Here is a 72,089-nt window from a genome sequence, read left to right as displayed (position 1 = left end):
TAAAAATATTCGTGTCACTCTGTATCTACACCAAAGTATGGGCATTACAGAAAAACTGAGGTTAGTAAGGCAGGTATACTTGACCAATTTCTGTCCCATAAACGGGTTTCCCTGGTGGCTCAGACCATAAAATATCTGCTTGCAATGAGGGAGACCTGCGTTCAATCAAGATAAAGTGAAAGTGAAAGTCGCTCAGTTGTGTCCGACTCTTTGCGACCCCATGGACTCTGCAGTTCGGGGAATTCTCCAGGCCAGAATGCCGGAATGGGTAGGCTTTCCCTTCTCCAGGGGATCTTCCCAACCCAGGGATCAAGCCCAGGTCTCCCGCAATTGCAGGCAGATTCTTTACCAGCTGAGACACCAGGGAAGCCCTTGTTTAGATAATCCATGCATAATACACATATGAGTAGGAAATCATGGATTGGCCAGAAAGTTCATTGGGATTTCTCCATAACTTCTTACAGAAAAACCCCAACAGACTCTATGGCCAGTATATCTTAACATTCTCTACAGATGGACGTTATATGTAATGAAGCTGTTTTCTGCTGGGGTTTTTCCTTAAAAAAAAATGACCTTTATTCAATACCTTTCAGCCCTTGTAGCAATTTCAGACATATGGTGGCGATGGTTTTAGGTTTAATCAAATGATACAAGAATTTACATGTGTTCTTGAAAATTGCCCTCAAGTCATCACAGTGAATTTTTCTTTAAACATCACGTGGATTCTGTTTGCTAGTTCGAAACAGTTCTACCAGGACTTCCCTAGCAGGTTCCGATGTGGTGCTTCCAATGCTGGGGATGCGGGTTCACACCCTGGTTGGGGAGCTAAGATCCTGCTAGCCATGTTGTGTGGCCAAAATTTAAAAAAAAAAAAAAATTACCAATTTGTTGTTTGTCTCATATTCATTGAGTCTTGCTAAGAGCTTTGCTAGCTTCATAATAAAATGTGGGACTATTTCCCTTTTTCTGTGCTCTAAAACAGGGTAAATATCAGCAAGTGAATCTTATTTTCTTTCATACTTACATATTATTTTTGGTTGCACCACATATTCATTGCTATGCATGCAAGCTTTTCTCTGGTTGTGATTTCAAAGAAGAAAATTGTGAGTGAAGTCATATGGAAAGGCTTTCTTTGAGAAGGTGAGTGGGTGAAGCCAGGAAGGAAGTTAGGGCTCTCTGGGATTATATAGTTAGTTTCCAATTTCTCTTTCTTCTTGGTGGAAGGCACAGGAAATCATCCCTTTCTTTCAAGCTTTCCAATGCATTTGCACCAACTGGACCAAAGAAGTTGATTTTGATTCTTTAATATCCTTCTTAGCTAAGGTTTTCTCCGATCATCTCTTATACATATGGATGCTGCACACTTTATTACATTTATTATAGCAAACCATTTATCCACCCTATTTTTTCTTTTCCTTTTTCTTTTCTTATCCACCCTATTTTTCTTTTCAAAGTTAAAATGTAAGTTGCTCAGTCATGTCCGACTCTTTGTGACCCCATGGACTGTAGCCCGCCAAGCTCCTCTGTCCATGGGATTCTCCAGGCAGGAATACTGGAGTGGGTTGCCATTCCATTCTCCAAGGTATCTTCCTGACACAGAGATCAAACCCAGGTCTCCCACATTGCAGGCAGACTCAACCACCTGATCTACCAGGGAAGTCCCTATAGAAGCCATCCTAGGTCTTTTTTTATTAACTTTTAACCTCATGTACCTTTAAAAATCTTTTAATTTTTATTAATTTCCCTCTAATTCCTGCAGCATCTGTGTATTTTTGGCTATGGTTGCATTTTGCTTTTTGCTTGGAAAATGCAAAATGGTTACAAAACTTCCCTTAAGCATCAGTATCATTCAGCAGGCTGAACTAGTTTCTGGAATAATATAGCTCAGTTACTCAGTGTAATTCTTTATGATTCCAACACTCTTGGCTGCAGCGCTCGGAAATATTTCTATTTAAAATTTCATGCCCGCTAGGCATAGACCGTATCACAAAATATATCCAAAATGAGTATGAGAAAATAGCATGGATTTCTGCCAGCAGCCACACCAGAAGACTTTAAAATATACTTTGGGAGTTTAGCCACGGTATTGTTTTCCCAAAAAAAATGGGAAGGAGTCAGTGATGTTTAGTGGAAAACAATAAGTTTTAAAATTTTCCCATCAACTGAAGCCTATTTAGTGAAAAGTGCTACTCTTGTTATTTCTTCTCTCTTTCTCCTGCTGAGTTTGAGTTACTCACTATTTGACTTAGGAATTTCCAAGTATAGGCACAATGATAAGAACACCAGAGTGTTTCCAATAAAGCTTTTTCGCCGTCGAATCTGAAGTTAAAATGGTTCATTCCATGAACCCAAAACATGTATTTTAGTCCAACTTTTTGCCACATAGCTTTTTTGTTGTTGTTGATTCAGTTGTAAATTTGGCCACTTAAAAGTGGCTCCGGGGTAAAGAATGTTCCTGCTAGTGTAGGAGACGCGGTTTGCTCCCTGGGTCAGGAATATCCCCTGAAGAAAGAAACGGCAACCCACTCCAGGATTGTCGCCTGGAGAATCCCGTGGACAGAGAGGCCTGGCAGGGTATAGTCCTCTGGGTCTCGAAAGAGTCAGACATGACTTGGCAAGGAAGCAACAACAGCAAAGTTGGGGTTTTAGTATGATAGACGCCTTCGGCTCTTCCACAAGGTCAGCATAGAATACTTTGTACTGAAGAAATGTGATGACTCACAATAGCATGAATGGAAAATGTCTTCAAGCAGATCATTCTCAGTAAAAGTGTACTGGGTGTCTTGAAACCTAACTAACCCTGGTCACTGAGGTGGCGTCCTCAGAAAATTATGTGCTTTTCAGAATTTTCGCACCATCTTACTTGGTTATTTAGCAAAAACTTGTAAGATAAACTGACTGAAAATAAAACCTGTACATCAACTCTTAACAGCGAAGATTCTTAGAGGTGGCCTTGACACATATAGTTACTCCTCTTTATTGTCATCATTTGTGTATGTGGTCAGTCTTGTCCAACTCTTTGCGACCCCGTGAACTGTAGCCAGCCAGGCTTGTCTGTCCATGGTATTTCTCAAGCAAGAATACTGAAGTGGGTTGCCATTTCCTTCTCCGGGGGGACTTCCCAACCCTAGGATCCAACCAGCATCTCCTACATTGGCAGGCGGATTCTTTATCACTGTGCCACCTGGGAAGCCCATAACTATTTCTGTGTGTGTGTGTGTGTGTTTAAGTGTTAGTTACTCAGCAGTGTCTTACTCTTTGAGACCCCATGGACTGTAACCTCTGTCCATGGAATTGTCTAGGCAAGAATACTGGAGTTGGTTGCCGTTTCCTTCTCCAGGGGATCTTCCCAACCCAGGGATCCAAGCTGTGTCTCCTGCCTTAGATTCTTTACCATCTGAGCCAGCAGGAAAGCCATATATAAATCTACACACACACCTGTTTTCCTTTAGCTATGTACCCAGGACTGATATTGCTGTATTATGTGGTAAGTCTAGTTTTCGTTTTTTGAGCACACTCCGTAATCTTTTCCATACTGGTTGCACCCGTTTAGATTCTGACCAACGACACACAAGGGTCCCTGTTTCTCTGCATCCTTGTCCCTATTCGTTATCGCTTGTCTCTTTGATGGTGGCCGTTCTAACAGGCGGGAAGTGATTTCCCATTGTGCGGCTTTACATCTATCGTGTATTTTTTAATTAAATTTATATATTTGGCCATACTGGGTGTTAGCTGTGGCATGCAAGGCCTTTAGCTGCAGCATTTGGCCTCTTGTTCACTGATCGGAAATCAAACCCTGGCTCCCTGAATTGGGAGTGTGGGGTCTTCACCCGTGGACCACCTGGGAAGTCCTTCTCACTATAGTTTTCATTTGCATTTCACTGATGGTTAGTGACGTCTAGATCTCCAGCACCTCTTCATGGATCGGCTGGCTGCTGGCACATCTTTCAAAAACTGCCTCAGCGGGTCCTTTGCCTGTTTTCAAACCAGATTATTTGTAGGTTCTTTTGCTACTGAGTTATATGAGTTTCTTGTATATTTTGAATATTAATCTCTTGCCAACAAAGGTCCATCTAGTCACGGCTATAGTTTTTTTCCAGTGGTCATGTATGGATGAGAGAGTTGGACTATAAAGAAAGCTGAGCGACGAAGAGTGGATGCTTTTGAGCTGTGGTGTTGGAGAAGACTCTTGAGAGTCCCTTGGACTGCAAGGAGATCCAACCAGTCCTTGCTAAAGGAAAGCAGTCCTGAAAATTCATTCAAAGGACTGAGGCTGAAGTTGAAACTCCAATCCTTTGACCACCTGATGAGAAGAATGGACTCACTGGAAACGACCCTGATGCTGGGAGGGATTGAAGGTGGGAGAAGGGGACGACAGAGGATGAGAAGGTTGGGTGGCATCACCCACTGGATGGACATGAGTCTGGGTAAGCTCCGGGACATGGTGATGGACAGGAAGGCCTGGTGTGCTGCGGTCCATGGGGTGGCAAAGAGTCAGGCATGACTGAGCGACTGAACTGAACTGAACCACATATATGATTTGCAAATATTTTGTCTCATTCCTTATGTTGCCTTTTCATTTTGTCGATCATTTCTCTTGCTGTGCAGAAGGTTTTTTCTTTGGTTTAGTCTGTGTGGGTTTTTTTGTTTCTGTTGTTGTTGTTGCTTATGCCATTGAGGTCTTACCCAGAAAAATCATTGTCAAGACCAGTGTCAAGAAGTATTTCTGGGGCTTCCCTGGTGGTCCAGTGGTTGAGAATTCATCTTCCATTGCAGGGGGTGTGAGTTCAGTCCCCGGTTGGAGAACTAAGATGGGAGAACTAAAATCCCACATGCCTCATGTCCAAAGAACCAAAAACAAAAAACAGAAGCAATATTGGAAGAAATACAATAAAGACTTCAAAAATGGTTCACACCAAAAAAATCCTTTAAGAAAAGAGTATTTACACCGTGTTTTCTTCTAGGAGTTTTGTGGTTTCAGGCTGTACATTTTACGTTTTAATCTATTTCAAGTTAATATTTGTGGATGATATAAGATAGAGGTCCAGTTTCACTATTTTCCCATGGTTATCTATTTTTTTCATCACCATTTATCATAGAAACTATCCATTGAGTATTCTTGGCTCTCTTGTTCAATATTGCAGGTGGAAGCTTTACCGTCTGAGCCGCCAGAGAAGCCCCTGTTCAGTTAGTTGACGTATATTACATGTCTGTTTTAAGCTGTGATAATTCTAGGCAGACCATAAATTCTGACATGTGTGGGATTCTTTAGCAATTTAACTCTGGGGAATCAAATGGCTATCAAATTAACACAGGTTATCCAAAGGCAAGAATCGACTCACCCTGGCTTATATTCATTGTTTCCTTTGGAATGTTCAGTCCATGCTAGCTAAAAGAAAGGTGAATGATCACATGATTATTTACATTCAGATTTAAAGTCATGTGATGTGAAAGTGAAAGTTGCTCAGTCATGTCCAACTCTTTGCGACCCTGTGGACTCAGTCCATGGTATTCTCCAGGCCAGAATACTGGAATGGGTAGCCTTTCCCTTCTCCAGGGGATCTTCCCAACCCAGGGATCAAACCCAGGTCTCCTGCATTGCAGGCAGATTCCTTACCATCCGACCCACCAGGGAAACCCAAGAATATTGGAGTGGGTAGCCTTTCCTTTCTCCAGGGGATCTTCCCAACCCAGAGATAGAACCCAGGTCTCCTGTGTTGCAGGCAGATTCTTATCCAGCTGAACCACAGAGGAAGCCTATGTGAAGTAAATTGGTGTCTTAATGTTCTTTTTAAAAAATTCTTATTTATTTATTTTTGACTGTACTGGGTCTTCCTTCCTGTGAAGGCTTTTTCAAGTAGAGTGGGGGTAGTCTCTCGTGGTTCACAGGTGCCTCATTTTGGTGTCTTCTCTTCTTGCAGACCATGGGCTTGAGGATACTTGGGTACGTGGGCTTCAGTTGTTGTGGCATCTGGGTTTACTTGTTCTGAGGCATGTGGGTTCTTTCTGAATCAGGGATGCAAACTGTGTCTCCTGCATCGGCAGACAGATCCTTTATCACTGCACCACCAGGTAACTCTGCCCCCACTCTGATGTCTTATTATTCTTAAGGTAACTTTCCCATTAGCACATCATAGTTTCCAATATTCTGCGATCTAACCCACCTGATGTAACTCTCTCATAGCGTATATTTGGGTGAAGTGTGTGATGGCAACCGTCAGACAGGAAGATAACGACACGGCTCACACGTGCCAAAATTCTCTGCTGTTTTGTAGGGACGCAGGTTGTGTAGGGCCGGTGGCTTTGAGCGATCCTAGGGGAGCAGGAATCATCTAAACATTTCCAGGTGCGGATGGGCCTAATACAAGACTCAGTGTCTCAGATTGACACGTTATAGCTTCAGTTCCTCTTCCTTTCTTCTCATGGAAGTGCTAATAACTAGGAAGATGGTCAAGAGACTGTCAAAAAAAGAAAAAAAACAATAGGAAAAGATATCTGTCTGTGATGTGACTGCATGTTAAAACAGGGAATGAAACCCGGTTGATACTATTATTCTATCATTTTTGTGTTTTAGAAACTATTCCTGTATTGTGCCTGACAACAAACCCCAAATCAACTTGAATAGATCTTGCTGGTTGATCAGAGAGAGGAAGGAAAGAAGAAAAAGAATAAGTAGGTTGAATACTAAAGATCATTATTTAGAATTTTAGGCTGCCCCCTCCCCCTGTTTTATAGTCAAGAATACTGTATTTATTACCAGCAAATAGGTCTTTCGCAAGAATTATCTGAAAACCCAATGGCGCTGGTTTAGTAATTGTCATAAGCATGGCTCATGGGGACTTCACTGGTGGTCCACCGGTTAAGACTCCTCCTTCCATTGGAGGGAGTGAGTGTTTGATCCCTGTTTGTGGAGCTAAGATGCCTGGCGGACATGCCCGGCGGGCCAGAAAAGCCAAAGCATAAGAGAGAAACCATACTGTAACAAATTCAGTAAGGAGCTTAAAAATGGTCCATAATTTTTGAAAGGAATCTTTAAAAAAAATGATGCATGAAAAAGAAAGAAAAGGAAGTAATAGAGGAAATGCTCTTCCTTCTAAAGTCAACCACAGTTGTACGTTTGGTCTTATCCAACCCAAGTGTATCACTGGATGCAATCTTCCACCATGCTCTTCACTCTGTGCTTCACATGGGGTTGAGATTTGCCGTGTTGCTCCCTGGGAAGATGCTACGTGTGTGTATGGTCATACATATGTGATATATTGCAATGATCTTCAGGGAGAAAAGCCTTATACCAGGATATACTTCTCTCTCCCGGTTTAATTCTGTGAAGCTTATTCGATGTTTATATACCAGTACGGATTTGTCCGAAGAATTGATGCCTTTGGAACGGACGTGCTGGAGAAGACTCCTAAGAGACCGCTGGACTGCAGAGAGGTCCAACCAGTCAGTCTTAAGGGAAAGCAACCTTAAAAACTTGTTGGAAGGACTGCTGCTGACCCTCCAGTCTGCTGATTCGAACAGTTGGCTCATTGGAAAAGTCCATTGAGGGCTGAAGGAGAAGAGGGCGTCAGAGGATGAGATGGCTGGATGGCATCACCGATGCAATGAACATGAACTTGGGCGGACTTCAGGAGATGGTGAAGGACAGAGGCCTGGCGTGCTGCCCTCCGTGGGGTCACAAAGAGTTGGACAAGACTGGGCGACTGAACAGGAACTAATCTGTCCATCTGTACCATTCCAGCAGCTCCAGGGCACCATCAGAAATGTAGAAATTCTTACCAGTGGAAACGTTCCCCCAACATTATGCAGTAGGTGACATCTAGGGAGTTTAAATCCAGCACTTCTGCTCAAGAAGTTAGCACAACACAGGGGACTTTGATGATGGTCCAGTAGTTAAGACTTGGCCATCTAAATGCAGGGATCACAGTTTGGTCCCTGGTCAGGGAACCATTAAAGATCACACATGTACCCCAGTGTCCATTGCAGCACTGTTTACAATAGCCAGGATGTGGAAGCAACCTAGACGTCCATCAGCAGATGAATGGATAAGAAAGCTGTGATACATATACCCAATGGAATACTACTCAGCTATGAAAAGGAACGCATTTGAGTCAGTTGTAAGAAGGTGGATGAAACTGGAGCCTATTATACAGGGTGATGTAAGTCAGGAAGATAAACACCAATACAGTATATTAACGCATATATATGGAATGTAGAAAGACGGTAACGATGACCCTATATGGAAGACAGCAAGAGACACAGATGTAAAGAACAGACTTTTGGACTCAGTGGGAGAAGACGAGGGTGGGACGATGTGGGAGGATGGTATTGAAACATGTACGTTACCATATGTGAAATAGATCACCGGTCCAAGTTCGATGCATGAAGCTGGGAACGGGGACAACCCAGAGGGATGGGGTGGGGAGGGAGGTGGGAGAGGGGTTCAGGATGGGGAACACATGTACACCCGTGGCTGATTCATGTCGATGTTTGGCAAAAACCACTACAATATTGTGAAGCAATTAGCCTCCAATTAAAATAAATACATAATTTTTTTTTTAAAAAAGATCACATGCTTCCAGGTGCAGCCAAAAAAAAAAAAAAACAAAAAATAAGGTGCAACACGAGAGATACACCTAAGAATTTGTTTCATTCTTGGAGCCAAAGATGAATAGGAAAAAAATACATGTTTAAGAGAACTTGTTCTAGTGCTGTTTCCTGCTTTCTAGATGGTAGATATTGGGCAACTCCTGTGATGACTTGCGGCTACATTTTCTTCTCCATAAAATTGAGTTAATAACGCTTATCCTCCTCTCAGTTTTTTTTTTTCCACTGCAAGAATAAAAAGAGAAAATGCTTGGAAAGCACTATGTAAATTCCACAGCTTTATAAAGATGAAAGGTAGGATTACTCAGTCATATTTTTACACCTCACTTGAAAGCTCAAATAAAAGAGTCCTTCCTATAAAGAGCAGTTCTACTTCTGCCTGAAATAAATTCTGATACTAGAAAGCATCAGATTTCTTTTTTGTTAATGAGAAATGGGGGATAGCCCTGGTGGTCCCGTGGTTAAGACCGCCTTCCAAAGCAGCAGGTGTGGGTTCAACCCTTGGTCTGTGAGCTAAGAATCCACGTACCTAGTGGCAAAAAAAAAAAAAACCCATAGAATGTAAAACACAAGACATATTGTAAAAAGTTCACAGAAGAGTTTTCAAAATGGTTCACGTCAAAAAAAATCTTTTAAGAAAATGGAGAAAGTGTCTTATAGAATTCCCTATTTCTGTCTTGAATACAAATGTGTGAGATGGTCACTTCTCCATAAATGAACCGTAGATATTAAAGCACTTATATAGACTTTTTTGATTAACATTTTTAATAAAATTTTTAAGAATAATTTATCTATTTTTGGCTGCACTGGGACTTCATTGGACTTCACTGGGACAAGCCTGTGTGTTCTGTGTTGGCGGCGGGCAGGGTCTACTCTCTAGTTGTAACGTGCAGACTTCTCATCGCAATAGCTTCTCTTGTTGTTGAGTATGGGCTCTTGGCACTCCTGCTTCAGTCGTTTGGGCACGTGGTCTTAGTTGCTCTGTGGCATGTGGGATCTTCCTGGACCAGGGATCAAACCCATGTCTCCTGCATTGACAGATGGACTCCCATCCACTCTACCAGAAGGGAAGTGCTATTTCCTACGTTTTGAAAATGTCTTTCGCAGGAGCAACATTTTCAAAAACTTCCGTTGCAGGGACACAGCATGCATCCTCGTTGGAATCCGTATGTGGTGGTGGTTCTTTTGAGGCTACCTCCCCCTGTCTTACATGCCATAAATTGAAATTATGAAAAATTACATACTGATTTCCAGAAAATGTTAAACATTAAAGACTTCTTTTTTCCCCCAATGTTTTGAATTTGAAATGTTGAGTGACTGCTCTCCTTTTTGATGCTGTCTGTTTAGTCATATGTACACACCGTCAAATGTTTGCCACTTGATTGATACTCTTGTGAAAATAGGCAAATTACAAGGGAATATGTGACTGTCAAATCTAGACGAGAGGAAATAAACATTGCAGTGTAAATTTCAGTTTGACGTTTTTTTCCCCCAGTAGCGACGGTTTGAAAGGAAACAGTTTTCTAAATTGCTTTGAGCTCTTCGTAAGATCTCCCAGTAGCTCATGTAGCACAATTTATTGCTGATTTCCAAATTCTGGATTGGGTGGTGGTTGTTTAGTCCCTAAGGCAACTCCGACTCTTTGTGACCCTGTGACCTACAGCGCACCAGGCTCCGCTTTCTTCCACTATCTCCTGGAGAAATGTCTACTGGGGTTTTTGTTGATTTACAATATTGTTAGTGTGTGATGTATAATATTGGGAATCAGTTATAAGTAAACATGTAGCTACTCTTGTTTTAGATCATTGCGGAGTATTGGGTAGAGGTCCCTTGGAGGTCCTTGTTAATTGTGTACATGTAGTCACGTCTACATGTCAACCCCACCCTTTCCATTTATCTCCTCCGTGGGAAAGATCACAGGCGGGAGGAGAAGGGGGCGACAGAGGATGAGATGGCTGGATAGCATCACTGACTCAGTGGACATGAGTCTGAGCAAGCCCTGGGAGATGGTGAAGGACAGGGAAGCCTGGCGTGCTGCAGTCCTTGGGGTCATGAAGAGGCGGACGTGACTGAGTGACTGAACTGTCTTTGCTTTCCCACCTCGTAACCATGTTTGTTTTCTGTGTCTGTGACTCTGTTTCTACTTCGTATATAAGGCTTTTTTTTTTTTTTTGTATTGCTTTTTTAAGATTCCATGTATAAGTGATAGCATATGATATTCATCTCTCTCTGACTTACTACACTTTGTATGATAGTTTCTAGGTCCATCCATGTTGCAGCAAGTGGCATTATTTTGTTCCTTTTTCATGGCTGAATAATATTCCATTGTCTATATGTACCACATCTTCTTTATTCACCATTCCTCTCTTGATTGACAATTTGATTGCTTCCATGTCCTGGCTGTTGTAACACTGATGTGAACATTGGGATGCATGTATCGTTTCAAATTATGGTTTTCGCCAGATATATGCTCAGGAGTAGTATTGCTGGGTCATATGGTAGCTCTATTTTTAGTTCTTTCCTATGACTGTGATCTTCTTTGGAAACAGTGCTTGCAGATGTAAGTTAAGATGTCATGTGGGCGTAGAGTGGGCTCCTCATGAATATGACTGCTGTCTTTATAAGAAGAGAAGAAATATAGAAATATACATGCACAGGGAGCCTTTCCAGGTGGTGTACTATTAAAGAAGCTGCCTGCTAATCCAGGGGATGCAGGTTCAATCCCTGGGTCTGAAAGATCCCCTGGAGAAGGAAATGGCAACCCATTCCAGTATTCTTACCTGGAGAAACGCCATGGACAGAGGAGCCTGGTGGGGCTAAAGTCCATGGGGTCGCCAAGAGTCGGACATGACTGAGCAACTAAGCACATGCCCAGAGAGGAGACTTCCAGGTAGAAAGAGAGACACTCGAGGAAACTCATGTGATGATGGAGGCAGAGACGGGAGTGAGGAAGTGACAAGTCAAGGAATGTCAGAGGCTGCTGGGTGGCAGGGGCAGAGGGATTCCTTGGATATTCCGAGAAAGGACACAGCCCTAGGGACACCCAGGTTTCAGACTTCAGCTCCAGGACCATGAGAGAATAGATGCCTGTGGTTGATAGCTACACTGTTTGCGATAGATTGTTTCAGCAGCCACAGGAATCCAACACAGTGATTTTTATTTTTATTTTTTTTAATGCTTACCTCTTTTTAAAAAATAAATTTTGGCTCTGCCCTGAGACACAGGGGATCTAGTTCCCCGACCAGGAGGAGAACCCAGAACGTGAGCCCCTGCCCACACTCACATCCATTGAGTCAGTGATGCCATCCAACCGTCTCATCCTCTGTCGTCCCCTTCTCCTTCTTTCATCTCTGGGTTTCATGGTCGAACCTCTGCCTTGCATCTCCCTTCCCTGATTTCGTGTCTGGCTAGCTGTTTTTTTTTTTTTTTTTTTTTCTTTTCCCGTATCTGTTTTTTTTTTCCCCCTGCACTGGCAAGACGGACAGTGGGAGGCATCCCTTGGATCCGGGCTACAGAGCTCTGTGGGTTCTGTTTAAAGTTTGATGTGCACCATTTTTAAAATCTTTCTTGAATGTGACAATACTACTTCTGTTTTACATTTTGGGTTTCTGGCCACGAGCTGTGAGGGATCTTAACTCCCTGACCAGGGGTCCAACCCACACCCTTCGCATTGGAAGGTGAAGTCTTAATCACTGGACCACCAGGGAAGGCCCAAGATGTGTGGGCTTTAGTCCTCCGTGGGCACACTGCCAAGAATCTCATTCATCCCCAACAACTTTTCTCTGTGCTTGGTTGTTGTGGAAATGCCATAGATCATCCGAGGAGACACGTCCTAATGGATAAAAGTCAAGGTTTCCGTGGACTTTTGAAACTGATGCATAGGCCGATATTTGCCATGTGACGTTACTGAATGTACATATTTTTCTGATTCACTGTGTCTATCTGTAAAAATTTAATGTTGCATATGCAAACATCCTTAATATCTTTCCACCATGGCTCAATACCCATTCACGGATATGCTGTAACATCATTTTCATGTCTTTGCTACACCTGCGATGTCTCACTTAGCTTCTTCCCTTTAAATTTCAGAAGAGATTTCTAATAATTTATTATAGCACTGCACAAATTAGGACAGATTGTCTTCCCACACAGCCTCTGAGACTGTCTCCTGGGGACACTTGCCACCAAGCCCAGTGACACCACCTTCAATGATAAAGATGTTGAGCTTGATTTTAGATTATAACGTTCTCCCAATAAGCTGCATTTATGAAGAATTTTTTTTTTTTTTGTCATTTTCTCTAGCCTGATGAGACCAGAATCATATTCCGAGTCAATAGAGCTAAGAGAGAGATATAGACCTTTTCATAAAGTCTTTATTTGGTCCATATTTCAAATAAGCTGGCACACTGTCTTCCCAATTCATGCAAACCTGTGTAAGTTTCCAGACATTTTATGTCAAACCCAGAAGCTAATCTCATTGGCAAATCATGTTGAAAATACGGAAGCAATGGCAATAAAAAAAAAAATCAGTAAGATACAAAAAAATGGACTAATAATTAAAAATAGCGAATGGAGATAGCATCAATGTAACCGGAAATAAAAGCTTTCTAAATATTATTGTTTATTCTTTAGTAAAGATTTTTGTAAAGTTTTTTTTTTTATGTGAACCATTTTAAAAGTCTTTATTGCGTGTGTTACAATATCGCCTCTATTTTATGTCTTGGGGTTTTTGGCCACAAGACAAGTGGAATCTTAGCTCCCCGCAGAGATCAAACCTGTACCTCTTGCATTGAAAGGAGAAGTCTTCAACCCCTGGACTGCCAGGGAAGTCTCCATGTTGTTGTTTGCAAGGGATTTTATTTATTCATTCATTTCTGGCTGTGCTGGGTCTTTGTTGGTGTCTGCGGGCTTTTTCTAGCTGTAGCAAACCAGGGCTACTCTTGAATAGTGGCCTGTGGGCGTCTCATTGGGGGGCTTCTCTTGTTGGGGACAGTGAATTCTAGGGCGAGCGGGCTTCAGTACTTGTGTCGAGGGGGCTCAATTGCTCCTTGGCATGTGTGTTCCTGCTGGACCAGAGATGGAACCCGTGTGCCCTGCCCTGGAGCATGAAGTCTCAACCACAGGACTGCCAGGAAAGCCCCATTCTTGTTTCAGTTCAGTTCAGTTCAGCCGCTCAGTCATGTCCGACTCTTTGCGACCCTGTGGACCGCAGCACACCAGGCCTCCCTGTCCATCACCAACTCCCGGAGCTTACTCAAACTCATGATGTCCATCCTTGTTTAGATGTGATGTTTTTCAGGTCTCCACTGAGAGGCCTCTCCAGGTTAGAAGCTCGATGGTCCCATTGATGATAAGGGAGAACCTACAAAAGGCTGATGCTCACTTTGAGGGAATTCGGTTTGTCTGGAACAAGAGAGTAGGAAGCTACAGTCACGCTTATGCACAGAGGGGAAATGGGAGGGTCAAAGTAAGGGGAACACAGCGATGGGAATTACCTCTGAAAACGCAGCTCATTGATGTCTCCGTGAGCTCTCCTTGGGCATGAGGTTTCACCAGCGGCTGGCTTTGTGACTCCATCACTCTCTGCTGGAGCACCCTCCAGAAGCCAGTCATACCTGGTCCAACCCTCCTGTAGCCAGAGGCTGCCGTCGCAAACCCCTCTGGAGAATTAAAGCCATCGTCCACATAGCTTGGGTTTTCACAGCCGCTCAAAACCCTTCATACCCAACCCCCCTCCAGCACAGTCTCCGAGGTTAACAGGGTCATGTCTCCGTTCTTTGGAATATTCTCCAAAATGATCTGTTTTTATTTCATTTCAAAATGATGGATCTAGTGGCCATAAATACGGTTATTGTGGAGGAAAAAGCTTTATGATGAAACAGAAGGAAGTCTCACTAATTTTAATGGATGTGTAAGAATGGAGGACTGGGGAACGTCAGCGGTGGTCTAGTCGCTTTGACCCCACACTCCCAATGCAGGCGTCCTGGGCTCAATCCTTAGGCAGGGAATTATATCCTGCATGCCTACATCCTAAGACCTGGTGCAGCCAAATAAATGAGTATCTAAAAAAAATACAAAGGATCATCGTTAAATTCAGAGGCTACTTCAAACTGATTCTCCATGAATATTTATTGAATGAAGGTCTGACATTTGTTAACTCTTAATATATATATGTGTATATATACATAGGCACATATGTATATATGTATGTTATTTATAGAAATTCTGGTTTAAATAATAAACTATTTTTTCTATATGTATGCATGTGCATGTACATGTAGATATGTTACATAAATTTTACTTTTAAATAGCATGATAATTAATAATAAATTAATTATTAATTAATATTATTACTATAAATAAGTACTGATATAATTAATTACTATAGGTAATTATTTACTAATATGATTGATTATAAATAAAATAATTTAAGATAATTAATAATGAAATAATAATAATAGGATGCTTGCGCTTTTTTTCCCATTTATTTTTATTAGTTGGAGGCTAACTACTTTACAATATTGTAGTGGTTTTTGCCATACATTGACATAAATCAGCCATGGATTTACATGTGTTCCCTATCCTGAATAATAGGATAATAAAAACAATAATTTTGATTTAAATAAATAAGTCCCTATTATAAGGATTTCCCTGGTGACTCAGATGGTAAAGAACCCACCTGCCAACTCAGGAGACATGGATTCAATCCCCGGGTTGGGAAGATCGACTAACCAAGAACATGTATATGTGTGTATATATGTTCTATATATGAACTCTGATTTAAATAATACACCATGCCTACATATATGTATATGTGTACCTGTGTGTTATTTAGATATAATTCTTTGATTAAATAATGTAATGTCCCTTTTACATGTGTATTGAATATACATATATATTCAATATATATAAATTTGGGTTTAAATAGTACATTATCCTAACATATAAAAATATAGTATTATATATAGATATATAGTTGTACAAAGCATATAGTATTCTGTCCTTCTCCAGGGAATCTTCCCAACCCAGGAATCTGCATTGTCAGGCAGATTTTTTTTACCAGTGAGCTACCTGGGAAGCCCCTTAAAGGCAGTTACTCCCATTCAAAATCCACTTGAAAGATTCTCAGATAATTGTAACTACATTAATTGCAATATGGGCTTCCCTGGTGGCTCAGTTGGTGAAGAATCTGCCTGCAATGCAGAAGACCTGGGTTCGATCCCTGGGTGGGGAAGATCCCCCTGGAGGAGGAAATGGCAACCCACTCCAGCATTCCTGCCTGGAGAATCCCATGCACAGAGGAGCCTGGCGGGCTACAGTCCATGGGGTCACAAAGAGTCAGACACAACTGAGCAATTAAGAAAAAAAATTGCAGTATCCTTGAACATTGGAAAATTGTCCCTGAAGTGTTTGAAAATGACTTTGATGTCTCCTAGTTTGGCTGACATCTAAAGACTTTGTTGCAAGCAAGGTCAGCTTGTCCATCAAGACCAGCAGGACAGCTGACTGCTTCCATGCTTGAGTTTGGGGGGAAACGGTTACTATTGAGAAAGAGGAGAAGCTTCCTGGCGGTCCAGTGGCTGAGACTCTGTGCTGCCAATGCAGGGGACCTGAATTCAATCCCTGGTCAGGGAACTAAATCCCACCCGCCACAGCTAAGACCCCGTGCAGCAGAATTAATAAATGTAAAACATTTTTAAAAAGAAAGAGGGCATGCTTATGTACACAGCCTTAAAATAAGAGATCGGCATTCCAAATTGACCATGAAAAAATGAAACAGAAGCCCTGAATTGCCTGGATTTGTCACTCTTTGCCAGGTGTTGGTGAACCATGGCCGTCAACCAAGTCGAGCCTGACATCTAATTTATAAAATAACCGTTATTGGAAAATAACCCCGATTCGCTTCTGTGGCTTCATGAGACCTAAAGGAGCAGAACTGGGTCCTTCCAACAGAACCTGTAGGTCTGCGAAGCCTAAAATAATTATTATTTTGACCTTTTAAAAAACGGTTTTCTCACCCTGTCCTAGCTTCAAGCAGGGTGTGTGTCTATATTAAAAACGATGTGCTTGTTACATTAGCTGTCTTAGTGGAGCCTACCATGGTTATTGTTTGACAGTATTTGTGCATCACACCATCATGGTGTATGCCTTAAACTTACAGGGAGATACACACACACATATCATTTATTTCTCAATAAGACAGAAAAAAAAAAAAAGAAACGTGCTGAGAGAACCCGCAGTAGCTGCATTGAGACTAAACACTGATTTTTACATGCACTTACTTTTTTCTTTAGAAGAAAATTTTAAAAAGCACAAGGATCATAATAATGACAGTAATAGCAATAATGTTTCTTTAGTCTCAGACAACATTGTGGTTTTGCGTCTGGCATCAAAGAGAAATGACATTCTATCACTGGGACCTTAAAGTTTTTCTTCTGGTATTTTATAAGGAAAGAACATACTCTGGGGACTTCCTGGCGGTCCAGTGGTGAAGACTTTGTCTTCCACTGCAGGGGGTGTGGGTTCGATCCCAGGTCAGGGAACTAAGATCCCACATGCCTCCAGGTCAAAAAAAAAACAAAGTTTAAATCAAAAGCAGTATTGTAACTATTTCAAGAAAGAATTTTAAAATGGTCTACATTAAAAAAAATCTTTTTTAAAAAAGAACATATTTCGTCTAAACATTCTGTACTTGAAATCAGATACAAAACCCTTAGATTTATGACCAAAGAAAGCAAAATTCCCATAAGTTCACTTAATTTTGGAAATAATCCAATCTGTATATATAATTCTTGCCGTGTACATTGAAATGCATGGAGATGCTTTTAAAGGATGTTTTTAAGGGTTGAATTTGCACCTGGTTATGAAATATGTGGAATTTCATGTATGGAACTCATTCTTTGAAACTAGTGTCTCTAAATATGTGCAAGTTTATAACTTGTAACTAGCCCTGGCTGGTGGTTAGCATAGGGTACAGCTCAGACATAGGATATTTTCATCACTGAAGAGACAGTTCCACTATAAAGTATGCTTCTAAAATGTAGAAGGAGAGCAGATTTCCAAAAGTTTCTAAAAGGCAAATCACTCATAATTTGCAATATTGTGACATCTTTTCTAAAGGGAATATACTTTATAATGCATTTTTCAAACTCCGCTCTCTAGCGATGCTTTAAGAATTACGACCATTTATAAAACACATGTGAGCACAATTGAAATCGCAATGAGATTTCCTTTATCCGAGAGAGGATACATTTGATTTTTCTTTCCCCTCCACAATCAGTTTGGAAATATGCATCTTCCGTATCTAGAGAGTTCATCTGAATCCAGAAAAAAAAAAAAAGGTTCAAAAGATGACCTTCTTGTGCACGCTAACTTAAATGTGCTGGCATTACTGAAAGGTTGTTGTTGACCCACGAAAAGACACCGGGATTCCCGGCCTCCGGAGGAGAAGAATTCAATCCGGGGCCAGAGACGAGGCTTGATTGCTCAGAGCTTCTGTGTAATAAAGTTTTATTAAAGTATAAAGGCGATAGAGAAAGCTTCTGACATAGGCATCAGAAGGGGGCCGAAAGAGTACCCCCTTGCTAATCTTCAGCGGGATGATATAGAGTCACTAGCAGTCTGTTAATGAAAGAAAGGAAAGAAAGTAATGTCTTAAAACTCAGAATGGCACCAGGCCCTTCATCCATAAGATGTATTTTGGGATAATTTTGGCACCAGAGGATTCATCCCGGGCCATAAAACGATTGACTTGAATCTTGTAGAAGGGCAGATTACCATACAAATAGTTCTGTTTACATAGATTAGGGAAACAATGAGTATAACATACTGGTTTGTCAAGTAGGTTCTGAGTCATTAGGCGGAACCTACTTGAAGACAGAGCCTGGGGTAAATGCATAGTACATTAGCATAGCTTAAGACAAACATTTCCATAAGAAAAATGAATTGGTTAACTCAAGGTTTGAGAATAGTTAACTTCAGGTGAAACCAGGTGTCATTATGGCAACACAGTATTTTTTAAGAGAAACCTCCTTTTAAATTTGTATAGAGAAGGAAAAAAAATCACTAGTTTGTTTCCTCCCGCTGCTTAAGAGAGATAAAAATGTCTGACACTTGCAGCCTATTTCCTCCATTTGGAGACCCCTGGCCTTCCTGCCTATTACCCTCTCATTATCATATCTTATGTTTTATTATTTCTGTGTCTGTCAGCTCAATGCAGAGTGAAAAATGCTGGCTATCTTTCTTTCTCCCCCTTAAACTCAATAAAATCTTATTAAGTGGACCCTTGAAGGCATTCATTAAATCTCTATGAGGCAGACCGCTAGGACTGTCGATACTCTGGTTATTGGTTTCTAGGGTCTAACTTCATATTTCAGAACTACCTTAATTTGTGTGCTCCCTGGACTGGGTTTTCAAGGGACAGTATCACTTTTCACACACACAGAAGTGGAAACAACTATCAGAAATCAATGGCCATTTTCATGCATCTCAAATAAGTGTTTGTCTTCTAAAAATCAACAAACCGCCTCAGGAGCAAAGACTCGGTATAGACTCAGTAGACTCATGGGCGTCTTCCTGGAGGGTCATCAGCGTTACTTGAAATGGAATGAAAATTCTGTTCTGTAGAACTTTCTTCACTGCCTACTCATTTATTTTTCCTAGAAACATAGTCTTCACTTATTCATCTGGTCAAGTCTTTTAGATGGGCTTTAACTACCTTTCCATTATGCAAAAATCTGTCTCCTTGGGAATAAGGAAAGAGACAAAAATTAGGGGGAAAAAAAGCAATGATTAAAAAATGTTCTGAGAAATGAAACTTCCCTGGTAGTCCAGTGGTTAAGACTCCACACTTCCACTGCAAAGGTTCAGTCCCTAGTCAGGGAACTAAGATCTCACAAGCTGTGTGGCATGGCCAATAAAGAAGTAATAAGTTAAGCTAATGGGGAAAAAAAAAAAAAACAAGAATATAAAAACAAACAAACAAACAAAACATACTCTAAGAGAGGATATCAATGTTTATCTAAGAATTGCCTTCCAGTTAAATCAGAGTTGATTATAGAAAGAATCTCTTGTTACTCCCAATACTACCAACTATTATAATATTACTTAAAATGAAGACTATTTTCAAGAAATGTTTTTAAAACATTTGTATCAAACTATGTAACTTATTCTCTTGCCTGGGAAATCCCACGGATGGAGGAGCCTGGTAGGCTGCAGTCCATGGGGTCGCTAACAGTCGGACACGACTGAGCGACTTCACTTTTACTTTTTACTTTCATGCTTTGGAGAAGGAAATGGCAACCCACTCCAGTGATCTTGCCTGGAGAATCCCATGGACAGGGGAACCTGGTGGGCTACACTCCATGGGGTTGCAAAGAGTTGGACATGACTGAGCAAAGTTATTTTATAAACTAAAATATTTTTTTAAATATACAATAAAAGATAGTTACTAAAATCGCTAAATTAAAATATAAATCTGTATCAATCCATCATGTTCTCCCTCATTCTTTCCTTCTCTTTTACATGAGTAGTCTTGAAAGATACTGTCCACGATCCATGAGACCTGCTCATGTTCCTGAGAACGTTTGCTGAAAATGATGACTTTCGAGCCACCAGAAACTGCATTTTGAAGAAACTTAGTAGAAGGAATTTGCTACACTGAAATCCAGCATCCACTCTCTCAAGGAATAAATAGAAACCAGTCATTCACCAGGTAAATTTCCTTCTATGTTTTCTTCTTGCTCACATCGGTGGTCTCCTGAGTTCTTATCTCCGAGAGACAGCACTTGGTTAATTTTTTTTTTATTTTTTACTTTAAGTCAGTACTATCTCCTTTATCTCTCTTAACATTTTGTCAGGGTCTGATGCAGCTAGCCGTCTATTTTTAGTCCGATGGTGTAAAAGCTTACTACTTTGTGTATGTGTAAATTGGGGCTTCCCCGATGGCTCAGAGGGTAAGGACTCCACTTGCAAGGCAAGAGACACAGGAGACGTGGGTTTGATCCCTGGGTCGGGAAGATCCCTTCAAGGAGGAATTGACAACCCACTCCAGTATTCTTGCCTGGAGAATCCCATGGACAGAGGAACCTGGCAGGCTATGGTCCATGGGATCTCAAAGAGTCAGACATGGCTGGGCAACTAAGCATGCATGCAAATTTGTATCCTTTGAATCCTTGGTTGTGAGTTGATAGCTGGTGTCACACAGAGTATAATTTAGCTCAGTTCAGTTCAGTGGCTCAGTCGTGTCTGACTCTTTGCGACCCCCTGGACTGCAGCACGCCAGGGTTCCCTGTCCATCACCAACTCCCAGAGCTTGCACAAACTCATGTCCATTGAGTCAGTGATGCCATCCAACCATCTCATAGCCTATTGGCCACCTACCGACCTGGGGAGTTCATCTTTCAGCGTGATATCTTTTTGCCTTTTCATACTGCTCATGGGCTTCTCAAGGCAAGAATACTGAAGTGGTTTGCCATTGCCTTCTCCAGTGGACCACTTTTTGTCAGAACTCTTCACCACGACCTGTGCATCTTGGGTGGCCCTACACGGCATGGCTCATAGTCTCCTTGAGTTAGACAAGGGTGTGGTCCGTGTGATCAGTTTGGTTAGTTTTCTATGACTGTGGTTTTCATTCTGTCTGCCCTCTGAGGGATAAGGGTATATTTTAGCTCAGGATCCTAATTACTTCAATGCCATTATCTCTCCAAATTAATTACTTAAGATGGCATCTCATAAAAAGCATTTATTGATTTAGTCTCATAATTCCTAAGACTGGTTTCAGCTTAAATGTAAGGAAGCAATGCATATCTTTAGTGTAACTTTCTCCGATCATATAATGCATGAAAATGGTTAGTTCCTTCTGATAGTATATATTGTAGGTTTTGTTTTCTTGTTAAATAGACTTTTATTTTGAAACAGTATTAGACTTAACAGAATTATCATGAAGATTGTTCAGCAAGGTCTCATAGACTTCAAGCCCACTTTTTCTTATTATTACCTCTGTCTATTGGCATGACACACTGGTCACAAGTAATGAGCCACTAACAGTCGATGAATTATTATTGTGATGCCATGTACTGTAGCCCACCAGGCTCCTCTGGCCATGGGATTCTCCAGGCAAGAATACTGGAGTGGGTTGCCATTCCCTTCCCCAGGAGATCTTCCCCACCCAGAAAGGAATTTTACCTCCATGCCATGATACCAATGTTTTTTTACCCCTTCCTGGAACACCACACTTAGACTATGGGTTTACTTGGCCATCAGACCCAAGAGAAAGCTCCAAATGCCCACATGTTACATGTCCATATGTGAAGAAAGTTAACCGATAAAGGCACTTGGGGTGGAGAGAATATTTGAGGAGGGTTGTGGAGAGGGGCGTGTCTGTTATTACAAATGTGGATGAATTTCATCCAGGGAAGCACAAACCTGGTGGCTCAGATGGTAAAGAATCTGCCTGCAATGCGGGAGACCCAGGTGTGATCCCTGGGTCGGGAAGATCCCCTGGAGGAGGGCATGGCAACCCACTCCAGTCTTCTTACTTGGAGAATTCCATGGATGGAGGAGCCTGGTGGGCTACAGTGCATGGGGTCCCAAATAGTCAGACACGACTTAGTGACTAACAGACACATTGAGAAGTACAGACCTAGCATGACCTGGGTGATGGCAAGAGTTTGAAGTAATGACAGTGATTCATGCAGGTCTCCTTTTTTTTTTTAACATTTATTTTTGGCTGCATTGAGTCTTAGCTGACTCTCTCTGCTTCTTCCTTGTGTTATGTGGGATGTTTCGTTGCGATACATGGATTCTCTAGTTGTGGCGGCCTTAGTTTGTCCAAGGCATGTTGGATCTTTGTTCCGTGACTAGGGATTGAACCTGCATCCCCTGCAGTGGCAGGCAGATTCTTAACCACTGGACCACCAGGAAGTCCCCATGCAGGTCTCCAAAACAGGGACCACTCTGGATAACTCCAGGCTGATGGAATATGTTATAAATTCAGAGAGCATCCACATGGACAACGAGCTGTTGGCAGAAACGTTGAGGGAGCTGGACTGGTGAAAAACAGGAGTTTTAAGAGCCGTGATCACCAGGCTCTGTGAGGCTAGGAAAGCAGTGTGATTTCCGAGCCACATGTTCTACACGGCTCACGGTCCACACTGCTCTTCTAACACCGCCTGGGCATGCCACAAGGCTCAAGCTCAAATCGTGGCAGATGTGTGAGACGGATCGTAGGTTTGTGAACGTGTTTCTCTAACAAGCAAGTAATCTGCAGCGGAAATGAACGTGAGAGCTGTTGACCTAGACGCTGGCCCCCAGGGAGCAGGCAGAGAGTTGGCACGGTGTCTCAGTGATGGACTGTGTTTTTCTGCTAGTCCATGACCCTGTTCTAATCCATCTGTTGGCGTGGGTGGCCTGGGGCCAGTCTGAGGACAAGACCTGAGCCACTGGGATCTTTCTGTCCTCTGATGAGGACCGCCTCCCAGGGTGAAGACACCAGGGACCAACAGAAGAACAAGGGAGGAGGTTTGCTCTTGGAAAATGGCACCTGGGGATCCTGCTTCCGGCTCAGATGAAGAATTTCCACTGTCATCTTTCCTAATCACTTCGGGGTTTCATCTACACCTCCTCTCTCTCTCTCTCTCACAAACACACACACACACACACACACATCCACAGACACTGTCTTATCTGTCCATTGACCAGCTTTTGCTTCCAAGGCCCATGCAATTTAAAGTTGAGAACTTGCAGCCTCAAAATAGGAAAACCCAAATTATTGTCTTTCTTTTTTTTCTTTCTTTCTCCCTTTCTCTTTTCTTCTTTCTGTCTTTCTCTTTGTCTCTCTCTTCTTTCTTTCTCTTTGCCTCCCTCTGTCCTTTCTTATCAGTGAAATGTGGAAATTGTTGTTGTTGTTGCTTAGTCGATAACTCATGTCCGACTCCTTTGGGATCCACGGGCTATAGCCCACCAAGCTTCTCTGTCCATGGCATTTCCAAGCCAAGAATACTGGAGTGGGTTGCCATGCCCTCCTCCAGGGGATCTTCCCGACCCAGGGATCAAACCTGGGTCTCCCTCATTGCCGGCAGATTCTTTACCATCTGAGCCACCAGGGAAGCCCAAGAATACTGGAGTGGGTAGCCTATCCCTTCTCCAGGGTAACTTTCTGACCAGAAATCAAACCAGGGTCTCCTGCATTGCAGTGGTTTTTACTAGTGAAACTACCCGGGAAGCCCATATTCCTCAAACTAGCGCTAACTAGGTCATTTTTCAAAACCTCATAAAATCATTGAAAATTTGATATTATGCCCTTTTATTCTGCACATTTATTTAAAAGTGCATGCTAAGTCATTTCAGTCATGTCCAACTCTTTGGGACGCTATGGACTGTAGCCCACCAGGCTCCTCTGTCCATGGGATTTCTCAGGCAAGAATAGTGGAGTGGGTTGCCATTCTCTTCGCCAGGGGATGGTCCCTATCAAGGGACTGAACCCGAGTCTCCTAGTTGGCAGGTGGATTCTATACCACTGAGGCATCAAGGAAGCCCCAATATATTAACAGAAATTAGTACTTGCCTAACAAACACATACATACACAGAATCAGCCATGGGAATAATTTCCCACACCTGAATATTTCCTTCCAGAACAGGTGTAGCTGAAGCTCGTTTGTTGAAGCAATCAAGGAAAACACTCTGGTTGTCATTTCTCAAAAAAGATCTCTATTTCTCTGGGGAAATTTCAATACTGTTCACTGGGATCCATTTCCTCATAATTCCGTGTCTCTTTTAAGCTCAGTTTGCCTCTATAAGACACACTTGGGGATTTCAATTGTATTTTGTTTATTTTCACATCCACTGGTTTTTGAAGATGTTTGCTCATATATGTCCATTTCAGTGATTAAAAAAATAGTTTAACCTTGTAATAGAAAATTTGAAAATAAGTTTAGCAGATACTCATGTGTATTTCTTTTTTGAATTTTTCTTTCAGTTCCCCATTTTTTAAAAAATTGAAGAGTAGTTATTTTACAACATTGTGTTAGGTTCAGCGGTACAGCAAAGTGTTTCCCTTTATATGTGTGTATGTGCGTGTTCTTTTTCAGATTGTTTTCCCTTAAAGGTTGTTACAAGATGTTGAATATCGTTCCCTGTGCTGTACAGTAGGACCTTTTTTCAGGCATCCTATGCGTACGAATTGACATCTGCTAATCCAAAACTCCAGGCGTCCCTGATAGCTCAGTTGGTCAAGAAGCTGCCTGCAATGCAGGAGACCCTGGTTTGATTCCTGAGTGGGGAAGATCTCCTGGAGAAGGGATAGGCTATCTACTCCAGTTTTCATGGGCTTCCCTGCTGGCTCAGCTGGTAAAGAATCCACCTGCAACGCAGTCAACCCTGGTTCGATTCCTGGTTTGGGAAGACCCCCTGGAGAAGGGAAAAACTACACACTCCAGTGTTCTGGCCTGGAGAATTTCATGGACTGTATAGTCCATGGGGTCGCAAAGAGTCGGACAGGACTGAGCGACTTTCCCTTCCCTTTCAATCCCAGACTCCCACCCCATCCCTCCCCAACTCTTGGCCTTGTTGGCAAGCACAAATCTATTCTATAAGGATTTTTTTTTTTTTTTTAATGCTCATTTTGGCATTTCGAATGTGCCTTTCCGTCTCCTCATTGTTGCTACATCAGATTTACAGATACGGGCATTTGCACTTTTTTTGTTAACTTAATAGTTGTATCATTTCTCTTAGGTTTTTCTTTTTTTTTTTTTTCTTGTTAATGTTCGTGTTTTCCTTTGGGTCTGATTGCATTTTAATGCGTATGTTACTGCTTGTCTCTTGGGGCTTCCCAAAGCAAAGAAAGAACTAGGTCATCAGATACGAATTCTCTTTTACCATGAAAATCACTGAGTCGCTTCATAACTTTGTTCTCTGCCTCCCTCCCTCCCTCTAGCTTGCTCTCTGCAGACATACAATAAGCCACACCCTTCCCGTTTGACACAATACCTGTACTTCGCCGACACATCAACACAGCGATGCTATTGGTTCCATCGCTTTGGCTTAAAAGACCCGCAGGCTCTGTAAGCAGAGTTCATTTCACAGGCAGTGTTACTGCAGTGCCGATGGGATTTTTTTTTCTTCCCCCACTGCATTTCTGTTCTGTTTTATATTCACCACCCTGGTGGAACCAGAAGAAGCCGGAATTTCCGGTGACGCGGTGTTTCAGTGACGCAGTTCGGTTTACCAGATGTCTGCTGTCGCTGCCTCTTCCGGGTACGTATTCTTGCTAGGCTCCTGGTTTCAGCAGAATTTAAACAAGAGCCTCCGTGCGAATGAGTTATTAAAGAAGCCAAGAAGACGGTCAGCGTGGCGATGTGGCTGTGTTAGTCCTCATCTCCCCGATCATCCCGCCCAGCCTTCTTCGCTCGCAGCCACGTGTCCACACGTCTGTTCTATTCATCTCCATCTCTACTCCGGCCCTGCAGTGAGGTTCGTCTGGACTGGGTGGGATTGGGAGGGCTTGAGGCTCAAGAGGGAGGGGGTTTATTGCATTGCACAGCAGTAAACCAACGCAGCATTGTGAAGGAACTATTCCCTATTTGCCCGGCAAAAAGAGAGAGCAGATAGAACGGGGGGCTTCCCTGATGGCTCAGCTGATACAGAATCTGCCTGTCATGCAGGAGACCCCGGTTCGATTCCTGGGTCGGGAAGATCCTCTGGAGAAGGGATAGGCTATCCACTTCAGTATTCTTGGGCTTTCCTGGTGGCTCAGATGGGAAAGAATCCGCCTGCAATACGGGAGACGCCGGTTCGATTCCTGGGTCAGGAAGATCCCCTGGAGAAGGGATAGGCTACCCGCTCCAGTATTCTGGCTTAGAGAATTCCGTGGACAGAGGAGCCTGGCGGGCTATGGTGGTGAAGTCTCAAAGAGTCAGACACAGCGGATCAAGTAACCACACAGCACATAGCATGGGGAACAGACTCGTGGGCACAGCGGGGGAAGGAGAGAGTGGGACAAATGGAGAAAATATTAATAGTGCAACTGGTCGGCTCAGCAGCAACAACACCACCTTGTATTCTTTGGAATCCTAACTCTATCATGACAGTCAGTAAAGTCTCTCTGCCTTGCAGGACACATGGGTTCAATCCTTGGGTCGCAAAGATTCCCTAGGTGAGGAATTGGAAACTCACTCCAGTGTCCCTGCCTGGAGAATCCCATGGACAGAACAGCGTGGCGGGCTACACAGTCCATGGGATTGCAGAGTCAGACACAAGTTAGCGACTAAACATCAACATACATCAAACATTAATAGCATCGACACATATAACACTACTGTGTGTAAAATAGCTAGTGGGACGCTGCTGAATAGACAGGGAGCTCAGCTCGGAGCTCAGTGATGACCTAGAGGGGTGGGTTTGGGGGCGAGGCTCAAGGGGGAGGAGAAATGTATATCATTATGGCTGATCTGTGTTATTGTGTGGCAGAAACCACACAACGTTGTAAAATAATTATTCTCCGATTAAGGTATGAATTAAAAACACAAAGATAACAGTAACAGAGACCACAAAAAACCGTACAACGATATTTCAATAGATCCAAAAGGAAGAATTCAGTTTCAACCCAAGCTAATTTAGGGTAACCTTCTCCCAAGGACGAGTCACCTTCTCCCAACCCCTGGTTGGGATAGATGGTTTAGGTTTACCAGAAGCCTGTGGCAAAATTTTCAGCCTTCTCGTATTGTCCGATAGTCTTTTTAAGGCTCATGCAAATATCCGTGCGGGCTGTTTTCTCAAAGCCCAAGCCACTTAACAAAGTGAGTTTTATCAAAGGATTAAGTCGTTAATAAATGAAGAGTGTTTATCCGCAGGAGGGCTTCAAAGCCCGTTTTGATTGAGATGAGCTCTCATTTCTGGGTCGCAGCTGTCCTAGCCGGTGCTGGGGGAATTCACAGCCCAGGGTTGGGCAGGACTCCAGAGCACTGTGAGAGGGGGACGTCCAGGCCGCCTGGAGGGTTTCACTGCAGGTGTTCCCTCCGAGTGTGGTTTAGACAGTCTCTGAAATGAATCTGGAGAAGAAAGGAGGTCACTTCTAGACCATTCCATCTCCTTCAATTTCAGAAGCATTTGGAGAAGAATGAGCTGTTCCTTCAGCACAGAGACTTTCTCAGCGCGGTTACTGAATCGTTCTGAAATTCAGGAAAAGCAGGCCAGTCCTAATGATTTGGGAGAATCCTTCAATTGAGATGTAGGTCGAGCTTGCAAACAACATCAAAAAAGGCCTAGAGAGTAAAATAAATGTTAGCATCCCCCTGGTATTGATGAACCGATTGGCAGGGCTGCAGTGGAGACACCGTCATAGAGAACAGAACTGTGGTCAGAGAAGGGGAAGGAGAGGGTGGGATGGATGGAGAGGAGCTTGGAAACATACTTTATTATATAAAGTTGAAAATAGCCAGTGGGAACTTGCTGTATGGTTCAGGAAGCTTAGCCTGGGGCTCTGTGGCAACCTAGAGGGGTGGGATGGGGTGGGAGGGGGCTTCAAGAGGGAGGGGACACATGTACCCCTATAGCTGATTCATGCTGATGGGTGGCAGAAACCAACACGATATTGTAAACCAATCGTCCTCCATTAAAAAATAAATACACAAATAAATGGGGGCTTCACAGATGACTCAGGGGTAAAGAATCTGCCTGCCAATGCAGGAGACGCCAGACATGCGGATTCGATCCCTGAGTTGGGAAGATCTCCTGGAGAAGGGAATGGCAACTTGCTCCAGTGTTGTTTGCTGGAGAATTCCATGGACAGAGAAAATTACACAAATGTCACCACCCCAAAATAGAACCTGCAGTGACAATGGAATGCCAAATGGGCATTAGGGGATTATGGAAGGAAAGTGAAAGAGGTATGTGGGAATGCTTAGAGATAAAAGGATATGGAGTTGTTGTTACCGTGATGATGGACCAAGACCAACCTCACCATCACCATTGGTAGTTGAGTGTCTCCTTTTAGCGGACAGAAAGCACGGTTGGCTCTCTGATTGGCTCTGGAAGGTAAATATGTGGGTAGCAAGGATACGAGTGATGCAGAGATACTAGAGCAAACATGACGTGGATATCCTTACAGCCACGGGCCATCCAAGAACAGACCGGCTCTGTGGTCCCTGAAGTCACTGTGAGCTCAGTGATGGAAACGCAGAAGATGTTTGTTCCTCCATTCTTTGAGAGTCATTAGTAGTTATTAGCGGAGAAGGCAATGGCACCCCACTCCGGTACTCTTGCCTGAAAATCCCATGGATGGAGGAGCCTGGTAGGCTGCAGTCCATGGGGTCACTAAGAGTCGGACACGACTGAGCAACTTCACTTTCACTTTTCACTTTCATGCATTGGAGAAGGAAATGGCAACCCACTCCAGTGTTCTTGCCCAGAGAATCCCAGGGGCTGCGGAGTCTGGTGGGCTGCCGTCTATGGGATCACACAGAGTCAGACACAACTGAAGCGACTTAGCAGCAGCAGCAGTAGTTATTGGAAAGTTTAATTTCGCTTACATTTTGCTCTATTTTTAAATTATCCACAAATTGAGTTTGTAGTCTCCTGACCATCTTTTTTTTAATTTAATTTCGGCTGCGATGGGTCTTCATTGCTGTTGGGGGTTTCCTCTACTTGCAGCTAGCGGGGTCTCCTCTCTAGAGGTGACGTGAGGGCATCTCTTCTTGTGGACTACGGTCTTGCGAAAGAATATGCTTAGAGGATCACATCAATGTTACCATCCCTGAAAATGGTAGTTGCAGCTCCTGGGCTTAGTTGCCATGATACATGTGGGATCTTTCTGGACCACAGACGGAACGCATGTCCCCTACATCTGCAGGCGGATTCCTGACCACTCGACCACCAAGGATATCCATCTCCCCCACCATCTTTATTTCAACATCTGGAAGGCAAGTTTCGGCAAATAAAGTAGGCAGAAGATAACTCTTTGACCATCTCTCCCTCTTTTTACATTTTTTTTTTTTTTAATTTTTTTTTTTTTAATTTTTTTATTAGTTGGAGGCTAATTACTTCACAACATTTCAGTGGGTTTTGTCATACATTGATATGAATCAGCCATAGAGTTACACGTATTCCCCGTCCCGATCCCCCCTCCCACCTCCCTCTCCTTTTTACATTTTTATTGGAGTATGGTTGCTTGACAATATTGCGTTGGTTTCTGCTGTCCTGCAGGGTGCATTAGCTGTATGTAAATGGCAACCCTCTCCAGTGTTCTTGCCTGGAAAACTCCCGTGGACAGAAGAGCCTGGTGGGCTACAGTCCATGGGGTCGCAAAGGGTCGGACACAATTTGGTGACTAAACAGCAGCAACGTATATCCCCTCTTTTATGGATTTCCTTCCCATTTAGGTGATCATGGCACTGCGTTCCATGTGCTATCCAGTAGGTTCTCATTAGTTATGTATTTTATGCAGAGTGTCAGTAATGTATGTATGGGCAGGGAATTTGGGGGAGAATGGATGCATGTATATGCATGACCACCGAATCCCTTTGCTGCCCACCCAGAACTATCACAACACTGTTAATCGGCTATCCTCCAGTACAAAATGAAAAGTTCTTTTTTTAAAAAAAAATAGTGTATATATGTCAATCCCCATCTTCTAATTGATCCCAAACGGCCTTGGTCCCTTGGTATGCAAATGGTTTTTCTCTCCAACTGTGTCTCTCTGCTTTGCAAATAAGTTGGTCTATACCAATTCTTTTCAGATTCCACTAATATGTGTTCATATACATATTTGTTTTCCTCTTTCTGACCTGCTTTGCTTTGTTAACCATCTCTTGATCAAAATGATGCGTAACCATTGACAACGCTATTAATACCTGGGACCGAAATACTCAATTTGGAGCTTTCTTCTTGTGTGTGTGTGTGTTGACTTCATGGATATATATTTTTTTTAATGCGAGGACCAGAAATAATTACCTCTCAGAGTGGAAGTGTTAGTCACTCAGTCCTCTGCGAGTCTGTGATCCCAGACTGTATCATCACCCGGCTCCTCTGCCCCTGAAATTCTCCAGCTAAGAATGCTAGGGTGGGTACCCATTTCGACTCCAGAAGATCTTCCTGACCCAGGGATTGAACCTGGGTGTCCTGCATTGCAGGCAGATTCTTTACCCTTTGAGCCACAGTGGAAACCCAAACTCACCAACTAGACAAGTTTTCTAGAAATGGATGAAGTCCTTGCTTTAGTTGAAAACCACACCATTGTCTAGTATTTTATTTATTCATTATTTATTATTGCCTAAATGTTATTCTGTTTAATCATTCACCCTCGATACACTCACTTTTTTGTCTCCATTGATAGTAATAGTGCACTAGATGAGGAAAAAAAAAAAGCATCCAGAGACCAGGTTTTCAACCACACGTGCAACTTAACAGCATGCTTTCCACATATATTTCTGCTTGAGTGTTGTTTTTTTTACTTGGGTACATGGGGGAAAAAAACCGACTGATGAATTTTGAAACCGATAGTGGCAAGACCAAGTCAGCTTTATAAAGCCAAGGAATCACACTATGTGTACTAAGTCGCTTGGGTCGTGTTCGATTCTTTGCGGTCCCTTGGACTGTAGCCCGCCAGGCTCCTCTGTCCGTGGGGATTCTCCAGGCAAGAATACTGGAGTGGATTAACATGCCCTCCTCGAGGGAATCTTCCCGATCCAGGGATCAAACCCATGTCTCTTACATCCCCGGCATTGGCAGGCAGGTTCTTTATCCCTAGCGCCACCTGGGAAGCCCACAATATAGCACACCTAGTTAATAATTTCAAGTGGTTTCTCTAATACCTCAGTAGCGAGGATCTATCACATCTACAACTATTTATTTTATTTCAGAAAAATTTGAGTTGATGTTTTCCAGTGTCTCATGTGTCCTAGTCAGCCACCTGCTACACCAGCTGTTTTCAACTGACAGAGCTGAGATGAAAAGCCTGCAGAAGGCTATTAATGCATAATGTTCTCTACTTGTAAGATCAGTTCCTAAATCTTAACAGGTTTAGGTCTCACAGAAACCAGCCCATGCAAAACCCAGCTTCCCTTATGAGGCCACGTTATCATCAGAATTGGGCATTCCCTGGTAGTTCAGTTGTTGAAGAATCCGCCTGCAAGGCAGTATATCTGGGTTCAATCCCTGGGTCGGGAAGATCCCCTGGAGAAGGGATTGGTACCCCACTCCAGTATTCTTGCCAGGCAAATCCTATGGACAGAGGGGCCTGGTGGGCTACAGTCTGCGGGGCGGCAAAGAGTCCAACATGACTGAGCTAATATATATATATATACATATGGGCCAATATGGTTCCCAGGTGGAGCTAGTAGTAAAGAACCCACTTGTCAATGCAGGAGATATGAGAGATTGGAGTTCAATCCCTGGGTGGGTAAAATCCCCTGGAGGAGGACTTGATAACCCACTCCAGTATTCCTGCCTGGAGAATCCCATGGACAGAGGAGCCTGGCGGGCTACCTAGATAGGGTCACAGAGAGTCAGATGTGACTTAGGAACTAAACCATCACCACATCCTCAGAATATTCTATGGCTTCCATGGCTTAAAAACAATTCAGGAAAACAGCATGGTTCTGAGAATGTTACATTTTGTGTATAAATAAGGTGCTTTTATCACATGCTTTGGGCTTCCCTGGTGACTTAGGGGTAAGGAATCCACCTGCAATGCTGGGAGCACAAGTTCGATCCCTGGATCGTGAAGATCCCCTGGAGGAGGGCATGGTAACCCACTGCAGTATTCTTGCCTGGAGAATCCCACGGACAGAGGAGCCTGGTGGGCTACAGTCCATGGGGTTGCAAAGAGTAGGACGTGACTTAGTGACTGACCACACACACAATCATATGCTTTTGAGCTATTTACTATCTTGCAAGTCAATAGATTTTTTTTGTTGTTGTTGTTGTTTAGTATGCTTTTGAAGTGCTGTGCTAAAGATTCGCATTCATCTTGGTAAAAGATACCCATTCATTCTGACATGACTGAATCAACTTAGTATGCATGCATGTACACATGCACCTCTGCATACCTGACCCTGGGTATATCTCAGGATAGCTGTTCTGTATTTTTCTAAAACTTTTTATTGTGCATTGATCTACAGCCAGTTAACAATGTTGTCTTAGTTTCAGGTGGACAGTGGAGGCACTCAGCCACACATGTACATGTATCCTTTCTCCCCCAAGCTCCCCTCCCATCCAGGCTGCCACGTGACATTGAGCAGAGTTCCCTGTGCCGGACAGCAAGTCCTTCTTGGTTCTCCATGTAAAATACAGCCGTGTGTCCATGTCCATCCCAAACTCCCTGACTGTCCCTTCCTCCATCCTTCCCCCTGGGAACCATAAGGTTATTACAGAGTATTGAGCAGAGTTCCCTGGGCTGGACAGCAGGTCCTTGCTGGTTCTCCATGTTAAATACAACAGTGTGTCCATGTCCATCCCAAACCCCCTGACTGTCCCTTCCCCCATCCTTCCCCCTGGTGACCATAAGGTTATCACAGAGTATTGAGCAGGGTTCCCTGTGCTGTCCAGCAGGCCCTTGTTGGTTAAATAAGGACCGTTTAAAATCCATGTTAAATGTATGAGTTTGTAGCAAACATACAATTTAAAAGCCACCCCTAACCATTGTGATCTGCAGCCCATTGCAATGACTCGTAAATTTCTTGTGAGTGAAGACAAGAAAGGGTCTTGTCTTAGATTTAAGACCCTGAGATCTAAAATCTTCAGCTGGTGGGAAGTCCCTGGGAAAAATTTCAGCATTTGTCTCTCTCCACTCATGTGGAGACCCTAAATGTACTTTCTTGCTGTCCTTGATACGTTTTGCATCGTTTTGCCTGGTACGGAGACAAAGTGGGCAGTTATTTGAAGCGCTTGAAGAAGGTGGATGAGAACGCTGAAGAAATAGGACACCGCTGGATGATTGCTTTTTTAATCACATGATCCAGACTTCCCATTTTAACGCGTGGTGTATCCATTCATGCCTTTAGGATTCACCTCGACTCTGTGGGAACACTGCGTCATTCCGTCTTGAGGGCCCGTTGTCACTTCTGACATCCTTCAAGGGTACACTCTTTATCTTTTTAAATTTATTTTCACATGTTTATTGTTTATGTTAGTGTCTCTGGAAACATAAATTTAAAAAAGAAACAAGTTGGTTGACAGAAGTGAATCAGTATAGCTGGACATAGGTCCCCTCTTTTTTTGGGTTTCCTTCCCCTTTTGATCACCACGGAACAGTGAGTTCTCTGAGCTACACAGATGAACCTATTTGCAAAGCAGAAGTAGAGACAGAGATGTAGACCACAAATGTGCAGACACCAAGGAAGAAGAGGAAGGTGGGATGGATTGATTGCACTGTTTATTCTAAGAGTTTGCTTTGTAGAGTTTTTATGCTAAAGGTCCTTGCAATATATCTGGGGTTTGGGGGAGCATTAAGTGCTCTTTTGCACAGATCCTGTGTTTCCCTGTCCAGAAGCAAGATTTTTGCTGCATTCTTGACCATTCCTGTAACAACTTGCAACACATTTAAGGAGCTGCCTTTTAATCCTGTGCTTTAACAACAGGGAAAAATCACATCTTCCAATTCTACTTTGATATAGTGTTATGTATTCTAACATAGGTGTGTATTTGTACCCTTAATTCTGTTCTGCACATTTGTTAAAAATATATACATATCACATACACACATATATGTACAGTGTTATGTGTGTATTCTTAGTGAGAATGGTGCAGCCTGGCTTTTATCTTCAGTAATAGTGATGTTTAGCCTCCTTCCATAATGTATATATTCTTATGTTCTTCCTTGCCTTTATCTTTCTGTCCTGGAAGCAGTAAACTCTTGTGGCTTACCACTAAGGACCCTAATAATGCAATATAATATAGGTGTCTGTGTAGTATATATCTCATATACAATATAGGTATCTTATGTATCTACTGTTGTATATATGGACATGTACATGTATGTATATACTCATCTGTATATAATCATATATAAAAATACATATACTCATGCATATATAATGTTTGTGCAGTTTAGAAATGCCTTCTCAACTATATCAGTGAAAGTGAAAGTTGCTCGGTTGTGTCTGACCCTTTGTGACCTCATGGACTATACAGTCCATGGGATTCTCCAGGACAGAATACTGGGGTGAGTAGCCTTTCCCTTCTCCAGAGGATCTTCCCAACCCAGGAATCAAACCGGGGTCTCCTGCATTGCAGGGAGATTCTTTACCAACTGAAGCTATCAGGGAAGCCCAAATATATCAATTTATATTACTAATTTAGCATATCTTACTAACTTAGTAAGAGTAATAATATTGTTGTTGTTTTTTATTTGCTCAGTCGTGTCTGACTGTTTCTGACCCCGTGAACTATGGCCCACCAGGCTCCTCTGTCCATGGGGTTCTCCAGGCACGAATACTGGAGTGGGTTGCATTTCCTCCTCCAGGGGATCTTCCCAACCCAGGGATCGAACCCAGGTCTCCTGCTTGGCAGGCAGATTCTTTATCACTCAGCCATCAAGGAAGGCCAATATAACCCCCTCCAGTATTCTTGCCTGGAGAATCCCGTGAACAGAGGAGCCTGGTGGGCTACAGTCCATGGGGTTGCAAGTGTCGGACAAAACTTAGCAACTAAGGAGAGAGAGTAATATATAGAAATATATAGAGGTTTATTTATATAGAGGTAATAGGGAGAGAGATTACTTGGGGAGAGTTAGTGATATATAACATGTATTAACAACAGGGATTTAGTATTTATTGCTAAACTGCTTGGATATATTTGTAATTTTAATTTTTCATTTCAGGTCTATCACAGGGCCATGAATAGTGAATGCCACAAGTTCCTAAAGAGATATTTGTCTCCCTCCCGCCCCTAGACCAGCTTATAAACCACTTGTCTTTCAAGTTTTGAGTTGACTTGATTCGTTCTGGCAGTTCCTTACCTTGTCACGTTGCATTACCTGCAAAATCAAGTCCAGACAATTTGAGGAGACGTCGCACGCTCAGCGGGGGCTCATTTTTTTTTTTTTTACGCAAACATTTGTCTGTGGAAGCTCTGAGGCTGCTGAGTGGCTTCTGCCTCACACGCACGAGGACGCAAAGGCAGCCCCATCATGCTAGTGGGACTGGCCTGGCGTTTCTCAATTGTTAGACCCACCATTTTTATTCCAAAGAAAGGTGCTGGTGACCTAGAATATGTTTTCTAGTTGTAACCCAAAAAAAGCATTATTCACGTGAGGGGAAGTGAGACACGCTCTTAATCCCTCATTCTGGCTTAACTGTTTGGATTTTTTTTTTTTTTTTACTAATTTTTATTGGAGGATAATTGCTTTACAATGTTGTGTTACTTTCTGCCGTCCAACAAAGTGAATCAACTGTATTAAAAGTGTTAGTTTGCTCAGTCGCGTCCGACTCTGCGACCCCATGGACTGTAAGCCCTACCAGGCTCCTCTGTCCCTGGGATTCTCCAGGCAGGAATGCTGGGGTGGGTTGCCATGTCCTCCTCCAGGGGATCTTCCCGACCCAGGGCTCAAGCCTGGGTCTCCTGCATTGCAGGCAGATTCTTTATCGTCTGAACCGTGATGGAAGCCCCATGTGTATACATATAACCCCTCATTCTTGAACCTCCCTCGCACCCCTCTAGGTCATCACAGAGCCCCGAGCTGAGCTTCCTGGGCTATACCACAGCTTCCCAGTAGCTATCTCTTTCACACGTGGTGGTGTGTATGTCCTGGAGAAAGAAATGGCAACCCACTCCAGTACTCTTGCCTGGAAAATTCCATGGCTGGAGGAGCCTGGTAGGCTACAGTCCATGGGGTCGCAAAGAGTCGGACACGACTGAGCAATTTCACTTTCCTTAGTGTGTATGTCAGTGATACTTTATCAATTCATCCCACCCTCTCTTGTTTAGGTCCCAGTTGAAAAGTCTATGATTCTAAATCACTTGAAATGAGAAAAGGAAGCTACCTTCCGGCAGCCATGATTGAATGCTCAACGACTCAAACAAGTATGATTGAAATGTTTGTGTGGTCTTGGATTTCTTTCTGCAGAGTTTTACAGTTTTCTTAGTACACATCTCTCATTACCTCCTCAGGAAAGTTTATTCCGAGGTATTTTGTTCTTCTTGATGGACCGGTAAGTGGGATTGTTCCCATAATTTCTCTTTCTCTTTGTTATTACTGTGTAGAAAATGCAATAGATTTCTCTGCATATTAATTTCGTAAACTGCAACTTTACCAGATTCATTGATGGGCTTCCCTGGTGGCTCAGCTGGTAAAGAGAATCCGCCTGCGATGTGGGAGACCTGGGTTTGATCCCTGGGTTGGGAAGATCCCCTGGAGAAGGGAAAGGCTACCCACTCCGGTATTCTGGACTGGAGAATTCCATGGACTCCAGTCCATGAGGCTGCAAAGAGTCAGACATGAGTGAGCAAGTTTCACACTTAAATAATTTTATGATAGCATCCTCAGTATTTTCCATGTAGAGTATCATGTCATCTCAAACACGGGCAGTTTTACTTCTTCCTTTCAAATTTGGGTCCTTTTTATTTAAGCCACTGCTGTGTCTAGGACTTCCAAAACGATGTTGAATAAAAGTGGTGACCGTGGGCATCCTTGGCTTGTTTCTGATCTTAGAGGAAATGCTGCCACATTTTTACCCTTGAATATGATGTTAGCTGTGGGTTTGTCATATGCAACCTTTATTATGTTAGAGTATATCACCTCAGTGCCTACTTTCTGGAGAGTTTTTGTCATTACTGGGCACTGAATTTTGTCAAAAGTTTTTCTGCATCTACTGAGATGGTCCTGTGTTTTTTCTTTTTTTAACTCTGTAATTTGTTGATGTGGTCTGTCACACTGATTATTGAGATCGGTTCCCTTTATGCCCACTCTCTGGAGAGTTTTTTATTGTTTTGCCATAAGTGGATGTTTTAGAACTGATGATTCTTTGACGGGATTGGTCTAGGATTCTTTGAAACCTATCGAACCAATTAGATCCCTTATTCTAAACTTGAGTCTTTATTATTCAGACCAGGTCTTCCTTAATGATGGATAGTTGGTGTTTTCACTTTCATATTTGGTGGTCCAGTGGCTAAGTCTCCAGGCTCCCAATGCAGGGGGCCCAAGTTTGATTCCTAGTCAGAGAACTAGTTCGATCCCCCATGCCACAACTAAGAGTTCACATGAACTTTTAATGAGCTTTTCGTTGAACCGTCTCAGCCTTGCTTTCACTGAATAAAGTATGTTGAACCTTTGTTGTGTTTCATTATGAGTTCCTTTGTAATACTTAGATGTTGACATAAAAGCAAGAAATATGATTGGAATGTTGGCTTAAGAGAGAACATGATGAAATTTTTGAACTGTTACTAGCAGAACTTTGGTCTTTCCATTTTCAAAGACTGTATAAGAAGTGTCTAAACTACTGATCTTCATTACAAGTCCTAACAAGAAGGATTCATTTGCAAATGTGAGAAAAACTTGAAAAAGGCGGCGGAAAGTGGAGTGGGGATCAGAGGTAATAAACATTGGTGATTAATTATCACAAATGAAAGAGTGAAACTTTTTATAAAGCAAGGAAATCAAGGAGACATCTCCAATCTTCCTTCAAAAGGCATTTCATTCAAAAAATTAATTTTACTGCTTTTCATTTCCACTCTTTTTCACGTCCTTACATCCACTTTCAAACCAAGTATTGGTTAAGAAATGTTCATTGTTAATTAACAATGTTGATTGCTTATATTATTTACAGTGATTTCATATTCCTAAGTCATATATTTCCCCTTGAATTTGAATTTTATTTTGCCATATTTACCTCCGGTATTAAAATTTCTGAAACCTAAGTCCTTAACCCTTTGATGAATTTTTAATCAGCTAAGTAACCATGCCTCATTAATCTTGTAATGTCATTTCAAATTAATAATGAACTAGATGAATAGAGATATATAAGTTGGGTTTTTTAAAATTTTATGTATTTTTATTGACATAAAATTGACATGTAACCTTGTATTAATTTCAGGTATATGTGTGTACCCATGCACGCTCATTCGTGTCTGACTCTTGGCGACCCCATGGACTGTACCCCGCCAGGCTCCTCTGTCCATGGGATTCTCCAGGCAAGAAGACTGGAGTGGGTTGCCATTTCCTTCTCCAGGGGATCTTCCCAAACTAGGGATTGAACCCACACCTTCTGCATTGGCAGGGGAATTCTTTAACCACTGAGCCACCTGGCAGGGATATAATTTCAAGTATACAACATGATGATTCCCTATTTCTATATATTGTGACATGATCACCACAGTAAGTCTAGTTAACATCCATCACCACCTACAGCTACCGTATTTTTTCCTTGTGATAGGAACTTTTAAGACCTACTATTCTCTTAACAAAAATATATAATCCAGCAATATTAACTGCAGTCACAATGCTGTAACCTTATATCCCCCGAGCTTATCTATCTTATAATTGCAAGTTTGTCCTGTTGAAAGTGAAGTGAAAGTTGCTCAGTCGTGTCTGACTCTTTGCGACCCCGTGGCTATACAGTCCCTGGAATTCTCCAGGCCAGAATACTGGAGTGGGTAGCCTTTCCTGTCTCCAGGGGATCTTCCCAACCCAGGGATCAAACCCAGGTCTCCCAACATTGCAGGCAGACTCTTTACCAGCTGAGCCACCGGGGAAGCCCAAGAATACTGGAGTGGGTAGCCTATCCCTTCTCCAGGGGATCTTCCCGACCCAGGAATAGAACTGGGGTCTCCTGCATTGCAGGCAGATTCTTTACCAGCTGAGCCACAAGGGAAGCCCAAATATGTCCTGTTGGGTTACATTTAAATCCAATGCTTGAGCAATTTGGTTTTTCAACGACCCTGAAGAAATGTTACACATATAATTTAATGGTACTGCATATTTTAAGAAAAGTGAGAACCTTGTATAAGGATTGGGAGAGAGAGATTTTCTTTTTATTTCACATCAGGATATCAGCTTTATTTTTGATGAAGCTATTAGAGAATGTAATGGGGCTTTTTTTTTTTTAATTGCCATATCATTCCTTTATGATGTTGTGTTAGTTTTTGCTATAACAATGATGTGAGTCAGCCATAACTATACATATGCCCCCTCCTTCTTGAGCCTGCCTCCCTCCCGCATCCCACCCCGCTAGGTCATCACGGAGAATCGAGCTGAGTTCCCTGTGTTGTATAGCAGATTCCCACTAGCTGTCTATTTTACACATGGTCGTGTATATATGTCCATGCCATTCTCTTCTTTGTCCCACCAGTCCCTTCCCCCACTGTGTCTACACATCCGTTCTCTATGTCTGCAACTCTGTTCCGCCCTGCAAATAGGTTTAACGGTAGCATGATTCTAGATCCCACATATATGAATTATTATGCCATCTTTGCTTTTCTCCTTCAGAGAAATTTTCTACCTCTATGGCAACCAGGATGGTCGACACTTATCCTTGTTTTATTTAAATAAATTCTAGAGAATGCTTCGGGCTTCCCTCGTAGCTCAGTCGGTAAACAATCTGCCTGCAATGCAGGAGACCTGGGTTCGATTCCTGGGTCAGGAAGATCCCCTGGAGAAGGAAATGGCAACCCACTCCAGTATTCTTGCCTGGAGAATCCCATGGACAGAGGAGCCTGGCGGGCTGCAGTCCAGGGGTCGCAAGAGTCGGACATGACTTAGCGACTAAACCACCACCACCGCCAAAGAATGATTATGAGCAAAATTCATGATGTCCGTGGACTCCACATCTACACATTTCTTCTCTGCAACTGGGATGTGGTTTTCCACTTAGAAACGTGGGTAGAAACCCCACCCCTTGCCTGATGTCCCTTGGTGACTTTCTGTATGTGACCAAAGACTTCTCGTGAGAGCTAAGCCAGTAGGTGGCATCAGGAGCTGAACCAGAAAACTAAATCACGTGGAAAAAGAAGGAGCAGGAAGACCTCTCTGTCTTACTGGGTACTTGTCACACACGATGTAAATTCCAAAATCAACAAATAGGTGGTTGTCAAAACGTGTCACTTCTCTGCAGTGGCGGGCTGACAACGCGTGAGATATTTTAGGTGTGTTTTGACAACAAGGAATAATGAACCGTGGTTGCATGTGGGAAAGATTTTTTTTTTTTCCCCTGAGAAGATCGACTGGCTCAGATATCCCCGGAGAAGATCGACTAGCCCAGATTTCACCAGTAGGCAATGCTGTTATCAGCAAAGGCCCTTCTTCCTCCAGATACATTGTCATGAGGCTTGTTTAAGGAGTAGAGCACCAGAGAATTGATGCTCTTGAACTGTGGTGTTGGAGAAGGCTCTTGAGAGTCCCATGGACAGCAAGGAGATCCAACCAGTCAATCGTTAAAGACATCAACCTTGAATATTCACTGGGAGGACTGATGATGAAGCTGAAGCTCCAATACTTTGGCCACTTGGTGCAAAGAGCTGACTCACTGGAAAAGATCCTGATGCTTGGAAAGGTTGAGGGCAGGTGGAGAAGGGGGCGACAGAAGATGGGATGGTTGGATGGCATCACCGACTCGATGGACATGAGTTTGAGCAAGCTCCGGGAGATGGTGAAAGTCAGAGAAGCCTGGCATGCTGCAGTCCATGGAGTCACAGAGAGTCAGAAACAAGTTAGCGACTGAACAATAGGGACTTGCAAAGATGTCTCCCTTCTCTGCCAGCAAGTGCCAGTGTGCATAGATGTGCAGAAACAGATATCCAGATTTTAATGGGGGGAAAGATAAATGGCCAAGAGAGATTTTGCAGTTGTGGTTTTCACAGCTTTTCTAGAGATGATGTAAAAAGCAGTATTTGAGTCACATGAGATAGGTAGGTCTTTCATATATCTTGGATTCTACTGGACATACTTTAGAACATACTTTAGGACATACTTTAGAACATGCATTACACATCCTTTAGGACACACATCACACTTATTCACAAAACATAAACTGACAGATAGGAAGTGAACGTATGTTTGGCAAAGTGGGAAGGGATAAATTGGGAGACTGGGATTAACATGTACACACTACTGTATGTAAAATAGGATTTAATATATAGCATAGGGAACTCTACTTAATATCTTGTAATAACCTATAATGGAAACAAATCTGAAAAAGAATATATCCATATATTTGTATACATATGTGTGTGTGTGTGTTTATGCCTACATACACAAATCACTTTACTACACAGCAGAAACTAATAAAGCATTACAAATCAACTATGCTTTTTAAATTAATTAATTAATTAAAAAATCCCTCATAGGAATATTACGCAACTTAAAGGCATAGTAATTAGAGAAAAAGAGGTCAGCAAAACTATAAGACCTGACTCGAAACCAAGGGCATGACAGTTGACATACAACCTCTGGTTTCAGTGAGTTGAAACCAAAAAAGTTGTTTGTCAAATAATTTAAGTTAAAGGTCCTTCTGTGAGTGAAACCGTTTATAAAAATTGCAGCAATCACCAGGGTAGATATTTCATCATAGGTTTTGTGGAGGGGCTTCCCCGGTGACTCAGCTGGTAAAGATTCTGCCTGCAATGCGGGAGACCTGGGTTCAATCCCTGGGTCGGGAAGATTCCTTGGAGAAGGGAAAGGCTACCCACTCCAGTAATCTGGCCTGGAGAATTCCAGGGACTGTGTAGTCCCTGGGGTCACAAAGAGTCAGACACGGCTGAGCGACTTTCACTTTACACTCTCATGGCCCAGTCTCCTTCCAATATCCCCCAGCCCCTTAGACCATCACACTTGGTCAGGAAGATTAGGAGAAGGGATAGGCTACCCCCTCCAGTATTCTTGGGTTTCCCTGGTGGCTCAGCTGGTAAAAAATCCACCTGCAATGCAGGAGACCCTGGTTCGGTCCCTGAGTGGGGAAGATCCCCTGGAGAAGGGATAGGCTACCCACTCCAGTATTTTGGCCTGGAGAATCCCGTGGACTTTATCGTCCACGGGGTCATGAAGAGTTGGACATGAATGGACGACTGGACTGAAATGAACTGAACTCACATTGGTTATAAGAAAAGGAGTTATAAGTTTCTACTCATACTGGTTATTTAAAAAAAGTGACACAGAGGAAAAGTTTTGTCTTCTAGACATTAAATTATTATCCAAGGGAAGCATCAGCTTTTAAAAATACAGTTCAACAAAACAGAGAGGCTTTTTTTTTTTATTAGTAGGTAACGTGTGGATGCAATTTTTTGTCGTGCGTTTGTTGTTGTTGAATCGCTAAGTTGTTAAATTCCTGGATGCAGTTGTCACGGGCTCAGTCCCCATCAGAGGTTGTGCTGAAATCAGTAGCTACCGTTGTCTAAATGCGGTCCCTACAGATATTAAAAAAAGGTCATTTAAAAAAAAAAGTAATTTTTATTGGAATATACTTGCTTTACGATGTTGTGTTCGTTTCTGCCGGATAGCAAAGTCAGTCAGCTATAAATATACATACACCGCCTCCCTCTTGAGGCTCCCTCCCAGCCCCATCCAGCCCTCTGGGCCATCACAGAGCACGGCCCTGGGCCCCCTGAGCTATACAATAGCAGCTTCCCACTCGCTGTCTGCTTTACACATGGTCGTGTATATATGTCAGCCTTACTCTCTCAATTAATCCCATCCTCTTTTTTTTAATTCATTTTTATAGGAGCATTTTATTTTTTAATTTTTAAAATCAATTTAAATTCATTTTTATTTTTATAGTTCTAACCATTTTACAGGGTTGTGTTAATTTCTGCTGCATAGCAGAGTTCATCAGTCATGTTGCTGTTGTTTAGTTGCTAACTCGTGTCCGACTCTTTGTGTCCCCGTGGACGGCAGCACGCCAGGCCTCCCTGTCCATCACCGACTCCCGGAGCTTGCTCAAACTCACGTGCATTGAGTCGGTGATGCCATCCAACCCTCTCATCCTCTGTCACCTCCTCCTCCTGCATATAGAAATCATCTGTGTGTGCATACATATATCCCCTCTCTTTTGGACTTTTTCCCCATTTAGGTCATCACAGAGAGCTGAGTAGATTTCCCAGAGCTATATACATGGGCGCTTTCATGGCGTTATGACATGGGGAAAAAAAATTATTGTGATCAGTTTAACTTCTCATCTTCTGCACTCTGTACCTTTTATCTTTGCGTCTACGGTAGCATCATGAGGATAAGAACTCGGTTGTGTAATGGGTCTTTCAAGTCTAAATCATTACATATTTATATATTGTATGCATGCTCAGTCATGTCTGAGTCTTTGTGACCCCCATGGACTATAGACCACCAGGCTCCTCTGTCCATGGGATTCTCCAGGCAGGAATACTGGAATTCGTTGCCATTTCCTCCTCCAAGGGCTCTTCCTGACCCAGGGATCAAACCTGCATCTGTCATATCTCCTGACCTGGGCAGGCACGTTCTGTACGGCTGAGCCAGTGGGGAAGCCCTTTGTATAAGTACTGTGATTAATTTTGCTATTTAAATATAAATTTTAAGGGGCAAATAAAGCAATCAGTTATTGAAAGGCATTTTTGTCATAATTGTGTGGAATCTTCCCCTGTTCTGTGAGCACAGGCTCCTTTCCTGGGTGGCAGGGAGCCAAGGAGAATATTCAGTCTCAAAGGAAACAAAAAAATCTGGGCCCAACAGGACAGCCTACTTTGTCACAGTATTTTTAGAATGTTGCAGATTTAGGACAGAGAGGAGCAACTGTGATCGTGTTACATAAGGCGTCCCCGCATCTGTCCTAAGATGGATATTGTATCTTTGGCAAAACATTGCTCTTTTTGGGCAGTTTGTTATTTCTTTTCATCACGGATGGGTTTTTGTCTGTCACGCAAGGGAGGGGAAAGCCTTTGCAATGAAAATACTATTGACACTGACTAGACGTAGAATTTACCCGGGAATAAGCTTTTGCTGCTTCCTATTGAAAATTATTTAAAAGAGGTTATTAGTGTGCTTCTGATGTTTAGTTACTCAGTCGTGTCTGACTCTTTGCGACCCCATGGACTGCAGCACACCAGGCTTCCCTTTCCATCCCCATCTCCCGGAGTTTACTCAAACTCATGTCCGTCGAGTCGGTGATGCCATCCAACCATCTCATCCTCTGTCATCCCCTTCTCCTCCTGCCCTCAGTCTTTCTCAGCATCAGGGTCTTTTCCAGTAACTTCAAATTTATACATTTCCTTTTTAATTAACAAGCATTATTTGGGACCAGTCTACATGGACAACTAATGTGATGTCAGATAACGGGGTTTGAAGTTATATCTGACACAATGCAGGCAAATAAGAACCTGGACCGTTGAGTTAAAAATTTTCTTCCAGGCTGGCAGTTCTGATAGGAGCAACTTAATTGGATTTCCTAATCTAATTATTGTTGTTGCTATTTAGTTGCTCAGTCATGTCTGACTTTTTGCGACCCCATGGACCGTAGCCCGCCAAGCTCCTCTGTCCATGGGGATTCTCCGGGCAAGAATACTGGAGTGGGTTGACATTTCCTCTTCCAGGGGATCTTCTCGACACAGAGATTGAACCCAGATCTCCTGCATCGGCAGGAATTGTTGTTTTTTGTTGTTGTTGTTGTTTCAACCATCTCAGCCACCAGGGAAGCCTTCCTCTTGTCCACACAAAATCCTGACTCTTTTCCTCAGTTAAAACCTGTTTGGGACACGTGACCTTATGAGTTTTAAATGTTTGCAAATTAAAAGTTAAAAACAATGTTAAAAAGTTAAAAAGAAAAGAACTGGAGAGTCCAGTGGCTAAGACTCCAGGCTCCCAATTCGAGGGGCCTGGGTACGATCCCTGATCAAGGAACTAAGACCCCACGTGTGACAGCGAAGACCCACATCAGCCGAATAAATAAATATTAAAAAACAAAAAAGTTGGATAGAATGAAAGGCAGTACTCCAGCCACAGAGAAAAGTAAGTTGCCTGAATAGATGATTGATCGAGGGAGCTGATAGCATGTAGACATTTACTGAAGAACAAAAAATATGTATGTATGGTAAAGCCTGTGATGTTGGGAAAGATTGAGGGCAAAAGGAGAAGGGGGCCACAGAGGATGAGGTGGTTGGATAACATCACTGACTCACTGGTCATGAGTTTGAGCAAGCTCCAGGAGATGGTGAAGGACAGGGAAGCCTGGCGTGCTGCAGTCCCTGAGGTCACGAAGAATCGGACATGACTGAGCTACTAAACAGCAACAAACAAATATGTATGTGGTGGTGAATAATCCTTTAGACACGAGTGATGTAACCTTTATCATGAGCAAGCCATCCAGTCATAAACAGATGATTAACCGAGCCAGGACACATGGGAGACCTTTCCTGGTTTTATCATTAGTGCCGTAAGATGGCTTGAACAGAAACGCAAGGCACAGTTTATCAAAATGTGTCTGAAACCATGCCGTGAGGAGGGTAGATAATCGGAACAGTCCACACTGGGTCACATTCTGCTTTCATCCGTCCAAAGGCATTTCTGGAATCTTCCAAATGGGTAAACTGTGTATTAATATTAACACATACAGGGTTCACATCTTCTTCCCCTTAATCCACCGAGAGGTTATGTGATGACGTGCATAAAAAAAGGATTAGATCTGACAGAGGCCTTGAGAAGAGAAAACCCAGCATGATTGACCCAGTTTTTTTTTTTTTCCAGACGCAGAGCAGCAAGCCCCCCAGGAGACGATCCCCAGTTGTCTGGACGCAGCAGACTCCACAAGAGTAAGCCTCGTATCCATTGCACTGAGTCCTCCATGCACTGAAGCTGAAGATCTGATAATATCTCTCCTTTCCTACGTTTCAGTGGCTTATTCAAAAGAGAGAGAGAGAGAGAGACTGCTGTTAACCACTCTCGGGCGCTAGGAGTAATGCATTGTCCTGTGAGAGGGTCAATCCAGAGGTTTAGATGCTGTGTACATATCTACTATAGGACACGTGGCTTCCCTGATACCTCAGTCGGTAAAGAATCTGCCTGCCATGCAGCAGACACCGGTTCGATTCCTGGGTGGGGAAGATCCGCTGGAGAAGGGATAGGCTACCCACTCGAGTGTTCTTGGGCTTCCCTTGTAGCTCAGATGATCAAGAATCTGCCTGCAATGTGGGAGACCTGGGTTCAATCCCTGGGTCGGGCAGATTCCCCTGGACAAGGGAATGGCAACCCACTCCAGGATTCTTGCCTGGAGAATCCCATGGACAGAGGAGCCTGGTGGGCTACGGTCCATGGAGTCGCAAAAGAGTCAGACAAGATTGAACAACTAAACAGCAAGAACATATGTCGTTACTAATAATTAATATATACCTACTACTAATACAAAATAAAATATAATATACATGTATATAAACACTATACAATATATAGGAATATATTAGTATACATGTATGTTGCATGTTAATAACTATTTTAATGTTAATGTTTTTTTGCTGAAAGCATGGAAATATCCAAGAGACTTTTAAATATGTTAGACCCATTTAAAAAGCCATAGAGTAAAAGCTTTGTTTGTAGAATGAAGAATTCTGCAGATGAAAACAGAATGGAAAAATAAACTCATGAAGGTATAAAAATCAGCACTTGTGCCTTATGAGAAAATTTTCAGTGGCGGCAGCACAGAGTGCAAAACCTGATTGACTTCAAGTGTTCATTAGTTGGAGATGAATTTGAGGTTTATGAACAGTTGCACTTGGTCGTGGTTGCTTTGAAGAAGACAGTTTCAAAATTGTATGAAAAAGTGCATAAAACTATGTCACGAAGTGAGGAGGAGATGAAGTCGTGTTTCTAAATTAAGGTATTATTTCCTATTAAATTAAAATGCATGCAGCTTCATTAGGGATTTGATCATTTCGTCTAATTCTCTAAATATTTATATATTCAAATGACATAAATTTATTTTTAAACCTCTCTCATTAGAAAGATTAAACATCTCTCTGGATTCAGGACGGAGAGTATTCAGGGATGCCCTCGGTGGGCCGGGGAATACGGAATGTTTTGAGAGTATAAAGATGAATTTGAAATGTTGAGACCGCATTTATGGAGGTCTCTGTCTGGTGGAGATGTTATAGAAAGAGAGATTATTTTGTTAGAGAGATTATTTTATCAGTGTGATGGACTGGGTAGAAAGAAGCTGGTGGTGGTGATGATTTTGCCACTAAGTCGTGTCTGACCCTTGAGAGTCCACGGACTGCAGCCCGCCAGGCTCCTCTGTCCATGGGATTCTCCAGGAAAGAATACTGGACTGGGCTGTCCTTTGCTCCTCCAAGGGATCTTTTTGACCCAAGGATTGAACCCCAGTCTCCTGCCCTGGTCTCCTACATTGGCTGCATTGAGAGAATACTGCTGAGCCACATGGGAAGTCCCGTATTATACGTTCTGCATCTACTTTAAAAGTAATTCTGAGCGATGGGATGGGGAGGGAGGTGGGAGGGGGGTTCAGGATGAGGAACACATGTACACCCATGGCTGATTCATGTCAGTGTATGGCAAAAAACACCACAATATTGTAAAGTCATTAGCCTCCAATTAAGATAAATAAATTTTTTAAAAAAATTTAAAAAAAAAACATAGAAGTAACTCTGCATTTTTTTTTTAAACATTTCCAAAAGTGTTTTAAAATGAACCGGGCTTGTCAAAATCATACCTGTTTTATGTCAGACAACTGTGGTTTCTCCACACCAAAAACAGCACTTCATCTAAGAGATTTCTTTTCGAAAACGTCACTGAAAAAAATGTTATAGTGGGATCACAGTTCCTCAAAAGGAAGGGCATTATTTTCTTTCATTATTTTTTTTTTTTTTGGTGTTTACTAAACTTTAGTTTCCATCCACTTTTTTTTTTTTATTAGTTGGAGGCTAATTACTTCACAACATTTCAGTGGGTTTTGTCATACATTGATATGAATCAGCCATAGATTTATATAGTCAACCCTTCCATATCACAAGGCAACTCAGAGTCTTGTAAATTTATTTTATACTTTGAATAAATGGCTTCTCTTGTGGCTCAGCTGGTAAAGAATCCACCTGCAATGTGGGAGACCTGGGTTCCATCCCTGGGTTGGGAAGATCCCCTGGAGAAGGGATTGGCTACCCACTCTGGTATTCTGGCCTGGAGAATTCCATGGACTGTGTAGTCCATGGAGTTGCAAAGAGTCGGCCACAAATGTGCAACTTTCCCTTTCCATTTTTCTCTTTGAATAAACAGAATACGTTTAGTTTATCCTCCTTGGGAGTCTATAATGTGCAGTTATATGTGTCATAATTATTCCCTTTAATCTGTTTACGACTATATGCTATGAATCATTCAGACTGTTTTCCCATAAAACCATTGATCACAAGGGTCAATATAATCTGTGGAGGCTGCTTTTGAATCTTAGGTTTTGCTGGATTTTGTCCACATTTAAAGCCTATGTGATGCAAAGTAGATAGAAAATAGTTTCCTTCTCTGCCTAGTAAGCCAGGATATGGGTCTGTTGAAGTGAAGTAAGGGTGTTGGTTGCTCAATCCTGTCTGACTCTTTGCGACCCCCGTGGACTGTAGCCCACCAGACTCCTCTGTCCATGGGATTCTCCAGCAAGAACACTGCAGGGGGTTGCCATTCCCTTTTCCCGACCCAGGAATCAAACCCTCCTCTTTTGCATTGCAGGCAGAGTCTTTACCGTCAGGCCACCAGGAAATCGACTGTATATTGTACTAGAAATTCAGGAGTGTGTGCAATCCAAATCATGTGTTTAAAATTTTTTTTTTTAATTGTATTTTAATTAATTATTTTTGGTGGTGCTGGGTCTTTGTTGCTGCACATGGGCTTTCTCTAGTCGTGGCGAGCAAAGGTGATTCTCTAGTTGCAGTGAACGGATTCCTCGTGTGGCGGAGCACGGGCTCTAGACGAGCGAGCTGCAGTAATTGGAGCCCACAGGCTCAGTCCTTGTGACATACGGGCTTACTCGCCCCAGACATATGGGATCTTCCTGGACCAGAGATCAAACCCTGAATTGGCAAGTGGAGTCTTAACCCCTTATGGCAAATAGATGGGGAAACAATGGAAACACTGATAGACTTTATTTCCTTTGGCTCCAGAATCACTGCAGATGGTGACTGCAGCCATAAAGTTAAAAAAGACACCTGCTCCTTGGAAGAAAAGTTATGACCAACCTAGACAGCATATTAAAAAGCAGAGACATGACTTTGCCAACAAAGGTCCATCTAGTCAAAGCTATGGTGTTTCCAGTAGTCATGTATGGATGTGAGAGTTGGACCATAAAGAAAGCTGAGCACCAAAGAATTGATGCTTTTCAACTGTGGTGTTGGAGAAGACTCTTGAGAGCCCATTGGACTGCAAGGAGATCCAACCAGTCCATCCTAAAGGAAATTAACCCTGAGTATTCACTGGAAGGACTGATGCTGAAGCTGAAACTCCAACACTTGGCCTCCTGATGCGAAGAACTGACTCATTGGAAAAGACCCTGATGCTGGGAAAGATTGAAGGCAGGAGGAGAAAGGGATGACAGAGGATGAGATGGTTGGATGGCATCACCGACTCAATGGACGTGAGTTTGACCAAGCTCCGGGAGTTGGTGATGGACAGGGAAGCCTGGTTTGCTGCATTCCATGGGGTTGCAAAGAGTCAGACAGGACCGAGCGACTGAACTTCTTAACCCCTGGACTACAAGTGAAGTCCCTGAAGGGCGTATTCTTTAAACATAAGCATATTTTGAGCCAGCTTATGTTTCTGGAAGGTGCAACCCTCTGGACATAGTAATGAGTCTCTACTGAACAAATATGCTTCCCTCGGGAATGGATTTATGGTTTGGGGGAGTTCCCTGGTGGATCAGACTGTAAAGAATCTGCCTGTCAACACAGGAGTTGCAGGTTCCATCCCTGGCTTGAGAAGATCCCCTGGAGAAGGAAATGACAAGCACGTATGTCTCCAGTATTCTTGCCTGGAGAATCCCATGGACAGAGGAGCCTGGCGGGCTACAGTCCGCAGGGTCGCAAAGAGTCAGATACGACTGAGTGACCAACAGTTTTCTCAGTATATGAAGTCTTTCACCTTGTCACCCCTAATGTGCTCATTTGGGAGTGAAAGGACACATTTACAAGAACTGATGTAGATGGCTTCCCTGCTGGCTCAGAGGTTAAAGCATCTGCCTGCAAAGTGGGAGACCTGGGTTCGATCCCTGGGTCGGGAAGATGCCCTGGAGGAGGGCATGGTCACCTCATGGACAGAGAAGTTTGGTGCCTGGGGTTGCAAAGAGTTACTTACTTACAAGAATTTATATTGTCTTAGCAGGCATCTTCATTCCTCCATTGGCACCCACCTCTCAAAAATGCAAATTGAGACATTCACACCAAAGGCTTAGATGTCACTGGTCCCATTATTTTGTCTCCCATGAAGCTGAGTAAAAATGTATTTTAGGAAGACAACCAACTCTTTTGATTTGGTAAAGGGTCTTCAACCATTACTCCAAATGTTAGACAAGACAGGTTTTAGAGACATAAAATGTGAATGAATAAGTGGCTTTGTATTCCATTAAATGCATATTCAATGATGAATATTCTTCCTTGAAATATTTCTTGAATTTAAAAAAATTTTCAAAGCACTCAAATACGCAGAAACATAGAGCATAATGTCTAATGAACACTAAATATTCTTTCTCTGTATCTACCAATGTTTCACATCTTGTTATGTTTGCTTCACTTATATTTCTTTGGTAAAGGATGTCATATTAAAGAGAACATGGTTTTTTAATAGGTAGATACTTAAATATCCTTTCAAAACAACATAGAACTCTAGCTTTATTTATGAAAATCAATAACTATGAGCAATTCCATAATATTTAATACCCAACTGAATTTCTTTTATTATCTCCAAAATGTATTTTTTATGCAGACCATTTTTAAAGCCTTGATTGAATTAGTGACTGTAAGGCTTTTGTTTTGCATTTGAATTTTTTGGCCTCGAGGCAAGTGGGATCTTAACTCCCAGACCAGGGATCAAACCCACGATGCTCTGCCTTGGAAGGTAAGCTTTTAACCACTGGACCACCAGGGAAGTCCCCTCTGAAACATGTTTTAATCTTTGCTGATTCAACCCAGAATCAAATCAAGGACTGATTGTAAATCTGCATTCTTTTTAAGGAAATGACAGACAAGAGTTGAATGCCTTTCATTGTGACACGTTTTCTATAACATCGTACAGTATTTTTTTTTATTCCAGGACACTTATAAATAAAGAATAAGATGAAGACATGTTAGCACACAAAACAGATGATAATTACTAAATTATTTAGTCATTACTTTAATAATACTAAATCTCCAGAATCACCTAAAGAAAGAAAAGAAAAAGTGAAGTTGCTCAGCCATGTCCGACTCTTTGCGACCCCACGGACTATAGCCTACCAGGCTCCTTCGTCCATGGGATTTTCCAGACAAGAACACAGGAGTGGGTCGCCACCTAAAATTGTAACATTTTAAGTTTCAAATATCACCTTCATAGAGTGTAATTTTGTTCCACCTTGATAATAGCTTTTTTCCTTTAAGTAGTCTCCATTTACTTTTCCGCCTTCTTACTCATTTCTGTGCATACCTTTATGCAGCTCTTAGACATTAGTTATTCATTTTCTGTAACATTTAGTGTTTTCAACAATCGATTTAAGGGCTTCCCTGGAGGCTCAGACAGTAAAGAATCTGCCTCCAATGCAAGAGACCCGGGTTTGATCCCTGGGTCAGGAAGATCCCCTGGAGGAGGGCATGGCAACCCACTCCACTATTCTTGCCTGGAGAATCCTGTGGACAGAGGAGCCTGTCGGGCTACAGTCGTTGGGGTCACAAAGAGTCAGACATGACTGAGTGACTCACACATACACACAAAACTGACTTAACATTCATCCACCCAGCCTGTGAGCACTGACCTTTCTCTGTCATCAAAATAGCTATTTTAATTTAGCGGCACAAATTAGCATCCTAAGGTCATAACATAAAGGGGATACACAAATCTGTAATAAGAGAAGGAGTTTGCCCTGTGAATTCCTTGGCAAATAATATTGTCTACAAACCTATTGCCAGAGAGTTAACGATCTGAGCCTTTCTCTAAAGTCAATAACAAATTAATTTTTTGAGTTATAAAAATTATAAAAGAAGCCCACAGATTTCTGGTTATCAGTCAACTCTGAAATACAAAACTGTTTCAGGGATGAGAGAGAGAAACAAACAATAATTATCAAGAAACTACTGCAAAGAAGTCCCCACCTCACTACAGATGTTGTGCTTTTATTGCAATGAGGTCTTTTAGTGAATACGGGCTAAATTGTGTCTCCTTCACCCTTCTGCCTTTCTGGCTGCCTCCAGTGCTCTGCAAATAAGAGATGTTTATCACACAGAAGGATGTGCATACTTGCAGAAGGAGTTAGACATCTTTCTGAGCTCCTGGTGTGCAGACTCTCAGGGATGTTTTAGAAAACAAAACACAGCTGCGTGCCTGTTTTATTCACTACACCTAGGCTGCTGCGAATGCAGTGGGTGCTTAATCAACATTTAAGATACGAGTAAGTCTGATGGTTTCTATCGCGTCTTTCCTAATACATGAAGAAGCTATTTGTGCCCCCCCCATCATTATCATTTGAAAATGAAAGTGAAGTTCGCTCAGTCCTGTCCGACTCTTTGCAACCCCATGGACGGCAGCACGCCAGGCCTACCTGTCCATCTCCAACTCCTGGAGCTTGCTCAAAGTCATGCCCATCGAGTCGGTGATGCCATCCAACCATTTCATCCTCTGTCGTCCCCTTCTCCTGCTGCCCTCAATCTTTCCCAGCATCAAGGTCTTTTCCAATGAGTCAGCTCTTCACATCAGGTGGGCAAAGGATTGGAGTTTCAGCTTCAGCTTCAGTCCTTCCAATGAATATTCAGGGTTGATTTCCTTTAGGATGGACTGGTTGGATCTCCTTGCAGTCCAAGGGACTGTCAAGAGTCTTCTCTGACACAACCTATAATATCCTATGGTCAGTACCTATTTTCTGATACAGAAATGTCCCAGCTGGGATGCTGAATATACTTTGGTGATGAACAAAACAGAAAATAAGTCCTCACCCTTGGGGGTCTTATATTTAGTAAAAGAGTCAATGAAGAATATCATAAATAAAATGTATTTTAGTTCAGAAGAATGGAATAGCAAGTGTTATTGAAACAGTTGATGTAGAGCAGACAGGTTCGAGGTAGAAATGTGGGATTGTGGGCTGCAATTTTCACTAAGGTCTAAAGACAAAAAGGGCTTCCCTTGTGGCTCAGCTGGTAAAGAATTCCCATGCAGTGCAAGAGACCCGGGTTCGATCTCTGGGTCGGGAAGCTGGAAGAGGAAACGGCAACCCATTCCAGTCTTCTTGCCTGGAGAATCCCATGGACAGAGGAGCCAGGCGGGCTACAGTCCGTGGGGTCGCAAAGAATCGGACAGAACTGAGCAACTGACACTCTCAAAGACAGAAAGGGAAAACATGACAGGCGTAAGAGATTTCTTGGAGGAAGATTTGAGAGGAGTGAGTGACGAAGCTTATACAGACTTGGGGTTCAACCAGGGCAGAGACCCCAGGGCAGGAGTGAGCAGGTGTCTGCCAGCTAACCTCTGGCTGGAAGAAAGAGAATGTAGGAGAAATACAAGATAAGGACTTGTATGACAATTCCTTGTGTGACAGGTTACCCAGTGTTAAAGTCTGTTACACTGAAGACCTTGGGTTTCTATTGCAAAGCATTGGGCAAGGCCGTTATCATCTCCTTACGTGTGTTTAGCAAACATCTCAGAGGTGTGCCCACGTGGTGGAGACCAGGGATGCAGAAATTCATGGGGGAAAAATGAGCAGAGCTTTCAGGGCGATGCTGTGGATTTATGGGAGGAAAATACAGACTTCACAGTGACGCTGTTGAGTTTGGTCAGAAGCAGTACTCGATTCTCGGTATATGTGAAAGATTTGCCCAAAAGGATCCATCTCACCGACCAGAGAGATGTCGAATATGAAAGTGTAGACACAAGGATGTCCACAGTTTAGCGACCTGTCAACGGCTCAGTTTCGAGAGTAAACAGCTAAATTCAAAGCCCACCCTCTGAATGGGGATCTGTTTGAAATCCATCGTTTGGAAATAGGAAGGGGTGTTACTGTCGTTAAATGTTAGTGGCTGAATCACAGGTGTCATTGAAATTTTTGTTATTCAGTTTTTTTGTTTGTTTGGTTTTTAGTGTATTTCACTTTAAAGCATAATGACCTATCCCACCCTGCATTTCTGAGCTACCCTCACTTTAAAAAAATTGCCTTCCGAGTGTACTGTAGAGAGCTTTGATATTCATGAAATCAGTGCGGTCTTGCTATCTAATTAAACGGAAGCAAAAATAGTGAGAGGTTCTCAAGAGAAATTTAAATATGTATTTGTGGTATCTGAGAGGCAAATTGGCTCTTTACTAATACTTGAAAGTTTGAAGATGCATTGCTGTGAGAAAAATGTTTGTTAGTATTATTTCTGTGCTGGTTTCTTATTTTTAAAACTACAATTTCTATTTAAAATTATGTCAAGGGAGTGGGAGGGAGGCGATACACATATGCTTATGGCTGATTCACTTTGTTGTATATCTGAAACAACACCATAGTGGTAAAGCCATTATACTCCAATTTTTTTTTTTTTTAACAGAAAAGAATTTACCAGTGAGGGGAGGAAAAGTATATCAAGAACATTTCTAACATCACATAATTTTTAATTATTCGTGTTACTGATGAAAGAACTTTGGTAAGGAAAAAGGTAAATGCAATCATACATTGCAAAACCACTGCGGAGTGATGGGCCAGCCAACAGCAGCAGAAGCTCAAAATTAGATTAAAAAGCACCAGTTAAAACAATTGTTAAAGAAATAGCAGTCTCGTATCTGGGGCTGCACTGGGTCTTCCGTTGCCGCAGAGACTTTTCTCTAGGTGTGGTGCGTGGGTTTCTCCCCGTAGTGGCTCCTCATGTTGTGGAACCTGGGCTCCAGAACACAGGACCAATAGCACGCGAGCTTAGCTATCCCAAGGCACGTGGGGTCTTCCCGCATCATGGACTGAACCCCAGTCTCCTGCATTTGCAGGCAGATTCTTTACCACTGAGCTGCCAGGAGGCCCCCTGGAATGAACTTTTCTATTTAAAAAATTGTTCCCTGATACCTTTGAAAGAAAATTTCTTTTAACCAACAACAAATCACTAAGAGCAAAAGGAAAATGATTCATGTGGACAATGCAAGCAAAAAAAAAAAAAACAGAAATAAAACCCTGAAAATTCTCTTGAGTCTCCATCCGTTTTTCTATTTGAAGGAGGCTTCAATATGTGGTCGTCAGTCCTGCAAAGTGTTTGTAGAAACACATGAGCATGGATTCATAGCAGCAGGTCTAAGACAGAAACAGGGCTCTCTTTTTAATATAAAAAGTCAAGGTTCCCCTGCATATGCAGGGTCGTGTGGGAACTGGGAGACGTATTTAGAATATGCTACATATGTATCAAATTTTATATTAAACATGTAATGGGGACATGTTTCTTAATTTATTACGTCTAAGTCTGTGTCTCTATCTCTGCTTTTTGCAAAGAAGATTGGCTGTACCATTTTTTTCTAGATTCCATATGTGTATATATATATATATGTTAACATGTGAAACTTGTTTTTCTTTCTAACTTGTCTCTGTATCCCACCCTCTCTGTCCATACACGTCTCTACAAATGCAAAAGGACCAAGGGCAAAATGACGGGGTGGAAGGAATCGGAAGATTTCCATTGACACATATACACGAGTTTAATACTATGTCTAAAACAGATAACCAATAAAAACCTGCCATACAACACAGGGGACTCTACTCATCACCCTGTGATGTCCTAAACGGGAAGGAAACTCTAAAAAGAGGGGAATATATGTATACATATGGCCGATTCGCTTTGCCATACAGTAGAAGCTAACACAACACTTTAAAGCTACTATCCTCCAATAAAAATTAATTAAAAAACACATAGTAAAAAATAAATGTGTCATATACTGTCAGATGGTAATTAATTTTCGTAGATATAAGCAATGCATACGTCTCCCAGGAATGCACGCACATTGACAGCTTGGGAGAAACTGGGCTTCTGCTCCTAAAATTACTGTCTGCATTAAAAAAAAAAAAAAATCAGTAGACTAGATAAGAGAGTTTGAACATCTTGTATCATGCCAAAAATATGGGTCACCCTGCTCTTATTTTTCTTCATATTACTTGAATTAAAATGTACTAAAATTTATCTGTATGAAGGGCAAAAAAAAAAAAATATGATGCATTCGGAAGAGACAGATTAAATCTATAATGGTTGAATAAATATAACGACAATTTTAGTAATACTCTCAGGCACTCAATAACCTTTTGGTTAAAGCTAATGGAAATTAGTTATTGGTGACAATATACAGAACAAGTAGTCATGTATGTACATACATTCTCAGTCACTTCAGTCGTGTCTGACTCTTTGCAGCCTGGACCGTAGCCCGCCAGGCTCCTCTGTCCATGGGATTCTCTAGGCAAGAATCCTGGAGTGGGTTGCCATGCCCTCCTCCAGGGGATCTTCCTGACCCAGGCATCAAACCCGTATCTCCTGCATTGCAGGCAAATTCTTTACCACTGAGCCACCAGGGGAAAAAAAGCAAGGCAAAAACAAAAAAGTATAATGAAAATTTCCCAGTGGAACTCATTTAAATATTTCAGTTGAAAGCTACTACAAATTCAGAATCTCTTAGTTCTAGCAAAATCATCTAAAAAGTGTGAAGTTTCTAAAATCACTTGTAAAGAAAAATCATTTTCATGGATAATGATATTAGACCTAAGCTATATAGACGCAACAGGCAAGTTTTCCATCCTATTTTTGAAGCATAATTCTGGCTTTTGTCAGGGACCACTCATCTATGAATGGATTGCTTTATCCAGCAAATAAGATACCCTTATACCTTGTTTTACCTTGTATAGTCCTTGTTAATTCCTTCCTGTGCTCATGGATATACTTTTCAAAGGGACCTCGGGACTTCCCTCATGGACCATCCAGTGGTTGAGACTTCGCCTTCCAATGCAGGGGGTGCAGGGTCAATCCCTGGTTAGAAGTTACGATCTCACATGCCTCGGGGGCAAAAACAAAACAAAATAAAGCATAAAACAGAAGCGATACAGTAACAGATTCAATAAACACGCTAAAAATGGTCCACATCCAAGTAAATAAACAAGGAAACTCAGACATTCTGAGTACCATTGAAAAATAAGTACAGTAAACAAAAAAAAATTGTTTGATAAATTAGACATTTTAAAATCATTTGATTATTAAATTGGGGCGTTTACTCTCTTGCTCACAAGGATAGTGAAAATCAGACAAAGAACAATACGATGAAAATAAATATATCCATCAGCTAGAGTATATGGAGATGATAATACATTCCCTGCCAAATATTCAGGGTTCGATCCCCGGGTGGGGAAGATCCCCTGGAGGAGGACATGGCAACCCACTCCAGTATTCTTGCCTGGAGAGTCCCATGGACAGAGGAGCCTGGCGGGATACAGTCCATTGGGGTCGCAGAGAGTCGGGCATGGCTTACCTGCTAAACAACAGCAACCTACATTGTGTTGCCGTTGTGCATGTTAAAAAAGCAGAGTTGCACACAGCTGAGTGACTGAGCAAGCACACGCATAGGAAAATCACGTCTTATTTATGAAAGCCGACTTGCCTTTCCGTTCTCTCTCTGTTGTGTGTAGGACACAAAGCTAGTTGAGATTGTGCAATGTTTGTTTTTGTTTATTTTTTTTTCAGTTGACACCCTCCGATGACTGGAATGCAGGCAGGATTCATCCCAGACTGCAAGCTGGAAAGCTCAGCTGGAAACATCTGAAACAACACCCTTCGTAAAGGAGAAAGCAAGATGCTGTACCTCTGAAAATACAAAACTGGGACTGTGATCTACTTTCAATAATTCCTTTTGCTAAAGCCTACCGGGCAAATTAAAAATATCACTCACACTTATAATGGTAATTAAAAAAAAAAAAAAAAACAGCCTGTAATCTAAAGGTGTGAAATGGAGGGGAAAATCTTGCCTGCTTTTCCTGAAGTTCAAACATGACTTTATCCTTTTTCCAACATCTTGAAAAAGGCAACTGTGTTTGAAATCTTCAGAAGTCATATACTAATACAGGAATTATGCTCTATAAACGTTTTAAAAACTTGAATGTTGATACTTAAAATAGTAAATTTTATGTCCTCTGGACACTATGGAAGAGAGAATGTTACAAATTATCAAGATCCTTGGTACATAAAGAATTTCCTTGTTACCATTACCGGAGTTACTTTCAAGAGAGTAAGCAGGGATAAATGATTAAAAGATTTCTTAGTCGGTTCACTTACAAGGCGGTTAATGAAAGTAAAAGACAATTAAATATTAGCAAATCAGTCACTATTGGAGACAGAGTTAACATTTCTTTTGTTCTTTTTGTTCTTCATAGAGTTTAACTATTTTTCTTCTTGGGCTTCCCTTGTGGCTCAGCTGGTAAAGAATCCACCTGCAATGTGGGAGACCTGGGTTCGATCCCTGGGTTGGGAAGATCCCCTGGAGAAGGGAAAGGAAAGGCTACCCACTCCAGTCTTCTGGCCTGGAGAATTCCACGGGCTGTATAGTCCATGGGGTTGCAGAGTCGGACACGACTGGGCAACTTTCACTTTCACTTCATTTTTCTTAATGTGCTTAGTCACTCGGTACTGTCTGAATCCATAAATTTTTAGGCAATTTATTTTTTTAAAACATCAGCCCAAATGCTCTTTAATTTTTTCCAAATGTGTCACTGATGAAATCTAAGTTAACTAGTTGCTTGACTGAGGTATTACTAATGAATGATTTATTTGCCTGTCTCCCTTTCTTAAGTTGCTCAGGGCTTATTTAATTGAGCTGGGATGTGACTTTCCATCTTTGATTTATTTTCAAAGTAGCAATCCATCTTTTAATTTTTTTTTTTTTTTTTTAAATCTCAGGCATCTGCTAGAGCTATCTAAGCAAAAGAGTTTATTTTCTCTTGATTTCTGTTAAAAAGCTGCTCAGATTTGCAACACTGATGTGTGAACATATGTAATGCTTTTATGATGCTTGCAGCTTATGCATTTACAGTTTTTAGTTGCTTTACTAAAAACATTTTTTTTTTCCTAATTGAAGTGTAGCTGCTTCACAACATTGCCTTACTTTCCGCTGTATGGCAACGTGAATCAGCTATACCTCATATACTGGTGGTTGGTTTGGTCACTCAGTCGTGTCTGACTCTTGTGAGCCCGTGGACTGTAGCCCGCCAGGCTCCTCTGTCCATGGGATTGTCTAGGCAAGAAGACTGGAGTGGGTTGCCATTTCCTTCTCCAACACCTTGCATGTATATCCCCTCTTTTTTGGATTTCTTTCCCCTTCAGGTCACCACAGAGGGCTGAGTAGCATTCCCTATGCCATACAGTAGAATCTCACTAGTTAACTATTTTATACATAGTATCAGTAGTGTTATATGTCCATCCCTGTCTCCCAATCCAGCCCACCCCTCCTTTCTTTCCCCTCTTGGGGTCCATATGTTCGTTCTCTATGTCCATGTCTCTATTTCTGCTTTGCAAATAGGTTAAAATATACATATTTTTTAAATTGATGCACATTAGCATCCTTGTCTTTGAGAGGCTTTTATTTTTTTTTTCCTGGTATGAAAGTATTGGGTTGGCCAAAAAGTTCGTTTGAGTTTTGCAGTAACATCTTTTTTTTTTTTTTTTTTTTTTCATCAAGCATTTAGTAAAGCTCAGAGATGACTGGAGTAAATGCAACTGTTAGGTTTTAAAACATAAGAAGTTTATCATTTTGATTAGAGGTGTTTGCACCTTTCAAATTTCAGCTCTTCAATGGAACTTGGCAAAGCAACCATCAATAAATAGGATTACACTGCAGACAGAAGAGGTGATGTTGTACAGAAAGGGATAAAACTGCATACAGCGGATCAGCTTCAGGCTGTTCTCACACTCGGGGCATTTGGTAGTTAATTTCAAAGCCTGTCTAAACACCTCAAGTGCCCCACTGATATTCTTCAGAGCGAGGTAAGCATTTCCCAGGCTCAAAAAGGTCAGGGGCTCAGAGCTACTGATGGCCAAAGCTTGAAGTAGCAGTTTGGTGGCGTCAAGATGAAGGCCATAGTGAATCAAAAGGTTGGCCAAGTTCACAAGAGGAACGTCCTGGTATTGAAGGGGGGCCAAATTCAAAGCCCTCTGAAGACAAGCAATAGCAAAAGTGCTATTTCCTACCGCTCTCCAGTAGAGTCCAGCTTCATTGAGGGTCAGCCAGACAGGAGCATTAGGCTGGTTAATAGCATGAAATAAGAAAGACCCAATTTCTTCTTCTGGGATAGTATAGTTATTAATACGGGAAAGCAAAATTTTTCGTGCATGGTCATCTGGCATTTTGGCTTTCAGATCCATGCGGACCTCTAATTCTTTGACTAAGTAGGACAGGGTCTGGCTTTTTCTGATGTCAGTTATGGAACAGTCAGGGGTTTGGGCCTCTTCTTCTGAAGAATAATCATCACTGTTGAGTTCGTGGATCCTGAGTCCTTTGTTTTCCGGAGGCAGAAAATACGTTGGCAATTCCCCACCAACGGGGACTCTAGGATAGCTTTCTGCACAATCAGCTCTTTTAGGCCACAGAATATGCTGCTTGTCCCTATATGCATTAGAGTCCCTGCCCCAGATCCAGAGAACAGAATGGGCTACAGGAGAAGACTGGACCAAATCACTGATATCACTCTGATTTGTTTGAACATCAGAGTTCACAGACATCATACTGGAGGTTGAGGAATCTTCACCAAACTGGACATAGTCCACATTTTCAAAGTTATCACCACGATGGTAGCGCACAGGTTGGTCCCACTGGCAATGTAAACTATGCTGCTGGTTGACCAGACGGCATATCGGATGATTTCCTAATTGTGCCTGTTTTGCCATCTGTGTCTCATGGATGATATTTCTTAGGATCTGCTCTTCCTGAATCAGCCTATGTTTTTCTAGGATTTCCTGCTGTCTCAGGTAGTGGTCATGTTGCTTTTGATACTCGTTCGACTCATTCAGTGTTCGCTGGAGGGATCTATGTTGCGCTTCCAATTTCTGCTCAAGTTTTTGCTGACACAGGACAGCATGCTTCCTCTTTATGGCTTGCTCAAACCCAGGTTTGGCCTGTAAAGCATGGTCGTAACAGAGCACTGAGTGGTTATACTCCCCAAGCATTGCATATATGTTTCCTAAAGTGTAGTAGCTAGTGAAGAAGTCACTGTCGTCCAGAGCTGCATGGACCACGACAGCAGCGTCGGCAGAGAAGTGCCCTCTGTGCAGAACGTTCGCCAGGTTGACCAGGGCAATGTCTTTATTGTGCCTGGATGAGAAGTGAAGAGCTCTCATGGCACATTCCACTACTTGATATGGCTCATTCTTTATTCTCCAGTAAAATGAAGCCATGTTATATAGTACCCATGAGGAAGAGTTCTTCTGCAGGCCTTCATGAATGAGGTGACCTATGTCATCTATACTCCTTCCTAATCGTTTAGATAAATACGTGAAGATTGGATCTTCTTTAGGTAGTAGAGGTGCAGAAAGATTAACTCTCTCTTGTACACCTCGCAAGTGCTGAAAAGCATGTATACTATATGGAAGCTCTAGAATTTTAGTACAATCAGGTTGCTCAGGGTCTGGAGGGACAGGAGATTCTGTGTCTATATAATCTTCAGGGCTGATATCTTTGCTCTCCAAAGTTATGTATGTGCCATCATATAGGTCTAGGTCCCCTGAGGGCACCTTGGCTTTGATGCAGTCTGGATCCTCTTTATTATGTCTCTGTTCCAGTCCTGTATCTCTGTCCTCATTCTCTTCTATGTGGATTTTTTGAGCAACTAATTGCTTCTCCAGTTCTTTGAGGTAGTTAACTGTTGTTTCTTGTCTCATTAATATGACTAAGTCATGGGGATGCTTCAAGTTCATAGGTGAATCCACCTGCTGCTGGGTCTTCCCGTCCTCCGTGACGACCCAGTGCGTGGTGGCGAAGGCCCCTCGAGCTGCCACACTCAGCAAGGCGGAAAGGCTGAGGAACCAGCCTGGACCGGAGCACCGCGGACCCCCACTGCCACCGCCATCTTGCCCCCCCCCCCCCGCAGTAACATCTTATGGAAACATCCAAATGACCTTTTTGGTTAACCCAGTAATAGTTTCATATTAAGAATGCATTTGTAAGTATTTTATGAAATACTGCTTTTTTCTTACAAAACGAAATGGTTGCGTATATAATCCCTTATTAACCATAGACACCATGATGAACATTCAGTGCTCAGAAGTTATTCTTGAAAGTGGCTGAGAGTATATCTTACCTGTTAACACCACATACACACACACACACACACACACACACACAAAATATATATATATACATATATATATACAAACACACACACATATATATATATATAGTTAGGTGTAAAATGCATGTAAAATATAAACATACATATATACACATGTAAATATAAACATATATATATATACTTATAAAATGTATGTACATGTAAAATATATATATATATGTATAGTTAGGTGTAAAATGCATGTAAAATATAAATATACATATATATACATGTAAATATAAACATAAACATATATATATACTTATAAAATGTATGTACATGTAAAATATATATATATATAGTTAGGTGTAAAATATATGTAAAAATACATATGTATATATAAAGTTAGGTGATGGATATGTTAATTATCTTGGTCTTGATATTAATCTTGATCTACAAATTCCACAATGTATACCTGGGTATCAAACATCACATTACACATACTTGTTGTTCAGTTGCTCAGTTGTGTCCACCTCTGCGACCCCATGGACTGCAGCATGCCAGGCCTCCCTGTCCATCATCAACTCCTGGAACTTACCCAAACTCATGTCTATTGAGTCGGTGATGCCATCCAACCATCTCATCCTCTGTCGTCCCCATCTCCTCCTGCCCTCAATCTTTCCCAGCATCAGGGCCTTTTTCCAGTGAGTAGGCTCTTTACATCAGGGTATTGGGTTCAATAAAATATACTTAAAAAATTATTTTCTTCTTTCTTTTTCCCATGTGATTACTTGAAAATCTGACCTTATGTGTACCTGGCTCGATTTCTGAGCTGAGATACAGGATAGATACTCGGATTTTATTGCAAAAGCTTTTATTGTCATTGAATTCAGATTTTACCTTAATTACTTGTTATGGCTAAAAATATGAAGTCAGCAAAATGTCCATCACTGTGATAATTGTCAAAGCAGTCATGCCACATCCACATCATTAGATTCCTCAGGGTGAATAAGGAAAAGGGCCTAGATTCCTATCTTGAGATGTGAAAAGTTTTCTAAATTCCAGTTTCTTATGGAAAACAGCAATAGCCCAAAGCAGGACATACATGGGGTAGCGTTGGGACAGAAAATTGTAAAATTCAGGTTTTCTAGGGAAAACAGAGCCCAATTTGAGGAATACCTGCACAATGGCCCCTTCTCATATTTGCTGAGCCAGACTCTCAAGTTCAATGTAAAGAACTGTCATGCAGCACTTTCCTTGAGATGTACATTTCCTGGGACTTCCCTGGTGGTCCTGTAGTTAAGACTGCGCCTTCCAATGAATGGGGTACGTGCTCGATCTATTTTTGGGGGAGCTAAGATCCTACATGCCTCAGGGCCAAAAAACCAGAACATAAAACAGCAGAAGCGGTATTGTAACAAATTCAATAATGCCTTCCTAAAAAACGGTCCCCATCGAAAATAAAACTTTTTCAAAAGGCACTTCCAGCCCAGTAATTTCCCTTTTCCTTTTCCAGGACGTGAATGCTAAAGAGGAGTTCAAAAACTCATCTGTTGATATTGCTGTTTAGTTGCTAAGTCGTGTCTGAGTCTTGGCGATACCACAGACTGTAGCCCACCATGCTCCTCTGTCCGTGGGATTTCCCAGGCAAGAATAGTGGAGTCGGTTACCATTTCCTCCTCCAGGGGAATCTTCCCGACCCAGGGATTGAACCCACATCTCCTGCATTGGTAAGCACTTTCTTTACCACTGAGCCAGTTGGGAAGCACAATTCATTCATAACCATACACATAAACTGTAGTAGAATTAGCATCTGTACTTCCTATGTATATATTTTTGTTGTAGGTTTTCTTTCGTTGTGCAGGCTTCTTCTCTCACATTTAAACCAGAGGGATGATCATCTTGTGCTGCTGGAAGGATAATGCCGACCTTCAGGTAAAGCGAAGTTTTAAAGTGTGGGTAGAATAGTTTTAGGCTCAGCTGAGCCATGGGCTCCGGTTCTGCCCAAACCAACTGTGATCAGGAGTGGTTTCTGCTAAGCGGGTAATAGCGGGGTCTGTTGAAAAGTTGTACACGTGAAAACTTGCCAAACGTGGGTATTAACCCAGTGTTACCTTGTGTCTCTATCAACTCATCTTACTAAACAAGGCACCTGCACCCTGGGCGTACCTGAATCCTGATTTACAGAGTTCTTATGCAGTTCAGCCACATGGGTGCTATATTGACTGAGCAAGTGTGAGTCAAGGGGGTCCATGCTCTACAATGACAGAGAGTGTGCAAACCCTCCTGAAATGATGCAGGAAAGATATCACACTTTCCGCATCGACATTAATTTTGCTGAGATACATTCTCAGAAAAGCAAGGGTAGCCTTGAGATATCACAGTCATCATTGTCCGCAGTTCAGCGTGGGGCTTCCCTGGTGGTCCGCTGGATAAGAATCCAGCTGCCAATGCAGGGGACACGGGTTCGATCCCCGGTCTGGGAAGATTCCGTGTGCTGTGGGGAGACGAAGCCCAGGTGCCACAACTACTGAGCCCACTCGCTACAACTACTGAGGCCCGTGTGCCTGGAGCCCATGTTCTGAGAAAAGAGAAGTCACCCTACTGAGAGGCCCACACACCACAACTAGAGCGTAGCCCCCACTCACCGCCTCAACTAGAGAAAGTGCATGCAACGACAAAAGCCGAGCACAACCAAAAACAAATATTAAAAAAAAAAAAAATAGATAACCAACAGGGACCTTCTGTGTAGCAGAGACAACTCTGTTCGGTATGATGCAACAATTTGAATGGGGAAAGAATTTGACAGAGAAGAGATACATGTCTATGTATAACTATACTGTGCTGGATGCCTGAAACTAATACTATACTCCAAGATAAAACAGAAAGTTTAAAAAAGAGAGATCATATTTTGCTCAACCCACAAAGTCCCCGCATAGGCCTGTCTTGGCATACCAGACCGACAAAGAGGCCATGGATCTGCGGAGACCACGATGGGGATGCCTCAGCATTGTTGATTGCAGCCCACAGAATAGCATCCATGTTGACTCATTTGATGATGTGAATTAAAACCCAGTCCCCCGGTGGCTGAGTGAAAGAGCCCCTGGAGAGGGGAATGGCAACCCACTCCAGTCTTCTTGCCTGGAGAATCCCATGGAGACAGAGAAGCCTGGCGGGCTACAGTCCATGGGGTCGCAGAGAGTCAGACGCAACTGAATCAACTTGGCAGGCATGTCCTTCTAAACTTCCTTTCTTCCTTTTTATTTCTTCCTCTCTCTCTCCTTCTCATTCTTCATTCATTCTTGATTTCTTACCAGATTTCATGAAACATTGACTATATGCATCAGCATGGGGATTGAAAAACTAAAGACCTTGCCTCAAGGAATCTACACACGATGCAGAAAGTTGCGGAGATAATCACGGTAGGTAATAGTCAGTCATTTTCCGCTTTATTCTGACATCTGCACCATCCCATATGTTATGACTTTTGTCCTGCCCCGTCACCGATTTCAATAGCTTATTCTTAATAGTCACAGCAGGTATGCATCTCTGCTCCTTCCCCTCACCGTAGGCTGCTTCCTTCCATATTTCTTCAGGTGAAAGACCTTGAATTGAATAAACACAGCCCGCTGCTCACCTTTTCATATGAAAACAGCAAATCGTATGCGTCTGATACAGTCTCTGCCACTTTCACGTGTAAATCATTGCTATTCAGTACCTTCAGGGTAATGAGTCCTATAAACACATCAGCGCTATGCCAACATAGGCAGGGAAGAGAGAAAAAGGCACCTTTCATGTCTGCAGATCCGAGAAAGTATTTAAAAGTTTTTTTAAAATTTTATTTATTTTTGGTTGTGCTGGGCCTTCTTTGCAGCACACAGACGTTCTCTAGTTGTGACGAGTTGGGGTTACTCTCTGGCTTTGCTGCACGGGCTCAGTGGTTGTGGCTTTCATACTTAGTCACTCCAGGGTGTGCGGAATCTTCCTGGACCAGGGGTTGAACCCGTGTCCCCTGCATTGCATCATATATGATTGTGGGAGCGAAAGTCGCTCAGTCATGTCCAACTCTTTGTGACCCCATGGACAATAGAGTCCGTGGAATTCTCCAGGCCAGAAACCTGGAGTAGGTAGCCTTTTCTTTCTCCGGGGTGGGGGGGGGGAGTCTCCTCAACCCAGGGATCGAACTCAGGTCTCCTGCATTGCAGGTGGATTCTTTACCAGCTGAGCCACAAGGGAAGCCCAAGAATACTGGAGTGGGTAGCCTATCCCTTCTCAGGGAATCGAATCTGGGCCTCCTGCACGGCCAGCAGATTCCTTACCAGCAGAGCTATCAGGGAAGCCCAACGGTTGTGGGAGTTGGACCATAAGGAAAGCTGAGCGCCAGAGAATTGAGTTCCAAAAGGCAGGTTCCAACCGGTGCTCATCAGAGAAGGGAGCGGATGCAGAAACCAGGGAGGAGAAGCCGGGAAACAATGGTGCAGCCTTGGGGCAGGGTCTTGGTTCCTGCTCGAGGGATTGGACATAAAAATATACCCCTGAGCATGTCTGCAGGAACTTGGCACTCCCCTCACCCCCAGGGTGGAGGATGGTCACTTCAGGCTGAGTACAAGCATGGGGACCCCAGACTGGCTGGAAGCAGAAGACTTTCCGATTGAGATTTCACGAAACACTGCCCCATTACCTCTTTTGTGTGTCCTAAGTTGCTGCAGTCATGTCTGACTCTTAGCGGCCCCATAACCTGCCAGACTCCTCTCTCCATGGGATTCTCCAGGCAAGAATACTGGAGTGGGTTGCCATGCCCGTCTCCAGGGGATCTTCCCAACCCAGGGATCGAACCTGCGTCTCCTACGTCTCCTGCATTGGCAGGCAGACTCTTTACCACTAGCGCCACCTGGGAAGCCCTCCCATAACCTCGCTACCAAGCAATCAGTGAAAGGTCATGTACCCTTTGGCCTTCCTTCAAACGCTGCCTGTAAAAACCCCTTCCCTGAAAACCATCCGGAAGTTCAGGCTTATTTGAGCACAAGCTCCCTGTTCCCTTTGCTCAGCCTTTGTAGTGAACGTTGCTCCAAACTCTGACATTTCAGGTTGTTTGCACACAGGCTTGGATTCAACAACCGTTCTGGCGAGGCAGCCTGCATTCCGTGCGCATGGCAGGTTGACCCCCGTTCTGGATTCCCAGCAGCTACCGGAGCTCATTTTGCTCCCAGGAAGTTGGAGGGACTCTCCCCGGTGGTGCTGGCCACGCTCCGCAGGAGGACAGAGGAGACCGAATCATGGTCCGCCTTCGGTTTTGTTCTGGGGTGAGTACTTCCAGCGAGGGCAAGCTGACCATTCTTCTACTCTTTTGATTCTTTCTCTTAGGGAAGTGAGTCAGTCTGGGCTCCGTGTTTTTTTTTTAAGGAGCCAGGCCGATCTTTTTCGAAGCCTCCATCTGGGAAAGGGGCAGGGTGGTGGGGAATTTTTGGACTACAGTTCATCTGATCTGTTGTTTGTGGGACCGTGTTTATCATGTCTATGTTTGCCTGTGTATTGGTACTTGCACTAGCTGGTTGAGACATCTTTGATATGTAATGGAGATAGTGATGATACCAGGGAAACCTTCGCTATTGGGATGGTCTTGCATATGGCAGAGCTTTCCTTAGGATTTTCCCTTTTGGACTAAGGTTTGGCCATTTGGCTTCAACTCTGATGGAGCCCTGGTTGGGGTTCTCTCGTTTAGACCCAAGTTTGATCACTTGTCTTCATCTCTGATGAGACATTGGTTGGGTTCTGTCATTTAGACCCAAGGCTGGTCATTTGGCTTCATCTCTGGTGGAGCACTGGTTGGGATTCTGTCCTTTAGACCCAAGCTTGGTCATTTGGTTTTGTCTCTGATGGGACATTGGTGGGTTCTCTCCTTTAGACCCAAGCTTGATCACTTGACTTCATCTCTGATGGGACATTGGTTGGGTTTTGTCCTTTAGACCCAAGCTTGGTCACTTGGCTTCATCTCTGATGGGTCACTGGTTGGGGTTGTCCATTTAGGACCAAGCTTGGTTGCTTGGCTCCATCTCTGATGGATTATTGGTTGGGGTTCTGTCCTTTAGACACAAACTGGGTCATTTGGCATCATTTCTGATGGGCCACTAGTTGGATTCTGTCCTTTAGACCCAAGCTTGGTCATCTGGCTTCATCTATGATGGGACATTGGTTGGGTTATGTCCTTTAGACAACCTTGGCCATTTGGCTTCCTCTCTGATGGATTATTGGTTGGGGTTCTGTCCTTTAGACCCAAGCTTGGTCATTTGGCTTCATCTATGATGGGACATTGGTTGGGTCCTGTCCTTTAGACACAACCTTGTTCACTTGGCTTCATCTCTGATGGAGCCCTGGTTGGGGTTGTCCGTTTAGGACCAAACTTGGTCACTTGGCTTCATCTCTGATGGAGCCCTGGTTGGGGTTGTCCGTTTAGGAGCAAACTTGGTCATTTGGCTTCATCTCTGATGGGACACTGGTTGGGATTCTGTCCTTTTGACCCAAGCTTGGTCATTTGGCTTTGTCTCTGATGGGACAAGCTTGGAGACCAAGCTTGGCACCTGGCTCCATCTCTGATGGGATATTGATTGGTCCTCTCCTTTAGACCCAAGCTTGGTCATTTGGCTGCATCTCTGATGGGACGCTGGTTGGGTTCTGTCCTTTAGTCCCAAGCTTGGTCATTTGGCTTCGTCTCTGATGGGTCACTGGTTGGGACTTTCCATTTAGGACCAAGCTTGGTTGCTTGGCTCCATTTCTGATGGATTATTGGTTGGGGTTCTCTCCTTTAGACCCAAACTTGGTCATTTGGCTTCGTCTCTGATGGGTCACTGGTTGGGGCTTTCCATTTAGGACCAAGCCTGGTCACTTGGCTCCATCTCTGATGGATTATTGGTTGGGGTTCTCTCCTTTAGACCCAAACTTGGTCATTTGGCTTCATCTCTGATGGGTCACTAGTTGGATTCTGCCCTTTAGACACAAGCTGGGTCACTTGGCTCCATCTCTGATAGGGTATTGGCTGGGAACCTCCCTTTCTGGGGCTGAGGACCTGTGACCCTGAGGGAGCGTTTTTGCTTTGTATTGATTTGCTATTTGCCTGATACATGGCAACACATGCTGTAAATAATCGGCGGTGGGTATTCAGAGCTCTGTCCCATCTTGTAGTCCCTCAGGGTGACTATTGCACAAGAGGGAGATCTTCAGCTAGGCTCTCATGAGTGACAAAAAATGATACTTTGTTATAACACTACTGAGCCTTAGTTTCCTTGGGATCTGGAGAACAATGGACTCTCAGGGTTCTGAATGACAACACTGTCTTTCTTTTTTTTTTTCTTGGCCTTGTTTATCTCACACTGTCTTTCAATTACCACTCTTTTCTAAAAGGAAAGGGAAATGGGAGGGACTTGCTTATGTATAGGCTTTGATGATATTGTAGCAAAGTGAATGTTTTGTTAATTGGAGTGGTATTTATCTCAGGAGCAGGTGCCAGTGTCCTGCTGAAGTGAAAAGTTAAAAGTATTTGTTGCTCAGATGTATCCAACTCTGCCACTCTGTGGGTTGTAGCCTACCAGACTCCTCTGTTCATGGGGTTCTCCAGGCAAGAGTACTGGAGTGAGTTGCCATACCCTCCTCCAGGGGACATTCCTGACCTGGTACATGAGTCTAAACCCTATTCTCTCCTCCTGGTTTTGACTCTCCTTAGGGGTCTTGGTAACCTGAACACGTATTTACATTCCTCCAGAAGTGAGGCATGTGGACATGAATCATACATATTATTGTCTATTACTGCTCTCAATTATAACTGAACTGAAGGAAGTCTTGCCCTGAAAATAGCCTCGATGAAACTGCTCGGACGTTTTATAACTGATTTCCGTTAAAGGAAGGCAGTTTTCTAGAAGGAGCTTGCAATTCTCTTCCTGTTCTTTTGAGATGTAAATTATCTCTCAGGGTTCTCAGGGACTTTTATCAAATCCTCTGTGATTTCTGAGACCGAAGGAAAGAGGCCTTTTTTATACTTGAGCAGGAAAACTATGAGATCTCTGTGTGGATGGATGGATAGATGGATTGATGGATGGATGGGTGGATATGCTCATTATAGTTTTGGAGGCTGTCCAAGGCATCACCTTCAACACTATCTTTAGCTTAAAGATGAGAACTGTTGGGGGAAAGGGGTGTCGGTTAGGAAAGTTACCAGGAAAAGCAGGGCATGGTTTTTATGCAGACTTCAATTCTGCCTTCTCTATTGATAAGAATTTCTAGAGATTTAGAGTCATTTTTCTCTTCCTGGTACAGAGAAGGAAACACTCTTACGAATGGAGGTTTCCCTTTGAAATATTTTCACAACAGAGCAACTTCGACTCTGGTGCTGGGAAAGACTGAGGGCAGGAGGAGAAGGGGGCGACAGAGGATGAGATGGTTGGATGGCATCTCTGACTCGATGGACATGAGTTTGAGCAAGATCCGGGAGTACGTGATGGACAGCAAAGTCTGCTGTGTTGCAGTCCATGGCGTCGCAAAGAGTCGGACACGACTGAGTGACTAAACAACTTAAATTCAGTTTTCAAAGCTCCTCCTGTGTCTGCTGACTTTTTCGTAAATTTTTATTTTTAATCTGGTGGCTCAAGGTCTTAATTGCAACACCTGGGGTCTTCAATCTTCATTGTGGCATGTGGACTTTTTTTTTTTTTTTGGTAGCATGCAGACTCTTTAGTTGACTCACATATGACCTGGGCTTCCCTGGTAGCTCAGATGGTAAAGAATCTGCCTGCATTGTGGGAGACCCAGGTTCAGTCCCTGGGTTGGGAAGATCCCCTGGAGAAGGCAGTGGCTACCCACTCCAGTATTCCTGCCTGGAGAATCCCAAGGACAGAGGAGCCTGGTGGGCTACAGCCTATGGGGTCTCGCAAAAGAGTTGAACAGAACTGAGCGACTTCGCTGTCGCTTGCATAGGATCTAATTCTCTGACTGGCGATGTAACCTGGTCCCCCTGCTTTGGGAGCTTGAAGTCTTAGCCACTGGACTACCAGGGAAGTTCCCCTGCTGTTTTCTAAAAGTAACCAGCTAACGACCGTCCTTATGCCGACAAGACATATTTTGGGGTGGCGTGTTCTGTTGCCCCTCAC

The 72,089-nt window shown here is 42.7% G+C and overlaps 1 protein-coding gene and 2 long non-coding RNA genes across 4 annotated transcripts; 1 reads left to right on the top strand and 2 right to left on the bottom strand.

Moving 5' to 3' along the window:
- Window positions 1-13,905: 13,905 nt before the first annotated feature.
- LOC122435922 lies at window positions 13,906-25,726 on the bottom strand. The gene is made up of 3 exons (XR_006267733.1): window positions 25,595-25,726; window positions 14,103-14,669; window positions 13,906-14,010 (listed from the first exon to the last, which is right to left on the bottom strand). It is a non-coding gene; the product is annotated as an uncharacterized LOC122435922 (long non-coding RNA).
- Window positions 25,727-25,979: 253 nt separating this feature from the next.
- LOC122435925 lies at window positions 25,980-58,854 on the top strand. 2 transcript variants are annotated; one of them, XR_006267734.1, is made up of 6 exons: window positions 25,980-26,077; window positions 36,527-36,622; window positions 36,710-36,750; window positions 46,236-46,300; window positions 55,235-55,342; window positions 58,382-58,854. It is a non-coding gene; the product is annotated as an uncharacterized LOC122435925 (long non-coding RNA). The 2 variants fall into 2 exon arrangements; XR_006267735.1 differs by lacking the exon at window positions 25,980-26,077 and adding an exon at window positions 33,611-33,679.
- Window positions 58,855-60,478: 1,624 nt separating this feature from the next.
- On the bottom strand, window positions 60,479-62,751 carry LOC122434719 (tetratricopeptide repeat protein 17-like). Its single transcript, XM_043458370.1, is given in 2 exon segments — window positions 60,479-62,727; window positions 62,730-62,751. Coding segments are annotated over 2 exon segments (2,271 nt in total).
- Between the last annotated feature and the right edge of the window lie 9,338 nt (window positions 62,752-72,089).

This window comes from Cervus canadensis, chromosome X, assembly GCF_019320065.1.
Source record: "Cervus canadensis isolate Bull #8, Minnesota chromosome X, ASM1932006v1, whole genome shotgun sequence".
Classification (NCBI taxonomy): Eukaryota; Metazoa; Chordata; class Mammalia; order Artiodactyla; family Cervidae; genus Cervus; species Cervus canadensis.
Note: the sequence above shows the minus strand (reverse complement) of the source record. Positions and strands in the feature narration are given on the sequence as shown.